This window comes from Primulina eburnea, chromosome 12 (assembly GCF_022965805.1).
Source record: "Primulina eburnea isolate SZY01 chromosome 12, ASM2296580v1, whole genome shotgun sequence".
In the NCBI taxonomy this organism is placed as follows: Eukaryota; Viridiplantae; Streptophyta; class Magnoliopsida; order Lamiales; family Gesneriaceae; genus Primulina; species Primulina eburnea.
In genome coordinates, this window is record NC_133112.1 from 6,075,456 (window position 1) to 6,135,555 (window position 60,100).

Consider the following 60,100-nt stretch of genomic DNA (forward strand, 5'->3'; position numbering starts at 1 on the left):
CCGAATTTTTTCTCCCACATAAAAAAAAACATGTAGATATCTCAGTTGTTTGATTTGTGGTATTTTTTTTACCATTTGACTAAGTAATTTGAGAGATATGGTCAAAATACTAGAGCATGGTAAAACTGTCACTCCTTTGGCAACTTTATTTGTTGCTTAATTTGATCCCAATTGTGAGAGGATTTTTATCTCATGCTTGTCACCAATATTGTAGATATTATCATCAACTTTCTACAGGTCCAAAAATCATCTTAATCCCATTTGCAATGCCAATGTTATTCTTGTTTTATCGAACCTGTAAAAAAAGTGAAAACTTATAATTACACAACAACTTATTTTTTTATACAATTTATTATAAAACATATAATATTTAAACATTTAATAAAACAAAAACTATAAATTTAAATTATAAAACATTTAATTAATGTACAATCTTTATGTTTATCACACACATCCCTCAACCAGCTTATTGCTAGTCCCTAGCAATTTAAGCGTTAATAGCAATATAAAATATATTGATTAATTTAAATGGGAATGTAATCGGAACTATCCAAGTGTTTAAATTAAATTTGAAAACTGTTAAAGTTATATTAAGATCATTATAATTATAATTTATGAAATAATCTGAACTGATCATTTCAAAGCTTATTTTCAGGTAGTTAAATGTAAATAGCCTTCAGAAATTCCTAGTAAGAGTCTCAAATCCATATCCTCACAGGTTAATAAATTTTTCAATTTATGGAAACGATTTCTCTCATGGAGTTGGAATACAGACAAATGCTCAGAAAAATGGTTTACAGAATGCAGACAGACAAGCGAGCTAAATTAATCAAAAGATAGGAAATCCATTGATTCAAAATCTAATTCTTCTTATTATATATTTTTTCCTGATATTTTTTTTCATAACATCATGAAATCAGACTAAGTTTATGCTTTTTGAGCACATATTTATTAATCGATACAATATATTTCTCTCTTTATTTTTTTTAATGAGAGATAAATGGGCCGTAGCATATAACTTAAAATTACATAGATCTTCAACATCTTTCTTTTTTATTTTTCTTTTTTTTTTCAAGAAATATCATTTTTTTTCCAAAATAAGAACTCAAGATCTAAACAATAGATAGTCTCTCTCATGATCAATAAAGGCTCACAAGCTGTTTTCTCAATCCTCTCAACTCACTCACAAAATATGTGTGAGTTTAAAAATTTTAGACGCTCTTATCAGGTATATTTTGAGCCATATATTTTAATAACTGGTTTTATCACAATGGTTAACCATTCAAAAAGATTTCATAAATCATATTTTTATAATGATCAGAATATTAAAATTGAATTTTTTTTCTAATAAAAATTTAAACATCCTTATATAGATTAATACATTTTCTAATTTAAACATTTCGAACATGTAATGTCATAATATTTTTGCAAAAATTACTAAGATACAAACAATAAACATGGTTTTATTTTAAAATAATATATTTTTAATTTTTTTAAAAGTTTTTTTTATAATAAGTTTGTTCTCCCCCCAATCAGAATATGACATTGTCCATAATGCCAAAATAACTATTAATAATAAGTACATAATGAAAGAGATATCACCTGGAATTTTATTGAAGATAACAAACTGAAACAAATGCAAACCAATCCACGACTTTTGAATCAATGATCCAACTTTTTTTTCTTATTATATGATTGCGACCAATTGATCTTTGTTATCATCGGATCAGGCTTATGAACAAAAGCTTCCAAATCATCAATTAATTGTTCGCAGTCGAAGCATAGATGAGCATCCGTCGTGAATTTTCTGAAATGAAATTCTGTTTCACAGCTTTATCAAGAAATGTCAACAAACTGTCATAATAATTATTGATATTCAACAAGCCCACATGTTTATTATGGATATTAAGTTATGCCCAAGAAACAGTGTGAAAATTTCTTCTAATATACCAAAACCACCTGGTAGTGCGATAAAAGCATCAAAATTTTCAATTATTTTGGTGATTCTTTCATACATAGAAGAAACGTTTAATTCTCCCCAACGTAACACCTGTAATATTTCCTTCAGCTAAAGCTATATGAATAATACCCAAAACCTGACTACCTCCAAGATGAGCAGATGTTGAAACAAATCTTATTAACTCGATATTACCTCCCCCATATACCAAACGAATTTTTCTCTCAGCCAATATATTTCCAAGATTATTCACTGCTTCTACAAACACTTCATTTTTTCCAGGACTCGACCCACAAAATACACAAATATTTTTCAATGTTTGTGCAGAGGATTCAGCCATGTTGTTACTTTATTTTTGTTCCGCGAAAATAGTGAGAAAGATGAGAGATTTTATAGGGGTAATATGTTATCATGACAAAAATATGGGTCACAACTGTAAACAGAATAAACAGTAAAAACAATAATGACACACATGCATATAAACAGTAGTGTGATTGTGGCTCAAAATTTTCCTCCGGTTTTACGTCCAGAAACGACTTCAACGCCTTCTATGAGTCGAGGACATGCTTCCCATCGATTTTTTTTCCCCACATAAATACGTTTATATTGATTTTGTGTACTTTTAAAACAAAAATACTTGTTTTATTTTATAAATTTGAAAAACTAAACCCGATTCTCATGTTCTTTCTCGCTCTGAACTGGTCTTTAATTACTCGAGTCCAGTTAGCCAATTTTTTAGTCAGCCCTTCAATGTTCCACGTTAGGTGAGTAATTATGACAACATTAATGATTTTATTAGTGAAGACAGACATGACTGAGGACCATGAACATTTTTTTAAGAATAAATATATAAGACGGGTAAGTAGTTTGCTCGGCAACAACGACGGCACGTTTCCAAGTTCTTGCGAGACTCGATCGACCACATCTTTAAATTCCTTCCATAGAATATAAGGAACGCACACTAAACAACAAACACATATTCCGTCGAATCACATCTCTTAGTACGATGAATTACCCATCAAATCAAAGTTAAATAGATATTATTTAGATCTGATAAAAAAATTGGTTTTCTTGACCTTATTTGAATTCGTTTAATTTTTAAACCCTTTTTTTTATTTTGGGGTGTGATGTTAAACGATGATGTCTAGACGTAAAGAGATCGTTTAAACCCAAGATGGTCATTTTATGTTACAATGAGAGAAAGATGTTCACGCGAATATCTGAATTCAAACAAAATGTGTGTAGTTCATCGGTATTTTTGTTTTTTGCTTTTGAAATCAGATGTTCGTGACAACATCTTATATATAAAAAAGTACCGAACGTAACACTCTCGGTGTAACATAGACAAAACTTAGAAACCTTTATCAATATGTTGAAAGTTAAGAAGATACATACTTGTATCAACATGTTGAAAGTTAACTTAATTTTGTGAGCATTGATCGTCGTTAAATTGAGGTTTCTCTAGGCAAACTTGTTTTAAGTTTTAGCATTATCGAGTTCTTGAACAAATACAAATGATTTTCTAATCACTTGGAATCGACCTCATATCGATCCCATCAGTAATTTTTTTTTTTTGTTTATTATCATCAAAACTCCAACTACTAGCGTCGTCAATTATTAGATACGAAATATCAAACACAAAGGACCCTTTCGTTTTCAGTCATTTTAATAGCATGTGATGTCAAACATAGTACGTACTATAAAAACGACTGAAAACGAAAGGGTCCTTTGTGTTTGATATTTCGTATCTAATAATATATATATATATATATATATATATATATATATATATATATATATATATATATATATATATATATATATATATAGTTTTGATATCATGTATACCTACCGTGCACACCTTTGTGAGCACCGATGAGGTGTCACCTACCCATTGGATGCGTAATTTTCTATATTTCATCTCATCCAATGGGTAAATGACACCTCATCGGTGCTCATAAAAGTGTGCACGGTAGGTGTGCAGGATATCAAAACTGTATATATATATACATATACATATTGTGTGTAAATCTAGTAGTGCAAGTATGTTAAACCACGTACTTGTACTTTTAGTTCTTTGAATTATGCCATTGCCGTGTAAAATGATGCAAACATTCATTATGCTTTCTGAAATGTTCCAAGTGTGGGCACAACAAGCTTAATAATGAATGTGTTTGAAAACGATCTAATTGTTAATTGTGAGTATTTGATATTTTTTTTGTTAGTCTTTATTAGATGTGTTAGATGTGTCAGTTCGAGTGGGTCGGTTGGTGCATAATACTATTTAAAAATTGCTCAATCCGAACCCGATCCAACCCAAAAACTCCCAACCCGAACATGAACCCTACTAATCTGATCAACCCGACTAACCCGAGTTTTAAATTTTTTTTAATAATTATATAAAATTCAAAAAAAATTAATATTTTAATTTAAACACAAAATAACAAAATCTCTCTTATATATATGATTTAAATTTAAAAGTCTAATTGTAGATAAATAAAATATATTTACTAAATTAAATAAATAATTGTTTAAACAATAAAAAAATGTACAAAATAAATATTAAATTATGAAAGTTTATGATATAATTATATAATAAATATTTTTCCAGAAATAAAATATATAAAAATGTAGGTAATATTTATTAATCATATTTAAAAAAAACATTAAAATTTTCGGGTTAATCCGAATCCAACCCAACCTGATCATTTTTTTCGGTCAGCTATCGGGTCCAACCCGATCTGACCTGAACCCGAAAACCTCAAACCCAAACCTGATTTTTTTCGTGTTAAACTGTGTCGGGTCTGATTTTGAATATATATAAAAATAAAATAATATAATTTAAAAAAAATTCTAATTTCGTTTTTTATTCTTTTTTCTTAATATTCAAAAATTTCCAAATTCAAATACTGTATGTTTCCGTGCCTCTCATAATCGATTCTCCCGTCCATTATATTGTCTGGATTTAGATTATTAATCTTTACAAATTATAATGCTTGTAAAGATTTTATCTATGAAATTTTTTTGGTTGCAAAGTACTTTTCTGACATTATCAACCTTCAAATTTGATATTTTTAGCTGGCCATGATCAGTGGGAGCATATGCATATATATGATATATTATGGTTATACACACACATTACACACACATATATATATATATATATATACACACACACATGTATGTATACACAACTAGTTTCGTTTGGTTCTCCGGCGGCCGTTGTTCCGGTTTGATCAGTCGGCATATATTGTTCATGTTATTGTTGGTTGTATCCTTAGCATTAGCAACTCAGCATCTGCTTGATCTGAAATGTTTGGACATTTCAAAACAGATGCTCATATTTACAATAATAAATAGAGTGGGTCTCATGTGAGACCGTCCCACGGATCATAATCTGTGAGACGGGTCAACCCTACTCATATTCACAATAAAAAGTAATACTCTTTAACATAAAAAGTAATATTTTTTCATGGGTGACCCAAATAAAAGATCCGTCTCACAATACGACCCGTGAGACCGTCTCACACATGTTTTTGCCTAATAAATAATACTTTTGCTATAAAAAAATAATACTTTTTCATTGATAACCCAAATAAGAGATCTGTCTCATAAAAATTTGTGTGAATTAAATTTTAGAGTGAAAAATATCTATCTCATTTAATAAAAATATAAAAGTTCAAATTTGAAGTAGTTAATCAATGATATTTGTATATTTAAACAAATGAATGAGATAATATATGATAGTAAATCTATATAAATTTCGAAGTTTGTTATATATATGTTATATATATATATATATATATATATATATCTATATATATAAACTAAATTATTTCCTCTATTAGATTTTTTTTTTTTTTTGCATAACTTTTATTAATTAAAATAAGTTGAAAAAACTAAAATTTATCAATCTGTGGTTATCGTGCGTACACAAACATCAACAAGCAACAAATCCATATAATAATAAAATAATAAATGTCTCAAAATTTAAGGTAATATTTTTGATCCAATATTATTATCTTTTACAAAAAAATATGTTGTCCAAAAATATATAATTTATATTATATACGAAATAAAGAAACCAAAACAAGTACTTTTTTTTCTTTCCCGTCGCTATAATATGGTCTACGTTTCAACTACCAATTTTGTCCTTATTATATAATTGTATTCTTTCTTCCGTTAAATTGCATTTTTGGTACGTTCCTTTTGTTATTTCTTTTAAACTACCTCCCTCCTTTAATTAATGACGTCACCCATTAGTTTTTATTATTTAATATTAATGAAACAAAATATATAGAGTAAATATCTATATGTTATTTTGGTTAAGTGATAATTACACTTTTGCTTTATTTTTAATTTTTCTAAAAATATGTATTTCCTATTTATTCAGCAAATTAAATATGAAATATATATTTTATTGATAACGTCTCGGATTATTTTCCAATATTCAAAATTAATATAATATATATTATATTATGTGTATATAATTATTACAAATACAATGCTATTTTTGTTATTGTCATTATTATTAATTGTCAAGGGAGAACCTTTTTAATATTATTGTTTGGTCTATTTGGTAGAATTTTGAAATCATTATATCAAAACAAGCTCTATTTTCAAAAAAATATCATGATATTATTAGTTTTCTTGCATGTATTTATGAATTATATTTAAGAAGGTTTTGGTCTCCTTATAAGAGTTAATATATAAAAGAGTATGTCTCTTGTGAGACGGTCTCACAAATCTTTATTTATGAGACGGGTCAACCATACCGATATTCACAATAAAAAGTAATACTCTTAGCAAAAATAATATTTTTCATGGATGACCCAAATAAGAGATCGGTATCACAAAATACGATCTGTGAAACCGTCTCACACAAGTTTTTGTCTATATAAAAAAGATGTTGTATCTTGTATTTCTAATTAATTCATGACAACTAATTTACAATTTTAGCATTAAATTATTTTTTTTTAAAAAATAATCATACAATCTATTATGCATATATATTCCACGTCAAATTGAATATAACGTTAGTCAAATATATAAAAAAAAAACTTGGAGTATTTCACTCTTTGTATATGAGTGAAGATGCTCTCTGATTCGCACAAGAGAATAAATTTTTTTGTCCAATAACTTATATATTTTTATTTTCTGTTATGTTATTAATCATTTCATAGTATCAGTATGCGACATTACTCATTTGATATCGCTGACATATACGATACTACGTCAACCATCATAGAGATGTCAACAGTGGTGGAGCGACAATGAATGACAAAGCTCGGGTGGGCCAAATTTTTTTAAAAAAATTATATGTAAATTTTGTATAATTTTTTATTATTATGATATTAGTTCAGGTAGATCTATTTAAACATTAAGATATTGTAGAGTTTAAAATTTTAGCACGGGTAGAGCCATATTCCTGGCTCCACCACTGAATGTCAATGTGGTGAATCTACTCCCTATTTGACCAAGAGTGTTCTCATGTAAAACCATCTCACGGATCTTAATCTGTAAGACGGGTCAACCCTACCCATATTCACAATAAAAAGTAATATTTTTAGCATAAAAAGTAATATTTTTTCATGGATGACCCAAATAAGAGATCTGTCTCACAAATACGATCCGTAAGACCGTCTCACACAAGTTTTTACCTCTGACCAAACTCGAAATCCATCTCACCTCACTTTTCGACGCACCCCGACCCGCAACCAGGTGGGTACAACAATATTGGATGTGTTAAAAATTATATAATTTTTTTATTATAGCTTCGCATAATAAAAATATTTAAAAATTAATAAATTACATAGCTACTTTCTAACTTTATGGTAATAACAAACTTATAAAAAATCATATAATTATATATTTTTAATTTAAACATATCATTATATAATATAATTATTTAAACTTTAAAATATTATAAACTAACAATAAATAATTGTATTAGATCAAGCTATTGTTAGCTTTGTAGTACATGTACTCAACCGTTTCAGTAGAATCATTTCAACCGGTCTTGCAATACTAAGCTATTCGACCAACTTCTGCGCATTATTTTGTGACGAACTACTCGATCGCTCCTGTATACAAGAATATCTATAAACAGCCGAGTCAACACATTTTACAAGGATCTTACCTACTTTTTAGAAAAATTGGTAGACTGACCATATCCAATAAACAAAATATAAGATCAGAAGTTTTGCACAAAAGTCTACGGGAAGAGCTTAAATTTTGCTGTCAGTCGACGTTTTCGATCACATTTGGTATACACTTATCTGCCCATTAAATGAAAGGTATGATAAACCAAGAAGTACGACAACAACAATATCTTCACATTAATGTCAAGAAGAGCAAATGACACAAATGATTCAAGCTCGCAACATTAAAAAAAGAATTCATAGCACTTATCACTTTGTTACTTACTCCCTGCTCACCACTTATCGCTCCGATAGAATAATTATTTCAGATCATCAAGGATCTTAAGGGTTTCTGTCAAACTATTCGAATGTTTCTTGCCAAGACCGTTTGAGAAGTTTCTCGGCCGTTTAAGGCAAAGGATTCACCATCTTATTTCTATATTGATTGTTAGACTTTGTGTCTCAACCATTGTAAGAATTTACTAGGAGTTTCAATTTAAGAGGTTGTTAAGTTCAAAAGTTGAAGGAGGTTATTACAAGTTTTATAAAAATCAAAGTCTTCTAGCAAAATCCTTCCATAAGTGAAAGAAGTGGTGACATATGAGCCCCAGTCTCCAAACATCTATAGACATCAATTGTGTTATTTCCTTACTGAATTTACTTATCTTGTTTAAATTGCTCTGTTTGAGTATAAACTAGTCATAAGATTCATCGAAACATTTCCACACAATTTTTGCTCCGACCATTTACTAAGAAGTTGAGGAAGCTGGTCTTGATACTGAACACCATCAAGACTGGTCGCTCTATTTGACACGATTTAGAATAAAATTTTAAAAGAGTTCATTCACCTCCTATAAAATTTGACCTGATCCTAACAAGTGCTATCAGAGCAGATTTATCTCAAAATCTGATATTCATAAACTCATATGGATTCTTTCAACAAAATTCCCATGTTTTCAAAAGAATATTATAATGGTTGAAAAATTTGCATCCAGACACATTTATCTGTATAAAACGATGACATGTGGTTTATCATCACTGATGGTCCAATGAAAATCCTAAAGACAAACACAACCATTTCATAACTGAAGGTGCTCTGCGGAGGGTGGAAAATCAAATATCAGAATGGACGACTGAAGACAAGAAGAAGGCTAACCCGGAGAACGTTGCCAAGGATATCCTTAATAAAACTTTAGGTATAAACTTTTTCAGTAAAATAAAAACTTTGTTCCACAACTAAAGATATATGAGAGAAGCTGGCCTAACTCCATAAAGTCAATGACTAGATTAAGGAGGACAAGTTAACTGTTGCTATCTAGAAGTTTGACAATATCAAAATGATGAATGAAGAAACTTTCAAGGAGTTTGATGAATGGTTTAACAACATCATTACGCCCCGTTTGGTTTGATGGATTAGCAGGGATAGACTAATTTATCCAGCCCAATCAAGCGTTTGGTTCATTTTTAAATAAACCTACCTTATCCCTCCTAGGCATGATTAAGTTATATTAGGTAGGTTAAAATAATACCTCCTCACCCCCTAGGATTATTTATCCCACTCTTAATACCTCTTATTTTTTCAATTTTACCCTTCTCCTAAATTCAAACTCACCACCACTTCCCGCCACCACCGCCGCCTCCACGACCGCCGCCGGCCGACCACCGACGGACCGCCGCCCGCGGCCGACCACCGACCGACAGGCGACGAACTGCCGACCGCCGGTCGAACAAATTAGCGACGGTTTGTAAAAAAACCGTCGCTAATAGCGACGGTTTGAGACAAACCGTCGCTATTAGCGACGGTTTTTCGTAATCCGTCGGTAATTTTCCGGCAATCGTTTCCAGCCATCTCACCCGCCGACCTTTTCCGGCATACCATTTCCGCCCTGCCGCCGGCCGCCGCCACCACTGTCGCCGTCGCGAAGAGGAAGGGCAATTTCGTCTTTTCATCAATCAATTCAAAATTATCCTACACTTAAAAATCTTACCAAACATAATATTATTTTACACCATATATTACAATCCTACCACAATCATTTTCTTTATCATTTACTTACTAATCATTAGTTTATCATATCCTTCCAACCAAACGCAGCCTTATTGAACTAACATATTTTGGTAAGGACTACTCTAACCGAGAAATTTCTTTGAAGGTTATAAGAGCACTTCCTAGATAATGTGATGTAAAGAGGGTGGCCATTCAAGAATCAAATTATCTAAACAATCTAGATTTGTATGACCTACTAGCTGACCTCAAGACCTATGAGTTCGAGCATGTGATCCAAACTAAGGAAGAACCTTCTACATCCCAAGAAACAAAAGTCTCTTGCTGGTCGTTCTTCCAGTCGAAGAAACCTCAAGCAAGAAGTCTGATGAACAAATTAACAATGAGGTCACGCCCTTATTCGTCAAAAAATTTGGTAAATTTATTCGTAAAAGTTAATCTAAATTTACTAAATTTTATTATAAAAAAGACCATGCAAATTATGATCAAGCTTGTTTTAGCTGTGACAGGAATGACCACTTCATTGTAAAATGCAACAGGCCCAAGAAGGAAGACAACAACCCGTTTGAGAGAAGAAGGATGAAAGATGAAAAGGGACGTTACAAAAAAACGAAAGGACAAAAGGTTTTTGTTGCTGAAGAAAACAATAATAAGTGGGCTGAATCAGAGAATTAATCTTTTGGAACCAACATTAGCTCAAGAGAGTGTGATAATGAACTGGTACGATGCTTAATGGCTGACTCAGAACAAAAAGAAGATGTATTTGATTTCGGCTTAATGAATTTAGACATGAAGACCTTGTCACTGCACTACACGACATGACTAATGATTACATGAAGTTGTCGCAATCATTTGAGGAAGTGAAAGCATGAAAAATAAGCTTAAAAGATAAGACGAGTAAATCCAGCTGCATGCAATGAAAGGAGCTCGACGGTCTCAAAGAGAAACTAAGCTTGCTAGCCACTGAGAATAATAATATGCATAGATTGTTCCAAGACACTTTGAATGAAAATCAAAAGTTGATAAAAGTAATCAACACTCAGAACCGATCCTCGGTTTCTCTAAGTAAGATGCATGAAAAGCACAAACAAGATTGTGATAGAACAAGCTTTGGCTTTGGCAAAAATGATTGCAGCTCTTCTGACACATGTAATCAACCACATCTGTACAAAAGCATGTCTAATGTGATATACTTTTCCGATCTAGTATGGTATATAAACATGATAAGCCTGAAATCCAAGCAGATCGGAAAGTGTTCTATGAGAACAAAGCTAAGCATAGATGATTGAGATACATTGAACCTGATAACTCTAAGTCAGGGAAAACCTGTAGTGACCCGTTCCAGAATCACCTACTAATCAAGAACTAAGCATGCAATTAACTTAATTAATAACAATCAGAGATAATGGCGGAAAAGGTCAACAAATGAAAGTTATACAACCCAATCGAAAATCCAGAACAACTCAAATTAAAATGAAAGTATGCGGTACAACCATATCGAATCAAATGGTACTGAAGATCTAAACCAACCGGTTACTCCACGTCCTCAACATCCTCCTCCTGAGCCATCCAACCTGAGGCCTGCCCCGTGGGAATGGGGTGTCCAAGATAAACAAAACCGAGGACGTGAGCGATAAGAACGCCCAGTACAAAAGCATGAGTATACAAGCCTATATGAAATGCACATGCTATGATATGATACCAGGGTAGTCAAGAAACAGGAGTCACAAAAGATCTCAATATGCTCAGTCTAGAGGCGCCAAGTGGATAGTGCCGCGCGGTACTCCTCTGGGTCACTGCATCCACTACAAGATCAGACGTGGACCTAAAATGTCCCGGATCACCGAAGCCCTCCGGACCCGTCGGCCACTGTGTACTCTCGGTGTCCATGCGTCCACAAGACAGGGCTGAGCGGCCCCACAAGATATAGCTTATCTCGAAAGAGATACAGCTCAACAATAAAGGCTATCTCGAAAGAGATACGGCTCAAGATGAAATGTAACATGTAGTAATAAACGTGACATAATAGCATGCATCATATGACATATATCAATGCACCAAATAATTATGCAACACATATAAGAATGTATACTCGACCAGGATATCTCGGATAGTACTTTCGTACCTCAAACCAGCAGATCCTAACAATCCGCCCTAGAATCAAGCCTGCGTCCGCAGCCCACTGATGTCGCTATCTCCCAACTAGAGCACAGCTCCGCTACAAAACCAGTAGCTCCCCGCTAGTGCCTGAACCTCGGGAAAAGACTAGAAACCAATCGGAAACGACTAAAATGCTCTGGAACGCTCGGACTTGGCCAGTAAGAAGTGAAGCCTCGCGCCTCTATTTATAGCCAACGTTCGGACGATCCGATCCACTTCGGAAGCTCCGATCCGGTACACTTCGGACGATCCGAACCCTGCATGTCTTCTACGTGTCCAGTCACCTGGCTCGGACGATCCGAACCCTGATCGGACGATCCGAATCCTGCATGTCTTCCACGGTTCCATCCACCTGTCTCGGACGATCCGAATCCTGATCGGACGATCCGAACCCTGATCGGACGATCCGAACCCTGTTCGGTCCTTCCGATCCCACCGAAATATAATTAATCCAATAATTAACTCAAATTAGGCATCGGGATACTACATTCTCCCCCCCTAAAAAGGATTTCGTCCGCGAAATCGTGTCTGAAGAATGACAATTCTGAACAACAATACATTCAACTTAAGAATGAATTACAACCGAAAGTACAACTGAAATTACAATCATAACTGAAATACTACAACTAGAACAACTCTGGATGCTCTGACCGCATACGACTCTCTAGTTCCCAAGTGGCTTCTTCCGTACCTCGGCGCTGCCACTGCACTAGGACAAGAGGAATGATCTTATTCCGCAACACCTTGTCTTTGCGATCTAGAATCCGAACTGGTCGTTCCACGTAAGACAAATCCGAATCAAGTTGAACTTCAGAAGGATGTAAGATGTGAGACTCATCTGCTACATATCGTCTCAACAAAGATACGTGGAACACATCATGAATACTTGATAGGTACGGCGGCAATGCAAGTTTGTAAGCCAAATCTCCCACGCTCTCCAATATTTCAAATGGACCAATAAATCTCGGAGACAGCTTACCCTTGAGACCAAATCTCAAAATCCTGCGAAAAGGCGAAACTCGGAGAAACACTTTCTCACCTGGCTGAAAATGAAGAGGTCGACGCTTGGTGTTCGCATAACTAGCCTGTCGATCCTGAGCAATCTTAATCCGTTTCTTGATTACTGCAACCTTATCAATAGCCTGCTGGACTAACTCCGGTCCCTCAACATGTCGTTCCCCAACTTCGTCCCAGAATAATGGAGTACGACAATGTCGCCCATACAACGCCTCAAATGGTGCCATACCAATACTACGATGATAGCTGTTGTTGTACGCGAACTCAATCAAAGGCAAATGATCCTGCCAAGCGGTTCCGAAATCCATAACACAAGCTCGCAACATATCCTCAAGTGTACGGATAGTCCTCTCTGTCTGACCGTCGGTCTCTGGATGATAAGCCGTACTCAAACTTAGTGAAGTACCTAATGCTGACTGGAAACTACCCCAAAATTGTGAGGTAAAACGAGGATCTCTGTCACTAACAATACTGACAGGCACTCCATGCAAACGTAAAATCTCTTGAATATACAATCGAGCCATACGATCGAAAGTGAAATCACGGTTATATGGCAGAAAATGAGCAGACTTGGTGAGTCGATCCACCACTACCCAAATAGCATCACTGTTCCTCGAAGACAATGGCAAGTGAGTAATGAAGTCCATCGCGATATGCTCCCACTTCTATTCAGGAATAGGTAAGTTCAACAATAATCCTCCCGGTCGACGGTGCTCTGCCTTAACCTGCTGACAAACTAGACACTTGGAGACAAACTGATAAATGCTGCGCTTCATCCCTTTCCACCAAAATCGTGTCCTCAAATCTTTATACATCTTGTTGCTTCCCGGATGAACACTCAACTTGCTTCGATGAGCCTGAGACAAAATCTCTTCCCTCAAAGTATCATTCTCTGGTACTACAACCCGATTAGACAAACACAGAAGACCATTAGACTGATAATGGAAATTACTATCTCCACAAACCAACCGAGCTAATCTCTGAGTCTTGAGATCAGACATCTGAGCATCTCGAATCCGAGTGAACAAAGTTGGCTCAGATAAAATGGTAGCAACACGAATGCTCTCCATACCTTTCCGATGTTTGAACTTAAACCCCAACGAACAACAATCCTGGACAGTACTAGACATAGCACTGGTCTGAAGTGCAGAGGCTCTCACCTTGCGACTAAGAGCATCGGCTGTGAGATTCGCAGAACCTGGATGGTACTTGATCACACAGTCATAATCTTTAAGTAGATCCATCCAACGACGTTGTCTCATGTTCAACTCAGCCTGAGTGAATAGATACTTCAGACTCTTATGATCAGTAAAGATTTCAAACTGAACACCGTACAAATAATGACGCCAGATCTTTAGCGCAAACACAATAGCAGCTAATTCTAGATCATGATTAGGGTACTTCTCCTCGTGAGATTTTAACTGTCTGGAAGCATAAGCGATCACATGACCATTCTGCGTCAACACACACCCTAAGCCTTGAAAAGAGGCATCGGTGTAAACACTGAAACCATCAGATCCTGACGGTAACGCCAAAACAGGTGCAGAAGTCAGAAGTCGACGAAGCTCTCTGAAACTATCTTCGCACTCAGATGACCACTCAAATGGAGCATCCTTTCGAGTAAGTTGCGTCAATGGTCTAGCTATCTGAGAGAAATTCACGATGAAGCGACGATAATACCCTGCCAGACCTAGAAAACTACGAATCTCGGCCACTGTCGTCGGACGTGACCAATTCAGCACTGCCTCAATCTTGCTAGGATCCACAGAAACTCCTTCCTTGGAAATCACATGACCAAGGAATACTACACGATTAATCCAGAACTCGCACTTACTCAGCTTAGCATACAATTGCTTCTCGCGAAGAATCTGCAACACAATCCTCAAGTGATGGATATGCTCTTCCACACTGTGAGAATAAATCAAGATATCGTCGATGAAAACCACAACAAACTGATCTAGAAAATCCCGAAAGACACGGTTCATTAGATCCATGAACACCGCTGGCGCATTTGTCAATCCGAATGGCATAACTAGAAATTCGTAATGCCCATATCGAGTACGAAATGCAGTCTTGGAAATATCATCATCTCTGACTCTCATCTGATGATAACCCGATCGCAAGTCAATCTTGGAGTAAACAGAGGTACCCTGAAGCTGATCGAACAAGTCATCAATACGAGGTAATGGATACTTGTTTTTGATCGTCACACGATTCAGCTGGCGATAATCAATACACAATCGCATCGATCCATCCTTTTTCTTGACAAACAAGACTGGAGCTCCCCAAGGTGAAACACTCGGGCGAATATAACCTTTGTCAAGAAGATCCTGCAATTGCTGCTTCAATTCTCTCATCTCTGATGGAGCAAGACGATAGGGGGCACGAGAAATCGGTGTAGTCCCTGGCATTAACTCGATGCCAAATTCCACCTCTCTAATCGGAGGAAAACCAGGAATCTCATCTGGGAAAACATCAGGAAATTCACAAACCACTGGAATATCATCTATACCAACACTACCTGTGGACGAATCAATCGCATAGATGAGGTAGCCTTCCCCGCCCGCCTCTAAAGCACGACAGGCTTTCAGAGCAGATACCACTGGCATCGGAGGTCGCGCTCCCTCACCATAGAAAAACCAACTAGAGCTCTCAGTCGTACGAAACTGAACAAGCTTCTGGTAACAATCCACAGTAGCTCGGTAGGTAGTCAATAGATCTATACCCAAAATACAATCAAAATCTTCCATCTCTAGGATCATAAGATTTGCAGTCAATTCGTTACCCTCAAAATCTAAGGGACAACCCATCACTAGACGCTTTGCTAACACCGAATGACCCATCGGAGTAGAAACGGAAAGAATGACGTCTAGAGAAACATACGGTAACTTATGACGCTTAACAAATCGTGCAGAAATGAATGAATGTGATGCTCCGGTATCAATAAGAACAAAAGCAGGAATACCGCATAAACAAAAAGTACCTGCTATAACTCTCCCTGTCTCATCTGCAGCCTGATCCTGGTTCAGCGCAAATACCTGACCTTGGGCACGAGGTCGAAGATTTGAACTACCCATTGCCTGACCCTGCATCCTCTGCTGAACAGTCGTCTGAGATCCGGAACCAGATCCTGCTCCACCTCGCAACTGAGGACAATTCTTCTTAAGATGACCCATCTCTCCACACTGAAAACAAGCTCCCGCGGCTGATCGGCACTGCTCCGATGGATGGTTCCTCCCACAATGCACACAAGAAACCTTCTTCTTACCAAAGCGAAAAACACCACTAGACCGTGATCCAGATCCAGAAGAAGAAGAACCAGATTTCTTGAAAGACTGAGATCGAGGGCTCAAAGTACTCGGAGGTCTAGAAGAAAGAATAGACCTACCACGCTGGAGACTGATCTCTGCCTGGCGACACCGGTTCACTAACCCATCATAAGAAGTAGGATTATCGCAGACAGTGACTCGATCAAAAATCTCCTGGTTAAGACCCTGAAGGAAATGGTCATACTTGGCCTCAGAACTGCCACTAATATGAGGAGCAAAGGGTAACAACTCGAAGAACTTCTGCTGATATTCATCAACAGACATACTACCCCGCTTAAGATTCAGAAGTTCAATCGTCTTTGCCTGACGAAGGGCTGGAGGAAAGTATAGCTGCATGAAAGCTGCACGGAAATCGGCCCAAGTCACCCTACCCTGAGACTGGACTATCGGCGCAGAAGTCGATCGCCACCACTTACGCGCACGGCCCTCGAGAAGAAAACTAAGGGTCTCCATCTGCTGCTCTTCGGTGCACTGGAATGCACGAAAACAACTCTCCATGCGCTCTAACCAATCCTCAGCATCATCGGGAGTCTCACCACCGACTAAAGGCTTAGGCCCCATCTGAATAAAACGGTGCATCTCAAAACGCCTAGGGCCATCACGACGATGACGATGTTCACGATGACGCCTACGATCGTCCTGGTCACCCCAACGACCTACACTCCCCTGACTACTCTCATCACCAAAGTGGTCAGCCATCGCTACAAGATAGAATGAGGAAAAATGGTAAAATGGTCAACGAAATCCCAAAACAGAATCTATATCCCAAAATCATAAGCATGCTCTGATACCATAAATGTAGTGACCCGTTCCAAAATCACCTACTAATCAAGAACTAAGCATGCAATTAACTTAATTAATAACAATCAGAGATAATGGCAGAAAAGGTCAACAAATGAAAGTTATACAACCCAATCGAAAATCCAGAACAACTCAAATTAAAATGAAAGTATGCGGTACAACCATATCGAATCAAATGGTACTGAAGATCTAAACCAACCGGTTACTCCACGTCCTCAACATCCTCCTCCTGAGCCATCCAACCTGAGGCCTGTCCCGTGGGAATGGGGTGTCCAAGATAAACAAAACCGAGGACGTGAGCGATAAGAACGCCCAGTACAAAAGCATGAGTATACAAGCCTATATGAAATGCACATGCTATGATATGATACCAGGGTAGTCAAGAAACAGGAGTCACAAAAGATCTCAATATGCTCAGTCTAGAGGCGCCAAGTGGATAGTGCCGCGCGGTACTCCTCTGGGTCACTGCATCCACTACAAGATCAGACGTGGACCTAAAATGTCCCGGATCACCGAAGCCCTCCGGACCCGTCGACCACTGTGTACTCTCGGTGTCCATGCGTCCACAAGACAGGGCTGAGCGGCCCCACAAGATATAGCTTATCTCGAAAGAGATACAGCTCAACAATAAAGGCTATCTCGAAAGAGATACGGCTCAAGATGAAATGTAACATGTAGTAATAAACGTGACATAATAGCATGCATCATATGACATATATCAATGCACCAAATAATTATGCAACACATATAAGAATGTATACTCGACCAGGATATCTCGGATAGTACTTTCGTACCTCAAACTAGCAGATCCTAACAATCCGCCCTAGAATCAAGCCTGCGTCCGCAGCCCACTGATGTCGCTATCTCCCAACTAGAGCACAGCTCCGCTACAAAACCAGTAGCTCCCCGCTAGTGCCTGAACCTCGGGAAAAGACTAGAAACCAATCGGAAACGACTAAAATGCTCTGGAACGCTCGGACTTGGCCAGTAAGAAGTGAAGCCTCGCGCCTCTATTTATAGCCAACGTTCGGACGATCCGATCCACTTCGGAAGCTCCGATCCGGTACACTTCGGACGATCCGAACCCTGCATGTCTTCTACGTGTCCAGCCACCTGGCTCGGACGATCCGAACCCTGATCGGACGATCCGAATCCTGCATGTCTTCCACGGTTCCATCCACCTGTCTCGGACGATCCGAACCCTGATCGGACGATCCGAACCCTGTTCGGTCCTTCCGATCCCACCGAAATATAATTAATCCAATAATTAACTCAAATTAGGCATCGGGATACTACAAAACCTATTCCAACCAGTCTTGGAACAAGCCATCACGACATATACACAGTGTCTTCTCAAAAGAGGAAACCAAGACAATACTTCAATTGCATGCCAATTCAAATGAGATACAGACTGGATAACAAGGATAAAAAACCCAAACAATATATGATTAAATCTAAAGCATTGCATATCATCACACACATTTTTACTCGATCACTAGAATTTTTGGACACACACACAGAGGTAAGCCCATTAGGGTGATTCAAGTGTGAGCCCCAAAAAGATTAATCGAACATGGAGCCAAATATATATGTGTACCAAAATTATTTTGTGTTTGTTGACATGTACACAAGAAAAAGTGGTTAAAGAGTCAACTTGGTATCTCCACAATGGATGCCCAAAGCACATAACCGGAAACAAAAAGCTACTTTCAGAAGTAATTGAATGTAAAGAACAAAAAATCATATTTGATGATAATTCTAAAGTAAAATAATAGGTAATGTTAAGATTTTTATGGTAAAGTCATCATTAAAGATGTGTTATTAGTTGAAATTTTTTTCCATATTCTTATTAACATTAGCCAGTTATGCTATAATAGTTACTCTGTTGAATTTCACCAACACACTTGCACTGTGAAATCTATTAATGATGATATTCTGACAACCCGATTACGAGAACAAAACACTTATAGAATAAGTTGGAAAGATAATCAACTTCTCTCCCCCACATGTTTTGTTGCTCATAATAGTGATAAACATTGGATTGGTTGTGGTACAAGCGGTTGAATCATCTAAACTACAACTATATTGTCAAGTAACCAATGATTGGTGACCGGTCTGCCCAAATACATTGTTGTTAAAAATAAAATTTGCACTGCATGTCAGTTGGTCAAGCAAGTGAGATCTGGATTTAAAAACAAAAAGGTTTAAATTATCTACCGAATGCTTGGATTTAATGCATATGGATCTATTTGGGTCAATATCAGTGAAGAACATAGTGGGAATGACATACACATTACTAATAGTAGATGACTATTCTCGATACACTTATGTAATCTTTATACCGTCTAAATACCGAATTTCTTCAAAACTGATCAAAATTTTGAAACGTTTGCAAAATGAAAAATGTTATGTGATAGAAATGATAAGGAGTGGCAGGGGTAGAGAAATCAAAAATAAAACCCTTGGATCCTATCTAGATGATCAGGAAATCAAAAGTACTCCCGATACACTCAAAACAAATATATGATTTACAAATGACACAACAAATATCCTTATGAGATCTGGAATTGTATGAAACTGGACAGTTCATATTTCAAGATATTTGGCTGCAAATGTTTCATTCACAACAATGTCAAAACTCACTTAACTGCCTTTGATGCTAAAGATGAAGAATTATTATTTATTGGTTATTAATTAGTCAGCAAAGCTTAAAGAGTCTTTAACAATAAGTCTCTGACTGTTGAAGAAACCAATCATGTTATTTTTATGAATATTCTATATGTGCAGCTCAAGAACAGGTGAACATCAATGAGATAAGTCAAAGATTGAAGAAAATTAATCTTATTTGTGAAAATGACAGTGAGATCGCTCTTTGAAGACAAAATGAAGATATTATCATTGAAGAGGAAGATGAACCTCAAATGGATCCACAACATCTTGGACAAAACTATTGGTGGAGTAAAAAGCATCCCCCCAATTTGATCATACGTGACTCTTCTTTTCATCTTAAAACTAGGAAGCAAATGATTGATGAGTTCTTGCTTTCAACTTTTATTTCCAAGATTGAACCCAAAAATATCGATGAAGCATTAGCAGATGTTAAATGTGTAGAAGTCATGCAAGAAAAACTTAACCAGTTTGAGCGCAACAAAGTTTGACATCTAGTTACTCGACCGGACAAGCAAAATGTTATTGGAACTAGATGGGTGTTCAAGAACAAATTGGATGATAATGGAACGGTTGTGAGAAACAAGGCCCGTCTTGTAATTTGAGGGCACCGACAAGTGAAAGATATTGACTTTGACAAGTCATTCGCACTGGCTGCAAGGCCATAAGAATCTTCCTTGCATATGTTGCTTCTAAGGAGTTCAAATTCTATCAAATTGATGTAAATCCAACATTTCTAAATGGTCTTTATCAAGAAAAAGTTTATGTCAAACAACCATCAGGTTTTATCAATTTTGTTTATATTTGTTATGTCTTTAAACTAGAAAAAAACTTCATATGGACTTAAGCAATCACCTAGAGCTTGGTATGACACTCTTATTAAATTTTTAATTGATCACGATTTTGTGATAAGAACGGTCGGTAAGACCTTGTTCACATTTATCAAGAGAGATCATATTCTGTTAGTTCAAATTTATATTTTACGACATTATTTTTGGGTCAACTAACCCATAAATTTTGAGAAATTCTCTAAGTTTATGCAAGAATAATTCTAGATGAACATGATAGGAGATATTAATTTCTTCATTGGACTGCAAGTCAAATAGCTCGACAAAAAAATATTCATTAACCAATTCAAGCATACTACATATCTCATTAAAAAATTTGGAATGGATAATTGTCCTGTTACATCTAACCCCATTAATGCATAAATCAAGTTAGACAAAGACAATGGGAAAATTCTGGTCGAGGTAACCATATATCGTGGTTTTATAGGCTCACTGTTATATATAATCGTTAGTGGACTGGATATTATGTTTGCAGTCTATCTTTGTTCTAGATTTCGAGTTGCTTCTAAACAATTTCATTACACTGCAACTAAAAGAATTTTTCAATATCTTAAAGGAACTATTAGTGTGGGTCCAAAAGACTCAAGTTTTAACATTGTTAGATATTCAGATGCAAATTATGTAATTTGAAGATTGACATGAAGAGCATTAGTGGATTATGTCAATTTCTTGGAGATAGACTGATCTCCTAGTTCAGCAAGAAGCAGACATCAATAACCATTCCAACTAGTGAAACAGAATATCTAGCAGTTGGAAGTTATTGTGCACAAAGCCTATGAATTCAACAGTAACTTAGAGACTATGAGTTATGGTCGAATGAAGCTTTCATCTTCTGTGACAATACAAGAGTAATTTCCATTACATATAATTTCATGATGCATTCCAGAACAAGACATCATTTCATAAGAGATAATGTTCATAAGAAGAAGATTCGACTGGAATACATCTCCACCAATAAAAAAAACAACATATATTTTTATCAAACCGTTGCCTGACGGTAAGTTTTCTTATTTCAGAAATATTTTAGGTTTGATAGATTTATTTTAGTATATATGTTTATAGGAAATGCTCCTTAGCATTTCATCGCATTTAAATGGAGTTAAAATATGCCAAGCGTGATAAAATAGTTATCCATCAGATAAAAAAATTCTTAAATTAAAATCGTTGAATGACCTTTCGAAAGCTATGATTTATTCGACTGTTATCACTAAAATGACTTAGTTATTAATTATAATATGATTTAAAAGATAGTCGGTTGAAATAACTTTTATACTTTAAAATATTGACCAACAATGATATTCTACTCATTAAATGCGCAATTATAAATGTGAAAAGTTTTGTCACCGTTTCACATTCTTTTCAAATTTTGAAAATTCAAATTCACAAGTTAACTGACACTTGTTATTTTGTGAATGTCTCATCAAATCATAAATATAATTCATCTTCAAATCCTAGAAATATTTTACGCTCACATCTGCTTTGAACTTTCTCTGTCTTCAAACTTTCTTGCTATAAAAAATTCTCTCCGCGCATTTCATTTGCTCTTCGAAAAGATTTTCTACATATTCAATATGTCTATCCAAAATATTTGTCTCGTAGTTGATTTTGAAGCTATCTACTCCATTAAGAATGAAGCTATCCCCTCTGTTCTTGAGATGCTTGAGACCTCTAGTCTAAGGAAGTTAGTCTTATGTGGATCTATCTTCAGTTTGACTATGGTGAAGCAGTTCTTTCTCTTTGCCAGAATGGAGCACGGAAGTATCATATGTACTATCAATTGCTCCAACATCATCATTTTTCAAGAGTTCTTCACGAACTCATTAGAACTACCCTCAACTGGTGTGGGAAAAGTTTATGATCTACCAGGAGGCAACGACGACCTCTGGAGTAGCGGATTATCTTTGTCTGGAAATCTCATTTCAATTCCAGTAGAGAAGCAAAATTTAAAGTTAGAGTTTTGACTCATGGCCAACATCGTGGTCAAATATCTTCTTGTCAAAGCAAGAGCCTACGACAAGATTACTCAAGAAAAATTTCAGTATATAGCATTGATTACCTCAGGAATTGGCGTTAGGTGGTCGGACATCTTATTCGGAACTTTGTGTGAAACAGTCAAGGGAAAAGATCAATCAGAAGGATTTGGGCTGCAGTCCTGTTAGCTGCACGACTTGTAGAAGGCGAGCTTTGGAATCATCGAACCATTGCATCCTAAGAAACAGCTCCACGCTGCAATTGTTACTGATGTTTTAAAGAGAAATGTTTCTTTTCGACCACTGAGATAGCAGCCGACTCTAAGAAAGTGGCTTAACTGCTAAAAAATAAGACACTGGCCTGGGCACCGGTGAAGAGAAAAATGGTCTATACCGAGACTGATGAAGAGGATGACATGGAGAATGTCCCTCTTATACAAGTTTTCACCAAGCCCATGACTCTGGTTGCTCTACCTAAACGGGCAAACATGGCTAAGAAGCCTAAGAAAAGAAAACTAAATCTCGTTTTCGAGGTTGCTCAACCATAATAAATTCCACAAGTTCAGCCCACTTGACCAGTGGCTGGTATCCGTATCTCAGAAGGATCTTCTTCTTCAACCACTCTTTCTGCCCCGTGAACCCTAAAGACAAGGGTAAGGGGAAGATGCAACCGCCTTCCAAAGCTCCTACAAAGGTCCAGATAGGTGTCACTCTGAATCTATCATGAGTGTTGAAGGTAGTAACAAGAAGAGTACAAATATTCAATGAGTGGTTTGAACATCGCACATAAGTACAATTCAAAACTATTATGGTGAAAGACATTTTGGAGAAGCCGGTCATTCTTAAATGTCAAACGCTGTATTGGGCTGAGAAATAAGAAATTGAAGTCGCTCTTGACAATTGAACTTTAATTGATTTTCAATTGTGGGAGTGTCTTCTTCGGCTCATTATTATCCAACGAAAAAATAATTTTGATGAGAATAACTGCACTGCTTTCGATGATGGTGATATTATATCAAAGCTGGAGCACGATGTTATCATTATCTCCTCCAAGATCAGAGTTCAGCGGAGGTAATTTGAATGCCCAAGATGCCTCTGGACAAAACCATGGAGGTTTATGCTAGAGAGGCAGAGAAATGCTCAAGAAAATGTGCATATAAGAAGAAGAATAAAAAAGAATGAATGAAAGAAAAAGGGTTGAATCAACTGTCCCACAAATAGAGGGTTTTTCCTTATCTATAGAACAGTCGGCAGTCTAAGAATTCTATTCCATCGTTGATCCAATCACGACCAATGTTCCAACTAACTCTATTCCCTCTCCCAATGACCCTGAAACAGAGCCTTACACGTTTGCTGATTATGGAGACAGACCTACTTGAGACCCCTTTGATGTAAGTAGATGATGTAATGAAATCAATGATAGATTTTGACCTCTCTGGTGACCAATCTATCTCAATGGAAACTGAAAAAGATACCGGTCCAAAAAGTATATTTCTTGAGATTGTTTTTGAAGAAGAAGCTCCTCAATTCCTACCATCTCCAAAGATAGCTACTCTAGCTGACTCTCCTCATATATCTTCTCCGTCGGTCGAGTATGAAAATAAAAAAAATGCCTCTCCCATCCTTCCCAGTCGAGAAAGCACCTCTGGAGCAGATGACTTGGAGCATGTGGAGACGCCAAATGACAATACAAAAAATTGGTCGGATTCCTATGACATTTCTAATACTGAACCATCAAGCCAACCTGATCAAATTGCAGCCGATGAACACTTTGCTGAGGTCAACTTCCATCTTGAGAAGGTTCAAAAGCTCATGGTCGACTTTGATGCTCATCTGTTAGCCTCCAACGTCGAAATCTCTAATCTAAACCAAGTTGTCATGTGCAACGTCTCAGATCTAAAATCAGATATCAAAGGCTGCATGGATGAATTCAAAAGCTCAAAGAAGCACACCAACAATGTCATAGTCACATTGTCTGGACAATTAACACAAACTAAACAAATACTTGGGGCTCCTATCGACGGTCTTAAGGCTACCCTTAACGTCTAACTACAATTAATGTTATGTCATTTTCGGTCATGTGATGCCAAAAAGGGAGAAGAAGAATATAGAAGGCAAGAAGATGTTAGATGAAGTCAGAAGAAGAGCAGTTGCATAAGAGAGTAAGAGAGAATGTCACAAGAGAGGTGGTTGATCCAGACATAGTTGAAGCTCTTGGTTTAGGAGATATGCTTTTTTATATATTGATTTTTTTTATATACGTAAGTGTTATAGGTTTTTACTACTATCTATTTGTAACAATGAAATTTTTTATCTCAATGAAATTTATTTTTATTTATCTCATATTATCTCTGAAGCTTAGGTTTTTTCATCACCAAAAATAGAGAAATTGTTAGACCCCTTAGTTTTGGTAATAATAAACAATAATTTATTGTATTAGATCAAACTACCATTTACTTTGTTTTATATGCACTCAACCGCTTCGGTAGAATCCTTTCAATCGTTCTTAAAATACTAAACTACTCGACCATCTCTTGCTCATTAGTTTGTGGCAAACTACTCAACTGCTTTCTGTATCTAAGAATATCTATAAACAATTGAGTCAACACATCTTACAAAGATCTTACTACTTTTCAGAAATGTTGGTAGACTGATCTTACAAAACAAACATGATGTCAGAAGATCAGAAGCTTTCCACAAAAGTCTACGGGTAAAGCTAGTTACTTTATGATGTTAGTGGTGGTTTTTCATCACATTTGGTATATGCCTATCTGCTTATTAAATGAGGTTCGATAAAGCAAGAAAGGAAGACAACAACAATGCCTTAGTATTAATGCTCATTTAATGAGCTATAGTCGAACATTGGTCAAAAAAATACATAAGAAATAATACTTATTCAGATCATCAAGAATCTTCAAGGGTATTTGTCAAACTATGCAGTCGTTTCTTGCCAATATTGTTTGAGAAGTTTCTCGGTAGTTTAAGGCAAAGGATTTACCTTCTTATTTATATATTGATTTTTAGAATGTGTGTCTCAACTATTGTAAAAAGTTATTAGGAGTTTCAACTTATGCAACGGTTAAGTCCAAAAGTTGAAGCGAGTTGCTACAAGTTTTGTAAAACCAAAAAATCTTGTAGTGAAATCATTCCATAAGTGGAAGAAGGGTGACATAAGAACTAAGTATCCGAACATCCATAAATATCACTTGTGCTATTTTCCTTACTATATAATGAAAATAATTCATAACATAATTTAATATTAACATAATTTGATTTTATATCAAATTATTAAATAATTTCGAATTTTTAAAAAATAGAATTTCTTATAAATATATGAACAAATAAAGTAGACAGTTAAATAATTTTATAATTTTTTTTTTTTGGGGGAATCCATAATTTTTTGGCCGCAGTCTATTTCTAGCATAAAAAAATCGTGGAGTTTTGTTAGGCCTGTTCTCTGTGTAGGGTCCATTGTCCAATGTCCCAAACTCCGAAATTTCACGCAGCAACCCAAAAATCTTTAATGGCATTTTTCGACTTATTTCCCATTTGTTCTAGAGCAAGTTACTCTCCTCCCATGAGCCCATCTCCATAGAAATCTGAAAAACTTGGGTTTATAGTGTTAAGGTGAGTTGAAATGGTGAGCAGGATCTTCAAATCATGTCATATTCTTGTCAAACAATACTCGCGCATATTCATAGCACAAGTCTATTGATTCCTCCAAAAAGGAAGCTCATTTATTGTCTTTTTTAACTAAAATTTTTGCAGGCCTTTAAAAGGGAAGTTTTTATCTTGATTTGGGATTTTGTTTTTGAGGGTCTCTTTATTGTGATATTTTGACATTGAGCACCAAGAACTGTGGTCAACAAGAATCCCGTTTCTGGCATATTTTGGATGTGATAAGAATCAACAGCCTTGGACTTGAGAATGCTGTAGTTTTGTTCACATCTCTGATGGAGTTTGTCAAACACAAAGTTGGATACTTCTTTAAATATATATATTTATTCTCTTCTTTTTGAAGGAAGATTGGTTGTTCCAGTGTTATTTTATACATTTATCTGTAAGCTGGGATTTGGAATCCAGAGTCAAAATGGCTACTGGGAAAAACTCAAAGCAAGTCCCAGGGAATCTAAAGAAGCAGCTTGCTCTTGCCATTAGAAACATTCAGTGGAACTATGCCATTTTTTGGTCATTTTCAGCTGAAAAACCGGGGTAAAACTTTAATATTTGGTACATCTTTATATTAAAAAAAACATGAAAAAAATTGAAGAATCTGATTGGGGATAATGCCCACTTCTCTTTTTATTGTTCTGTTTTGAAATCTTTATCTCCTTTTCTCATCTGTCTGTAAGTCATTGAAAAGAAGATTGCCACAATGTTTACAAATCTTTTTGCATAAATGCCTATTTCTAAAGTCCTTTGAAAATCTGTGGGCAAGGTAGTTTTAGACCAAGATTTGTTTTGTGTGGAAAATTTCCATGTTGACGCTTACCTCTAAAAAGAACCAACAAAGATGGAGACTATCAAATGCACATCTGATTTTGATGGGCCCTGCCCTCTGCTCCAGGCTTGAATTAAATGATTTTTCAGTTGACCTTTCTATTTATTCTAGTAATCCGTGTTAGCAGCACTTATAATTGGTTCAGTATCTCTTGTTAAACCAAGAAATCATCAAGTTTGACTGCATCTGTGGGAATTTTCCTGATTAAGTAGTGAAATGGAAGGCTCCTAGTATTTACTTGTCCTGCATTTTCTCGTGGACTAAAACTGCATATGAAATTATACGTGAATAATGTCTGTTTTAGCTATTGTGATACACTTAAATCTAGCAACTTTACGTGTTGTTATTGTTTAGGGTGTTGACCTGGGGTGATGGGTACTATAATGGAGATATTAAAACCAGAAAAACAGTTCAGGCTGCAGAGTTGAACACAGACCAGCTCGGTTTGCAGAGAAGTGATCAATTGAGAGAACTTTTCGAGTCTCTTTCAGCTGGTGAAACCAACCAGCAAGCTAAACGGCCTACAGCTGCGTTGTCCCCTGAAGATCTTACGAATGCCGAGTGGTATTTCTTGGTTTGCATGTCGTTCGCCTTCAGTATTGGCCAAGGGTAAAGATTCTTTTCTTTCGATTTTTTTATCTTGGTAATTTGATGGGGTGCATCAAGTGCTATTGGATACTGAGTGGCTGTTAGCAACCAAAATGACGTGAGATTTGAGTTGGATCATTAATATTAGCAATAACTTTTAATTCAACGATACATTTTATTCCTAAATAATATCTTACCTTGATTTGAATTAGTAGTGATAGTGCAAGCATACCACTTATGAAATAGTTATTTCATCAATGATACTCACGGGAAATTTAGGGTCCGATTCCAGAAAGTGTCACTAATCCAGACGCGGGTTTTGAAGTTACCCTGGGCCTGAAATAAGAAAGAAGATCGTTAAGAGGGGGCCAGGAGGGTGTCCTGGCGTAGCCCCTCCGATGCTCAAGTCAGTGACTGAGGATATATGGGGGGAGCGGCTAAGGGTGCTGCTGAAAACAATATCGAATTGAATGCCTGAGTTATACACCCGAACTTGATATTTATAGGAGAATACCTGGGCCCATAATGAGCCTGTCTTCCATTTGGGCTTGGGATGGGCCACGGGCTCCTGGGCCGGATCTTGATGGGTTCATCCCTGGGATATCACCAGTCTCCCCCTCCCGAGTCGAACTGAATAGCAGGTTCGAAGTTCGATTAGTTGTGCTGTCCCGGAGTTAACGGGTGCGAGTTGTACATTTTCTTCTACTGCTCATCAATCTCCACTCCATTCACAGCTTCTCCTCGTCTAACAGCCGCACGCTCCCACCTATTCGCACGCTCAACCCCTCGCCCTCGCTCGTCCTCGCCCTGCGCTCGCCCGCCTCGCCTCGCCAGCCTTCACCCTCGACAACATCAGTGCCCAGCCTCGCCATGCCCTGCACTCACCCTCGCCTTAATTCACCCTCGGCCCTCGCCAGCATCGCCTTACCCCTCGGCGCCTCGCCACAGCTCGCCCCGCAGCCCCTCGCCCACGCCAGCAGCGCCTCGCCCCGCCCAAGCTCGCCCAACCATCACCCTCGCCCAAGCTCGCCCCTCTCCCTTCGCTAGCAGCGCCTCGCCCAGTGCCTAAGCCCGCTCAACCAACACCCTCGCCCCTCCCTTCGCTAGCAGCGCCTCGCCCAGCGCCGAAGCTCGCCCAACCATCACCCTCGCCCAAGCTCGCCCCTCTCCCTTCGCTAGCAGCGCCTCGCCCAGTAGCTCGCCCAACCATCACCCTCGCCCAAGCTCGCCCCTCTCCCTTCGCTAGCAGCGCCTCGCCCAGCAGCTCGCCCCACAGCCCCTCGCCCATCGCCTTTGCTCTCGCCCAGGTCGATCCCCGTAATTTTCGCAGTGGCAAACATTGTTCGTTAACGACAAACGAAATAAACTTTTCTAACACAATATGCCCTCGTCGCCCCCATCTTCACGGTCTTCTACTAAGCTTTTGAAGGGAAATAGTTTTCACTTCCCCGCGCCCTTGAACTAAAATAGTCCTTAGCAGGAAAAATAAAGTTTCAACCTCTTCACCTTCTAACTCATCTGCTAGGTGATACCTTAGCAGGAAAATAAAACTCACCTTATCATCTCGTAACTCCCCTGCTAAGCCGGGACTTAGCAGGGAAAATCAAACTTCAACCTCCTCACCCTCTGACTCCTCTACTAGGCTCAGCCCAAGTAGGATAATAAAACTTCAACACCCCCACCCTCTAATTCCTCTGCTAGGTGCTACCTTAGCAGGAAAATGAAAATTTAACACTCCCACCCTCTTAACTCCTCTGCTAGGTGATACCTTAGCAGGAAAATAAAAATCAACACCTCAACCCTCTAACTCCTCTGCTAGGGATCACCTAAGCAGGAAAATAAAAATCAACACCTCCACCCCTTAACTCTTCTGCTAGTTGATACCTTAGCAGGAAAATAAAATTCAACACCTCCACCCTTTAACTCCTCTGCTAGGTGATATCTTAGCAGGAAAGTAAAAATTCAATACCCCCACCCTCTAACTCCTCTGCTAGGTGATGCCTTAGCAGGAAAAATCAAACTTCAACCTCTTCACCCTCTGCTCCTCTGCTAGGCACCTCTGCTAGGCGATGCCTTAGCAGGAAAATAAAATTTTTCTCATCCCCATCTCTGCTCTTCTGCTAGGCGATGCCTTAGCAGGAAAAATCAAACTTCAACCTCTTCCCCCTCTGCTCCTCTGCTAGGCGATGCCTTAGCAGGAAAATAAAATTTTTCTCATCCCCATCTCTGCTCCTCTGCTAGGCGATGCCTTAGCAGGAAAATAAAATATTTCTCATCCCACACTCTGCTCCTATGCTAGGCGATGCCTTAGCAGAAAAATAAAATTTCTTTTCCACCCCAACTCTGCTCCTCTGCTAGGCGATGCCTTAGCAGGAAAATAAAATCTTTTTTCCACCCCAACTCTGCTCCTCTGCTAGGCGATGCATTAGCAGGAAAATAAAATTTGTCTTCCACCCCAACTCTGCTCCTCTGCTAGGCGATGCCTTAGCAGGAAAATAAAATTTGTCTTCCACCCCAACTCTGCTCCTCTGCTAGGCGATGCCTGAGCAGGAAAATAAAATTTCTCTTCCACCCCAACTCTGCTCCTCTGCTAGGCGATGCCTTAGCAGGAAAATAAAATCTTTTTTCCACCCCAACTCTGCTCCTCTGCTAGGCGATGCCTGAGCAGGAAAATAAAATTTCTCTTCCACCCCAACTCTGCTCCTCTGCTAGGCGATGCCTGAGCAGGAAAATAAAATTTCTCTTCCATCCAACTCTGCTCCTCTGCTAGGCGATGCCTTAGCAGGAAAATAAAATTTTTGCTCCTCCCCCCTCTGCTCCTCTGCTATGCGATGCCTTAGCAGGAAAATAAAATTTTTCTCCTCCCCAACTCTGCTCCTCTGCTAGGCGATGCCTTAGCAGGAAAATAAAATTTGTCTTCCACCCCAACTCTGCTCCTCTGCTAGGTGATGCCTGAGCAGGAAAATAAAATTTCTCTTCCACCCCAACTCTGCTCGTCTGCTAGGCGATGCTTTAGCAGGAAAATAAAATTTCTCTTCCATCCCAACTCTGCTCCTCTGCTAGGCGATACTTTAGCAGGAAAATAAAATTTTTGCTCCTCTCCCCCTCTGCTCCTCTGCTATGCGATGCCTTAGCAGAAAAATAAATTTTTCTCCTCCCCAACTCTGCTAGGTGATGCCTTAGCAGGAAAATAACATTTTCTCGCTTTCATAATACACCAATATTAATGAATTGAATTGAAGAACGTGATTTTATTGAATATTAACTGATAACGTAAGACAAATTCAGGAACGAAATACATCAAAATGAAGTAAAGATATTCTCTAAGGTGGTAAGCGTTCCCATGCCTCTTTAGAGCCTTACCTAGCGCGTTCTCCAACTTTCCTCTCAGCTCCTCTTGTACCTCCGCAGGACAAAGTTACCCATTTAGAAGCTTCTCCGAATGACTCTACAACTGGAAGACTGAGCTCAAGCTTCCATGCGAATGCTCGTGACCTCTCTTTTCTTCTTCCTTCACGATTCTTTCATAACAACGACGTGCGACTTTTTGGTCCCTGCACAGGACTCCAACTCCTTTTCCCACAGGAAACTTAAGCTTCTGATGATAACTGGAAGCTACTGCTCTAAAATCCTTCAGGGCTGGTCGTCCTAGAATTCCACTATACGCTGACGGGGTATCTACTACAGTGAAGGCTATCATCTTTGTTACCCGCCGAGGATCAGTCCCCAAAGATAGGGGAAGAACAATCTGACCCAAAGGCAAGATGACGTGTTCTGCAAACCCATACAGCGGGGTGGATACCGGCTCAAACTCAAATCCTCATAACTTCATTTGATCCAACGTGCTCTTGAACAAGACGTTCACGGAGCTTCCATTATCAATAAATATTCTCGGCCACATCATAATTGGCAATGGTGGTCGTTACCACCAAGGCATCGTTATGTGGAGTCACAACGCCTCGGAGGTCTTCCGGCCCAAAGCTGATGACGGGGTCTTGTGGTAAGTCTGCACCCCTAGATATCTCAAAGTTCTCCAACCTTCTCCCATGTGCCTTCCGAGCTCGTCCAGAGTCTCCATCAGTAGCACCCCCCCAGATCATATGAATCATTCCTCTCGTAGGGTGGTTATCCTCATTCATTCCCCTCCTCGGTTCCACGAGCTCCTGTGGGACATCTTGACATCGACCTTCCCCTATCTGCTCACCCATCCTCTGATTTATCCATGGAGGGCCTTGACCACGCCTAGGGGGCGAGCGAGACCTTTGTCGACTCCTGAATGAGGATCCTTCTCGTCTATCCCGTGAAGGCAATCTAGCACTGCACCCAACCCTTCGCGGCTTCTCCCACCTCCCCGCGGGCTCCCTCACCTCCATCACCTCGTACCCGACTCCTATCTAGGGGAACATGGGATGAGAATTGTCTTCTACTACTAGTTCTGTCTTCCTCTCTTTCCCCTGCACCCCTCTTCCTTCCTCATTTCTCCGCTCCCTCAACTCTACTTCCTCCGGTCCGGCTCTCCATCCTTATGTACCGTTGGGCATCTTCCAAGTTTACATATTTCTCAGCTCGAGCCAACAGATCATCATAGCTCAATGGAGGCTTCTTGACCAGCGACTTGAAAAACTCCCCTCCCCTAAGTCCTTGTGTGAAGGCACTTATCATGATGTCAGGGATAGCCGCTGGTATTTCCAGCTGCTGCACTGTTGAAACGCTGGACAAATTCTCGCAAAGTTTCATTCTCTTGCTGTTTCATCACGAACAAGCTCAAATAATTTTTCTGGTGCCTCTTGCTGCTAGCAAATCGGTGCAAGAAGGCAGCTGAGAAGTCCTCAAAAGAACGTATAGAGCTGGGCTGCAAAGTGTTAAACCACTGCTGGGCTGATCTCACCAACGTGCCCAGAAACACCCTGCACCTGACTCCATCTGAATATTGGTGCAACAGAGCCGCATTCTCAAACCTCCCCAAGTGTTCCTCGCGGTCAGTATGTCCATCGTACTCTCCCACATTCGACTGTCGAAAATTTGGAGGAAGCCCTTCTTCTAAAATGGTTAGTGAAAAAGGACTTCCTCTCTTGGGTGTCGGCGCTCTGCTCCCCAACTGCTGCCTCAAATCTGTATTTCCTTCCACATCTCCTCCATCTCCGGATTCTCCTCACTTGGGAGGGGTCGCGTCTCCTCCACCCTACTCTGACTGCCCTCCACATTCTCCTCTTGCTCCTGGCGAGCGGCCTGCTCTTCTACAAACATAGACTCTTTATTCCTCTTCATTGTCTCATCCACTGTCCGGGTGATAAATTGGCCCAACTGTTCCAAAGTCAAGTTCTCCACATTCTCATTGGGATGGGTTTGCTCGACCCTTGTCTCCTGAAGGGGCTGGCCGGTTCTTGTCTCTGGACGAGGTTGTTCCTGTCTCGTCTCGAGACGCGGTTGTTCCTGTCTCGTCTCGAGACTGTTCGGGTCCCCTTTGAGGACGCGATGATGCTGAGGTAGCTCTTCTACTCCTGCCTGCCATCTCTACGTCTTAACTCAAGTTTTCTCCACAGACGGCGCCAAGTGATACTCACGGGAAATTTAGGGTCCGATTCCAGAAAGTGTCACTAATCCAGACGCGGATTTTGAAGTTACCCTGGGCCTGAAATAAGAAAGAAGATCGTTAAGAGGGGGACTAGGAGGGTGTCCTGACGTAGCCCCTCCGACGCTCAAGTCAGTGACTGAGTATATATGGGGGGAGCAGCTAAGGGTGCTGCTGAAAACAATATCGAATTGAATGCCTGAGTTATACACCCGAACTTGATATTTATAGGAGAATACCTGGGCCCATAATGGGCCTGTCTTCCATTTGGGCTTGGGATGGGCCACGGGCTCCTGGGCCGGATCTTGATGGGTTCATCCCTGGGATATCAATCAATTTTACGGAAAATGGTTGAAATAATAAGATGTGAAATCTTCAATGCAAGTCGAAAACTGCAATACAGATTCCTGACAACTGTACTGTCACCATCTTCAGTTAGCTCATGCGTGAAATTTAAAGGTTGTCTTCTTGTCAGGACCACTAGTACATCTCATTTTTCACATATTCAAGAAGTAGAATTAGTTAAATTTTTACCGTTATAAGCCATTAACTCTTTATAGAAGTAATCCATCAAACTATTAAACTAATTATTCTTTTTTTGGATGTGTAAAGATTGCCAGGAAAAACGTTTGCAGAAAATCGAACTATATGGTTATGCAACGCCCACCTTGCAGACACCAAAGTTTTCTCTCGTTCTTTGCTTTCAAAGGCAAGTTGAAGAAGCTCCCATAATTTCTTGAAAATCTATTTCTTGATAAATTTTGCTCAAGCTAATCAGATTCCTTTCTTGAATCTTTGAGAAAATTTCTGACTCGTCATTTCCTTCTAATTTCCATGTAAATATACTGGCTGGGCTTGCAATGCATCTTGCAGAGTGCATGTATTCGGGTACTGATTTGTTTTCTGCTTTGGAAGTATATTATTTTCAAAATATTTTATTCTTACTTACATCATGTCTTGTTGGTGCAGACGGTAGTGTGCTTTCCGCATTTAGGAGGTGTGATTGAACTGGGAGCGACTGATCTAGTAAGCCACTTGCAGAGTCCAAAACTGGGTGCAGTATGCTTTTAGGTTTCAAATCATTAATGATAATGACCACTTATGGTTTTCTTTCTTAAGGTGCCAGAGGACCCAAATCTAATTCAGCATATTAAAACTTCGTTTCTGGAGATTCCTTCCTTCGTTGTGCCCAAGATTCCAAGTCATGTACCCAACAATAGCACAAAGAACAATGTCCTTATTTCTGAAACGCCTGATAATGCTAACATGCTAGAGAATGAAGTCGATCAGTTTCTTGATTGTCCTGATGTAGAGATTTGTTCTCCAGATGACAGTTCAAATGATTTTGGGGTCGATATGCTGAGAGAAGAATCAAATTTAGCAGAAGGGGTTGATGGAGAAGCTTCTCAAATGCAAAACTGGCCATTTGTGGACGAAGCAGTCAGCAATGGCCTCAACAACTCGACAAACTCGAGTGATTGTATATCTCAAACCTATGAAAATCCCGAAAATGTCGTCCCACTTGTCGACGGGTACAAGGCAACTAGCAATCAGGGACACACCACTCTAGAAATCTATCAGCAGAAACCGAAGGCTGGTCCTCAAAGTGATGATATTCATTACCACAGCGTACTTACGAATCTTTTGAAAAGCTCCCACCAATTGATTTTTGGTCCATACGTCAGGAATGGAAATAAAGAATCAAGCTTTGTTAGTTGGAGGAAGGATGGGTTGTTGAGAGCCCGATTGCCACTAACCCCAACGCCACAAACTTTGTTAAAGAAAATTATATTTGAAGTACCTAGAATGCACCAATGTAGGCTTGAATCTGAAAGACAAAAGGGTAAAAAAGATGTCTCTTCGAAGGAAGCTGATGAAAACGACAGAAACCACGTCTTGTCTGAGAGGAAACGACGAGAAAAAATCAACGAGAGATTTATTATTCTAGGGTCACTAGTCCCATCTGGTGGCAAGGTATGTAAAACTCTTTCATTTCTTTTGAGCATTTGCTTATTAGTGTGATTCCACATTGTTGGCTAACAATAGTACTCCCTTGCTGTGCGTCTTAGCTACATATGTGGCTGTGCAATTGGATCATGCTGTTTTAACATGAACATGCTGTTCTATGGTATTGTACAGTTTAAAAATTGATTTACACCAATAACAGCGATTATAAATATTATTTTGTGGCTTTTCTCTTGTACAATTTTGGACAAAATGAACAGTTGTCACTGTATTGGGCTTTAAATAATTGTAGACATGGTACATAATCAACTTGCCTTTTGTTTTAACCATTTTGTTGAGCATATTTACAAGAGAAGATTTTTGGCCATGCTTCTTGCAGGTTGACAAAGTATCAATTCTTGATCATACAATCGAGTATTTGAAAGAGCTCGAGAGAAAGGTCAAAGAATTGGAATCCTACAAAGAAGTGATGGAGCAAGAGTCGAGGACAAAAAGTAAATTGCACGACGCCATTGAACAGACCTCTGATAATTATGGCCAAAACAGAATTGGTAATGGCAAGAAGCCACTGGCAAGCAAGAGAAAAGCTTGTGATATCGATAAAGTAGGACTTGTGAAGAACATGGTTAGATTGAGAGATTCTTCGACAGATGATATAATTGTCAGTATTGTGGACAGTGATGTAATAATTGAGACAAGGTGTTCTTGGAAGGAATGTGTACTGCTCGAAGTAATGGAAGCCTTGAGCAAACTACATTTGCATCCACAAAGCGTCCAAACTTCCAACAGCGATGGAGTCCTCTCCATGACCATAAAAACCAAGGTTTGCTTTCCTAATTAAAATCATTAGGAATAAGTAAAACTTACATAATATAAATCAGTTTGACTTATAGTATGAAATGAGTCGAAACATTTCCTAAGTCAATTGAAGTGGGTATAGCTTGAGTATTTGCTTGTGTGGAGCTGGAGTGCTCTTTGCGTCAACGTGATTACACCCAAATTTTTTCTGCAAACTATAATGGTTCTTACAAAGATTGAAGTGTTAAGTTGTTGCACTCCCTTTTTATTCCTCAAGCACGATTGATGCTCGAAAAATTTCACACGTGACGGGCTTGATTAACTCGATATGAGCTAGCTCAAGCTTGAAATTAACAACTTGATTGAATTCAAGCCCAAGAAGTCAGCTTTTTCGAACAAGCACTGCTTGAACAAGACTATGCTCGTGTGCTAACTTTCAAATAAGTTTGTATATATAGTATAGATGCGTATATATTCAAGATATCTAATCTGGGAACATCTATATCTGCAGAGTAATGGATTGAAACTTGCGTCAGCAGGAGCTATCAGACAAGCCATTCAAAAGGTTATCAAGAAATGTTGAAGAACATGCTAAAAAATCTTCAAGATTTTAGACTACTTTTGGGTAATGATTCGTATTGAAGTTGTAATGTTCGAATCATCTCATCAGCTGAGGGTAAACACGGATGATGCATTCGAGTTTGGGCATATAATAATTTTCACTCGAATTTCTGTTGATCGGAAAACTATGACTAATCTGTTGGAATGTAGTGTTAGATGGTCAGACCATCAAACAAGTTTGTAAATGTTCTTATTTTCTTATTTTTTTGGATCCCAATGAGAATTATATGATTTCCTTTTTCCCAAGTTTCTCCTCTCGGTTTCATTCTCATGTCTCCTCACTTCCCCCCTTATCTTTTTATTTCTTCTCTTTAAATATTAGTAAAAGAATTGTTTAACATAAAAATACAAAATATTAAGATTGTGTGTATATGATTTAGGTATTGTGCAGGTGTTGTTAAACTTATTAACAACATGAAACATAATATATTAATTAAAAACACAAATAAATTTTAATGAATAAAATAAATCATGCATAAAGTATAAATAATTGTTTGGTGCTTCAAGGCGAAGCGATTCACCAGAAATCTTATTAGATTATAAAAATCAATACTAACGAAAAACAAAATCTAATTTTTGAGAGAGCAAACTGCATCCAAATATATATTTCAAACCGTCTGATCAAAACTATGGATGTAACAAAGGTAAAGTCAAAATTCTCGAATAAAAGACACAAAAAATGAAAACAGTGAATAAGTATTGAGATTGAATGTTTTCAACACTTCACGACTAGACTTCAATAAGCCTTGGCTTGATCTCTTTATTAATCTACTGATGTAATTTTTTGCTCTTCCTCTGGTGTTTCACCGCTCTCCTTCAACTCAAAAAACCACACAATAATTATATACAAATATGAAAACAATAATTATATCTAGAGATCTTATAATAAATATCAATATTCTAGAAAATCTCATTAGTCTAGAAAGACAAAATTTCATACTCAACAAAAAAACATTAATTAAGAAATAAAATATTCATTTCAAAATCTCATTTTTGTCTTTCTGGGCAAAACATTCAAAAATGATATTATCTTTCTGATATGCATTATCTATGCCTGTATAATAACCCCCCTGAGTTAGATAGTTATCTTCCTATGAATTCAAACATGTTTGTGCAATTTTGTCAAATAGGTGTTGTAGCACGTAAACAAGAACACTCAAAAATTTCATTAACAAAACAAGATAACTAAGCAAACAAGACTAAAAACTCAGATATAAAACAATCAAAGAAAAGCAAAACATATTACGGAGCGTCTCCATCAGCATCTCCATCATGATCATCATCAAGATCAACATTAGACTCATTCATTTTTTCATTTGCTGCATATTCTGCTCCCCTTTTTTGTTCAGCAAATGAATGGATTCCTATTTCCGATAACAACTCATACTCAGCCACTTGAGTTTCAACATATGCAATAACCTTTCTCGCGGTTTGAATTTATCGTTGACCAAAATCTATTTGAGCTTAAATATGAGGCATAAAGAGCACAACATACTCAGAAAGCTATTCCCTAGAAAAAAGATTTAGATTCAGCTGGTTTGTTTCCAGATGATGAAGCACCCATGTTCCAACATCCTGTGCAACATCAGAGGTAGACCATGGAATATCTATTTTCCTTTAAAATATGCATGTGTTATGTAACGCCCCAGATTCGACGACTGTCCTCACTGTACCAAGACGAGTCTTTCCAGCGTGCTTATGTCCTCACTCACACGCACCCTGGGAAACTTCCCAGGAGGTCACCCATCCCAAAATTGCCCCAAGTCAAGCACGCTTAACTTTGGAGTTCTTATGTGATGAGATACCGAAAAGAAGATGCACCTTCGTGATATGAGTAGTACCAATCAAATCTTTTAAGCCCTCTTCAACTGTTCAGTCCATTACATTGCCCAGTCTCGGAATCCCTCTCATTCCCGTGTGGGTCGGTTCATTCATGTTCCCTTCACCTAGAAGCCTGCCAGGAGCCGCTCATTGTCCGTGCAACTGATGGCACCGGCGATCACCCCCCGCCCTCTTCGGCCCCGGGCCTCACATGCCCACCAGCTTCCGCTTGGTTCGTCCCCGAACCACACCGTACTAAGAGAGGTCGGCTCTGATACCACTTGTAACGCCCCAGATTCGACGACTGTCCTCACTGTACCAAGACGAGTCTTTCCAGCGTGCTTATGTCCTCACTCACACGCACCCTGGGAAACTTCTCAGGAGGTCACCCATCCCAAAATTGCCCCAAGTCAAGCACGCTTAACTTTGGAGTTCTTATGTGATGAGATACCGAAAAGAAGATGCACTTTCGTGATATGAGTAGTACCAATCAAATCTTTTAAGCCCTCTTCAACTGTTCAGTCCATTACATTGCCCAGTCTCGGAATCCCTCTCATTCCCGTGTGGGTCGGTTCATTCATGTTCCCTTCACCTAGAAGCCTGCCAGGAGCCGCTCATTGTCCGTGCAACTGATGGCACCGGCGATCACCCCCCGCCCTCTTCGGCCCCGGGCCTCACATCAGTAGCTCAACTGGTACCAAGTCTCTTTGAACTATGTACTTATGCCAGGAGGTCATGGGTTCGAGACTTGGGAAGGTACCACTCCACCATCCTGGTGTGGAGAGTCCTATGAGTGACGGTGCATGGGCATGGGCTGAGGCTCATGCTGGACCATCCTAACGACCCATGACCAGTAGTGGTGCGTGGGTATGGGCCGAGACCTTTGTTGGTTCAGTCTAATGGCCCATGATCGTTACAAAAAAAGGCGCCTTTTTTTGTAATGGTCATGGGCCATTAGGCTGAACCAACAAAGGCCTCGGCCTATACCCACGCACCACTACTGGTCATGGGTCGTTAGGATGGTCCAGCATGGGCCTCGGCCCATGCCCATGCACCGCCACTCACAGAATATCCCACTCCTGGAAAGTGGTTCCTTTCGCCTTCCCCAACACTTGAACCCAGGACCTCCAGGATAAGTACCTAGATTCCTAAGTGTTGGTACCAGTTGAGCTAGCTCAACTGGTACCAACACTTAGGAATCTAGGTACTTATCCTGGAGGTCCTGGGTTCAAGTGTTGGGCCGAGGCCTTTGTTGGTTCAGCCTAATGGCCCATGACCATTACATGTTATCTTCAGTTGGTCACTCACATCAGAAAGTTCTTCATCTACATCCTTCACAAATCCTTGGGAATCCAAACTCTCATAGATCAAGGAGATAAAATGGAGCTTGGTGGATTTGAATCCTCCATCTCTAAACTACATAACTATGTTGAATATCATCCGGTCAAAATTGAAAATGGTACCATCAATAACAATCAAGTAGAGAACAATTATCCGACCACTGTAGTGTTGGGGGAGGGAGTTCAGTTTCTGATGCGATCTTGTATAATACATAATATAATGAAGTCAAATTGTAGCAGACATCATTTTGGAATGATCGGGAAACACCTTGATTAGTCATCCCGTGAGAACATCAGCAATGACATTGAACTTAAGTGAAATTTCCTCTTCTTCTCCTCTAGTAGGGGTGTTATAGAATGCATTTAACACTGCGGAATTAAAATTAAAAATCATGTCATGGACAAACATCATGTCGAAATTAACTGATCTTTCATTTCTGACATTGACATAGTCAGGGTCATACCTGCTTGTCTCTTTGATCTTGTTAAATGTGAACGATGAGGAAAAACTCTAAGCAACGCCTCGTAATCTGGTGGGTTGTCAACATCAATTACTGTAGTGACCCGTTCCAGAATCACCTACTAATCAAGAACTAAGCATGCGATTAACTTAATTAAAAACAATCAGAAATAAAGGCGGAAAACTGTCACCAAAAGATAGTTATACAACCCAATCGAAAATCCAGGACAACTCAACTAAAATGAAATATACGATACAACCATATCGAATCAAAAAGATACCGAAGAACTAAACCAACCAGCTACTCAACGTCCTCCTCCTCCTCCTCCTGAGCTGTCCAACCTGAGGCCTGCCCCGTGGGAATGGGGTGTCCAAGATAAACAAAACCGAGGACATGAGCGATAAGAACGCCCAGTACAAAAGCATGAGTATACAAGCCTATATGACATGCACATGCTATGATATGATACCAGGGTAGTCAAGAAACAGGAGTCACAAAAGATCTCAAAATGCTCAGTCTAGAGGCGCCAAGTGGATAGTGCCGCGCGGTACTCCTCTGGGTCACTGCATCCACTACAAGAACAGACGTGGACCAAAAATGTCCCAGATCACCGAAGCCCTCCCGACCCGTCGGCCACTGTGTACTCTCGGTGTCCATGCGTCCACAAGACAAGACAGGGCTGAGCGGCCCCACAAGATATAGCTTATCTCGAAAGAGATACAGCTCAACAGTAAAGGCTATCTCGAAGGAGATACGGCTCAACATGAAATGCAACATGCATCATAAAACGTGACATAATAGCATGCATCATATGACATATATCAATGCACCACATAATCATGCAACACATATAAGGATGTATACTCGACCAGGATATCTCGGATAGTACTTTCGTACCTCTATCACTGCAATCCTAATCCACTGGAAAACCAGACAAACAGGTCTATTCCAAGCCTATTCATCAAGTGAAAACCATCACTAAAACTTATCTACCAGACTTAACTAGATAATCCTGAAATAATAATGATACAATTCCAAACCTTCGTCCGTCGCTAGCCCGCTGATGCCGCTAGCTCCCAACTAGAGCACAGCTCCGCTACAAAGCCAGTAGCTCCCTGCTAGTGCCTGAACCTCGGGAAAGACTAGAAACCTCTCAGAAACGACTAAAACGCTCTGGAACGCTCTGAAATGGCGAGTAAGAAATGAAGCCTCGCGCCTATATTTATAGCCAATGTTCGGACGATCCGATCCACTTCGGAAGCTCCGATCCGGTACACTTCGGACGATCCGAACCCACTTCGGACGATCCGAACCTTGCATGCGTTCTACGTGTCCAGCCACCTGTCTCGGACGATCCGAACCCTTGCTCGGACGATCCGAATTCTGCATGTCTGCCACGGGTCCAGCCACCTGGCTCGGACGATCCGAACCCACCTCGGACGATCCGAACCATGATCGGACGATCCGAACCCGGTTCGGTCCTTCCGATCCCACCGAAAAATAATTAATCCAATAATTAACTCAAATTAGGAATCGGGATACTACATTCTCCCCCCCTTAAAAAGATTTCGTCCTCGAAATCAGGTTTATAGGATGAACAAAAAGGAGTAACAACATTGTTATTATATCTCAATTGTTGTTGAACACAACTGATCTTTGGATTACAACGGAAAACACACACACATATCCATAGTACAACTACAGTACAACTCAAAAGAGCTCTGGATGCTCCGAACGCATACGATTCTCTAGCTCCCAAGTGGCTTCTTCAGTGCCTCTGCGCTGCCACTGAACTAAGACAAGAGGAATGATCTTATTCCGCAATACCTTGTCTTTGCGATCGAGAATCCGCACGGGTCGTTCCACGTAAGACAAATCCGAATTTAGTTGAACTTCAGAGGGATGCAAGATGTGAGACTTATCTGCTATGTATCGTCTCAACAAAGATACGTGGAACACATCATGAATACTTGATAGGTACGGCGGCAATGCAAGTCTGTAAGCCAAATCTCCCACGCTTTCCAATATTTCAAATGGACCAATAAATCTCGGAGACAGCTTACCCTTGAGACCAAATCTCAAAATCCTGCGAAAAGGCGAAACTCGGAGAAACACTTTCTCACCTGGCTGAAAATAAAGAGGTCGCCGCTTGGTGTTCGCATAACTAGCCTGTCGATCCTGAGCGATCTTAATCCGTTTCTTGATTACTGCAACCTTATCAATAGCCTGCTGGACTAACTCCGGTCCCTCAACATGTCGTTCCCCAACTTCGTCCCAGAATAATGGAGTACGACAACGTCGCCCATACAACGCCTCAAATGGTGCCATACCAATACTACGATGATAGCTGTTGTTGTACGCGAACTCAATCAAAGGCAAATGATCCTGCCAAGCGGTTCCGAAATCCATCACACAAGCTCGCATCATATCCTCAAGTGTACGGATAGTCCTCTCCGTCTGACCGTCGGTCTCTGGATGATAAGTTGTACTTAAACTTAGGGACGTACCCAATACCGCCTGGAAACTACCCCAAAATCGTGAGGTAAAACGAGGATCTCTGTCACTGACAATACTGACTGGCACTCCATGCAGACGTAAATCTCTTGAATATACAAGCGAGCCATACGATCGAAAGTGAAATCACGGTTATATGGCAGAAAATGAGCAGACTTGGTGAGTCGATCCACCACTATCCAAATAGCATCACTATTCCTCGAAGACAAAGGTAAGTGAGTAATGAAGTCCATCGCGATATGCTCCCACTTCCATTCAGGAATAGGTAAGTTCAGCAATAATCCTCCCGGTCGACGGTGCTCTGCCTTAACCTGCTGACAAACAAGACACTTGGAAACAAACTGATAAACGCTGCGCTTCATCCCTTTCCACCAAAATCGTGTCCTCAAATCTTTATACATCTTATTGCTTCCCGGATGAACACTCAACTTGCTTCGATGGGCCTGAGATAAGATCTCTTCTCTCAAAGTATCATCCTTTGGTACCACAACCCGATTAGACAAACACAGAAGACCATTAGACTGATAATGGAAATTACTATCTCCACAAGCCAACCGAGCTAATCTCTGAGTCTTGAGATCAGACATCTGAGCATCTCGAATCCGAGCGAACAAAATTGGCTCAGATAAAATGGTAGCAACACGAATGCTCTCCATACCTTTCCGATGTTTGAAATTAAATCCCAACGAACAACAATCCTGGATAGTACTAATCATAGCACTGGTCTGAAGTGCAGAGACTCTCACCTTGCGACTAAGAGCATCTGCTGTAAGATTCGCAGAACCTGGATGGTATTTGATCTCGCAGTCATAATCTTTCAGTAGATCCATCCAACGACGTTGTCTCATGTTCAACTCAGCCTGAGTGAACAGATACTTCAGACTCTTATGATCAGTAAAAATTTCAAACTTAACCCCGTACAAGTAATGACGCCAGATCTTTAGCGCAAACACAATAGCAGCTAATTCTAGATCATGAATAGGGTACTTCTCCTCGTGAGGTTTTAACTGCCTGGATGCGTAAGCGATCACATGATCATTCTGCGTCAACACACACCCTAAGCCTTGAAAAGAGGCATCGGTGTAAACACTGAAACCATCAGATCCTGACGGTAACGCCAAAACAGGTGCAGAAGTCAGAAGTCGACGAAGCTCTCTGAAACTATCTTCGCACTCAGATGACCACTTAAATGGAACATCCTTCCGAGTAAGCTGCGTCAATGGTCTAGCTACCTGAGAGAAATTCACGATGAAGCGACGATAATACCCTGCCAGACCTAGAAAACTACGGATCTCAGCCACCGTCGTAGGACGTGACCAATTCAGCACTGCTTCGATCTTGCTGGGATCCACAGAAATTCCTTCCTTGGAAATCACATGACCAAGGAATACTACACGATCAATCCAGAATTCGCACTTACTCAGCTTAGCATACAATTGCTTCTCGCGAAGAATCTGCAACACAATCCTCAAGTGCTGGATATGCTCTTCCACACTGTGAGAATAAATCAAGATATCATCGATGAAAACCACAACAAACTGATCTAGAAAATCACGAAAGACTCGGTTCATTAGATCCATGAACACCGCTGGCGCATTCGTCAATCCGAATGGCATAACTAGAAACTCGTAATGTCCATATCGAGTACGAAATGCAGTCTTGGAAATATCATCATCTCTGACTCTCATCTGATGATAACCCGATCGCAAGTCAATCTTGGAGTAAACAGAGGTACCCTGAAGCTGATCGAACAAGTCATCAATACGAGGTAATAGATACTTGTTTTTGATCGTCACACGATTCAGCTGGCGATAATCAATACACAATCGCATCGATCCATCCTTTTTCTTGACAAACAAGACTGGAGCTCCCCAAGGTGAAACACTCGGGCGAATATAACCTTTATCAAGAAGATCCTGCAATTGCTGCTTCAATTCTCTCATCTCTGACGGAGCAAGACGATAGGGGGCACGATAAATCGGTGCAGTCCCTGGCATTAACTCAATGCCAAATTCCACCTCTCTAACCGGAGGAAAACCAGGAATCTCATCTGGAAAAACATCAGGAAATTCACAAACCACTGGAATATCCTCTATACCAACACTACCTGTGGAGGAATCAATCGCATAGATGAGGTAGCCTTCCCCGCCCGCCTCTAAAGCACGACAGGCTTTCAGAGCAGATACCACTGGCATCGGAGGTCGCGCTCCCTCACCATAGAAAAACCAACTAGAGCTCTCAGTCGTACGAAACTGAACAAGCTTCTGGTAACAATCCACGGTAGCTCGGTAGGTAGTCAATAGGTCTATACCTAGAATACAATCAAAATCTTCCATCTCTCTAACCAATCCTCAGCATCATCGGGAGTCTCACCGCCGACTAAAGGCTTAGGCCCCATCTGAATGAAACGGTGCAAATCAAAACGCCTAGGACCATCCCGACGATGACGATGTTCACGATGACGCCTACGATCGTCCTGGTCACCCCAACGACCTACACTTCCCTGACTACTCTCATCACCAAAGTGGTCAGCCATCGCTACAAGATAGAATGGGGAAAATGGTAAAATGGTCAACGAAAATCCCAAAACAGAATCTATATCCCAAAATCGTAAGCATGCTCTGATACCATAAATGTAGTGACCCGTTCCAGAATCACCTACTAATCAAGAACTAAGCATGCGATTAACTTAATTAAAAACAATCAGAAATAAAGGCGGAAAACTGTCACCAAAAGATAGTTATACAACCCAATCGAAAATCCAGGACAACTCAACTAAAATGAAATATACGGTACAACCATATCGAATCAAAAAGATACCGAAGAACTAAACCAACCAGCTACTCAACGTCCTCCTCCTCCTCCTCCTGAGCTGTCCAACCTGAGGCCTGCCCCGTGGGAATGGGGTGTCCAAGATAAACAAAACCGAGGACATGAGCGATAAGAACGCCCAGTACAAAAGCATGAGTATACAAGCCTATATGACATGCACATGCTATGATATGATACCAGGGTAGTCAAGAAACAGGAGTCACAAAAGATCTCAAAATGCTCAGTCTAGAGGCGCCAAGTGGATAGTGCCGCGCGGTACTCCTCTGGGTCACTGCATCCACTACAAGAACAGACGTGGACCAAAAATGTCCCGGATCACCGAAGCCCTCCCGACCCGTCGGCCACTGTGTACTCTCGGTGTCCATGCGTCCACAAGACAAGACAGGGCTGAGCGGCCCCACAAGATATAGCTTATCTCGAAAGAGATACAGCTCAACAGTAAAGGCTATCTCGAAGGAGATACGGCTCAACATGAAATGCAACATGCATCATAAAACGTGACATAATAGCATGCATCATATGACATATATCAATGCACCACATAATCATGCAACACATATAAGGATGTATACTCGACCAGGATATCTCGGATAGTACTTTCGTACCTCTATCACTGCAATCCTAATCCACTGGAAAACCAGACAAACAGGTCTATTCCAAGCCTATTCATCAAGTGAAAACCATCACTAAAACTTATCTACCAGACTTAACTAGATAATCCTGAAATAATAATGATACAATTCCAAACCTTCGTCCGTCGCTAGCCCGCTGATGCCGCTAGCTCCCAACTAGAGCACAGCTCCGCTACAAAGCCAGTAGCTCCCTGCTAGTGCCTGAACCTCGGGAAAGACTAGAAACCTCTCAGAAACGACTAAAACGCTCTGGAACGCTCTGAAATGGCGAGTAAGAAATGAAGCCTCGCGCCTCTATTTATAGCCAATGTTCGGACGATCCGATCCACTTCGGAAGCTCCGATCCGGTACACTTCGGACGATCTGAACCCACTTCGGACGATCCGAACCTTGCATGCGTTCTACGTGTCCAGCCACCTGTCTCGGACGATCCGAACCCTTGCTCGGACGATCCAAATTCTGCATGTCTGCCACGGGTCCAGCCACCTGGCTCGGACGATCCGAACCCACCTCGGACGATCCGAACCATGATCGGACGATCCGAACCCGGTTCGGTCCTTCCGATCCCACCGAAAAATAATTAATCCAATAATTAACTCAAATTAGGAATCGGGATACTACAATTACATTCTTCGGTTCTCCAGAAGCAATGGTTTTAATTGGAATATGATTCTCTTCGACAACAACCAATTGGAGGTTCTCAACGGTAGATGCTTTTGTGGGTGGTGTTGTCATACTTTGTGGAACGCCCAAACTTTTTGTTATCTCGTTTCAGATATCAAGGGGATTGTACCCACTTCCTGCCATTTGAGATAAAAGATAAGTGATTTATAGATGAAAATATCAGACATATCAAATCAGAGAATGAAATCGCAAGAATCACAGCAAAAACTCACGCAGATGAATAATGAGAATAAAAAAGGAGTATGAGTCGAGAGATGAGTTAATCAGTAGTAGTAAATTTGTTCAGTTATGGTAATCAATTAAAAGTTATGGCTTTCAACAGTAACTTTCTCCCGAAACAAACCCAATTTCCCAATCAAAATTTACTCTCTCATCCAACAGTTACAAAGCTGAACTGCTGCAATATTTTAATTCAAGAAAACTTCTAGGTTTAACGCCACGTTGATTTAACACACTTACCATTAAAAATAAAGAAAATTTAAAATCAAGAAGATTAAGGTTTTTTTAAAAAAAATTATAGGTTAAAAGATGATAGCTCACTGAACAATATAAAATCACATAACAATCAGAATGCATATCCTAATTATGCCTCAAGTATGATATAAGAAGGAAATGTCAGGCAGTGATCAAATTGTAGTCTATATGTACTTGGTGATTGCAACACCTCTTGACAACACTCCTGATTTTGAATCAACTTTCGTGAAATTTATTTTGATTCAGAAATGATCGCTCTCACACTATAAAACAATCTTTATTGGATTCCTATAGGTAGCATTTTCCATCTGTATTTTGATTTAGAACTGGCAACTTCTACACTAGAACAACGATCTTCACTGGACTCTTCTAGGTAGCTTTTTCCATTTTATACTAAAATATTTTTGTTCTATTTTCTCATCTTTTTGTTTTTCTCCTTTTTTGCTCAAATTTTCCAAGTAACTTTTTCACATTGGACAAGACATGTAATACTCGAACATCCACAACTATTTGATATTTAGATTCAGCATAAACCATACTCTACTACTTGATTGGGAGTTTGACCAACAACTGAGATACTTCCGAAGGTTGAAGAATCTCTCGAAATCCAAAGGTTTTATGAAAATATCAGCCGGTTGGTTATCAGTTCCAACAAATATCATCCGAATTATACCATTCTCAAACAAATTTTGAATAAAATGATGTCTAGTGTCAATGAATTTTGTTCGAGAGTGTTGTATAGGACTTTTTGAAATATCAATATCACTTGAGTTATCACAATAAACAATCAAGGTTTCACTATAAAAACCATAATTCTCAACCATTTGATTCATCCACACAACTTGTGAACAACAACTATCAAATGTCATATATTCAAATTCAACAGCAGACAAGACACACATTTTTGTTTTCTGCTGTATCATGACACCAAATTATTTTCTAGATTGAAACATCCTCCAGATGTACTCTTGTTATCATCTTAAGCAAATAATCTGTGAACCTACCATATCATGCTCGTGGAGCCTCTTTCAGTCCATAGAGAGTCTTTTTTAGCTTGTAAACATAGTTCAAGTGATGTGGATCCTTAAATATTTTGGTTGACTTACATAAGCTTCTTCATCGAAGATGACATTATTAAACATAATCTCCGTCCATTTGATACAATTTAATTGCCATACGACATGCAATAGCAAACAACAGTCATACATACTCAACTCGTGCCATAAGGGCAAATTTTTCATCAAAATCTATCCCCTAAACCTGTGTATATCCTTGAACGACCAACCGTGTTTTGTTTATAACAACATTACCTGATTCACCAGTCTTGTTATTAAAAATACATTTAGTTCCAATTATATTAACATTTCAGGCCTTGGAATCCCATACATCATTGCAGACAAACTGCTTAAGTTTTTCATGCATAACATTGACTCAAAATTCATCTTTTGATGTGTCATTAATATTTTTTGGTTCAATGTGTGACATAAAGCAAGAGTGACTTACCTAGGAATACACGTCACTCATGCATACTAAATCAATTAATTTTCGATAGTCAACTTTCTCATTTCTTCTAGTTTTCATGCCTCCATAAACTTCTCCAATAATCTGGCATGATTATTGATTCTTCTGAATTTTTTTGAGGATATCTTTTCTATCATTGATCATTGTATCATCATCATCCTCCACCGTTTCTGTCTCAGTCAGAGGTAATTTTGAGCCAGATGTTGCAACATCTTTTCTGACCAATGACTCAGATGTATCTAGCTTACCAGATCTGTAAGATCATCAAACATGACACTAATGAAAATTATAATCATTCTAGTTCTTAAATTAAAAATTCAATATGCACGACTATTGGTAGAATATCCAACAAACATACATTTGTCATTTTTAGAATCAAACTTAGCAAGATGATCTCGGTCATTCAACACATAATATACACATCCACAGACATGAAAATACTTAAGATTTGGCATCTTTCTCATGATAATCTCATATGAAATCATAGTGGAACCACTATTTAAATACACACGATTTGAAATATGACATCCTATATTTAAGGTCATAAGTTACTCCCTTCTTATCACACAAAGATGCGAAATATGAATTCTCAAACTTCTTACATGATATGTTCTGATCTTACCAATACCCAAATTATGCAGATCAATAATCATTGCATGTAATTTCTTAAAAACCACAACCTTTATTTTCATTAAAAAATTTCACGATTTCTTCACTTTCATTTGATTTTCAATTCAAATACAAAAATGGATCAGTGGAGCAATGATGATCTTAGTACTCCCAGTTCTTTTCAATTCCATTCTCAATCTTCGATTGGTCTTTCCCAAACACAACTCACCGATGATCAAATATCGAACTTTATGTTGAACCAATCTCAATTATCTCAAAATCCAGTTGAAGCTCATCCTCCTATTTTATAAACCACGTACTCTAAACTAAGAAAAAAGGGAAGAAACCTGTTGCTCAAGATGATGTGGGGTGAAGGCGTCACAAAGAAATACTAGACGAAGAAGGAAAATGAATGTCCTGCTGAATGGTGAAATGTTTCGTCCAATCAGATACTTGGCAATGATCAAAGTAGCACTAGTTTACGGGGATTGGTTTGGAAGATTTATAAACATGAGTGCCAACGAGTTGGAAATTACGTACATGAGATAATGAGCCCGTTTGGTATAAGAAGCTACAATTAAAAAAGTGCTTTTTTTTTTAAAAAAAAGTGCTTTTTTAATTTTTAACTTGTTTGGGTGGGCTTCTATTGCTTAAAAAATCACTTATTTAAGTTGAAATTAGAGCTTTTTTAAAAGCCCTATTTTAGAGCTTTTTCCACTAGCTTTTTCAATAACCTAAAAAAAACATCCACCAGTAGTCTCCTCTCAATCTTTTCTCCATTCTTCTACAAGGTACAATTATATACTACATTTTAAATTTTTAATCAATTATTTTTATTTATTTTTTGTTACGTTGCAAATTACAGGAAAATCCCGAGTATGCAAAGTTTAGATTGAGGGGACCCAAGAATTTAGATTTATTGGAAAAGATATTTAAAGGTTCCATAGCAACTGGCTATGCTGCAATAGCACCATCAGAGGATCAACCAATTCATAATAATTTCAACGATGATACAAATGATTGGGATGTTCAGTTAGATGGAGAGTTTCAAAGTGATGTTTATATTAATGTTGAAAGCCACGAATTTATGGAAAACTCAACAATGGGAGCTGACAATTTTATGCAGCAAAAGAAGAGAAAAAGAAGGGAGAGTGGGGAAAAAAGAGGTCCCATTGCCACTAGGTTAGCCGATCAACTTGATCGTGTCCTTCAAGAATTTGAGACTCAAAAGTCTATACACGAAACACCAAAAGATGATCCATGTAGCATTGAAAATTGTCTGGAGGTTCTTCGTAGTTTGCCTGGTATGGTGGTTGGCTGTGAGCAATTCTTCATAGTTACTGGAGTTTTGGGTAAAAAGCATAATAGGCAAACATTTATCGGATTGAAGGACTCGGAACTGCAGCTTGGTTGGGCAAAGACATTCACTAAAGATGATTTGAAGCGTTATTAACATGAGTTATGTTTTTAGGAAAAATACTTGAATAATGCACTTGTTTTTTTCTTTTATTGATTGATGAGTCAACTTTACTAAGTAGTATGTTTAAATTTTTAATGCAATAATCTAAAACTTTCAATGTTTATTGTTTTTTTTATATATTTATCTTTATTCATATATTTTCACAGGATGTCTTCGAGTTTAGGCTCCACTATATCAGATAACTCTGATGCATCAAGTGATTCCGACATTTCCGTTGATTCTATTAGAAATACACATGTCTCTAAGAAAAGAATGGTTTTGTTATCCTTGTGTGGTGTTACGAATTATGTTTTGAAATATATTGTTAAAGAAAAATGTAGGACATCGTGGTTATCAGGGTCTCAATGGGTGGCAGAGATATTGAATGGTAATGAGACACGATGCTTTGAAATATTTAGAATGAGGAAACATGTTTTTTATAAACTATGTGACGATCTACTCCAAAAATATAGCTTACAGCCAACAAAAGGAGTTGATATCTATGAAAATGTGGGATTATTTTTGTACATGATGGGTCAACCTGCTTCAGTTAGAAATGTTCAAGAGCGTTTTCAACACTCAGGAGAAAATGTTTCAAGACAGTTTCACAACGTTTTAGAGTCCATATGGAAGTTGTCGAGAGATATCATCAAACCTATCGATCTTAATTTTACAGATGTCCCTGAATATATTAAGAATGACAAAAGATATTGGCCTTATTTTAAAGATTGTATAGGGGCTATTGATGGCACACATATGTGCATTCGTGTTCCGCCTAGCAAGCAAATAGATTTCATTGGAAGAAAAGGGTATACTTCAACAAATGTTATGGCTGTATGCGACTTCGACATGTGCTTTACTTTTGTATGGGCTGGTTGGGAAGGTTCTGCTCATGATTCTAAAATTTTTAAAGAGGCGGATTGCATTTTCCACTCCCACCTGAAGGTTTGATATTAATATATCTTATATGTTTTTTTTTAAATAATTGTTAGATAAATATTTACACTTTAACTCTTATTTTTTGCAGGTAAATATTATTTAGTTGATGCAGGTTATCCTACTTTCAAAGGCTTTATGGGACCGTATAAAAATACTAGATATCATTTACCTCAATTTCGATTGGCTCCAAAGTTCAGATAAAAAAACGAAGTATTTAATTATCATCATTCCAGTTTAAGGACGGTTATTGAAAGAACATTTGGTGTGTGCAAAGCACGATGGAATGTATTACAAAATATGCCCACATTTTGTCTAGATACTCAATTTAAAATTATAGTGGCATGTTTTGATTTACACAATTTCATAAGGCGATGTGATGCGGCTGGAGATATTCTTGAACAACTCGAAAATATTGATGATTTACAAGAAATCGAGCAAGATAATGAAAATGTTTATGTCCATGACAGAGGTACGAGATGGCAAGAGCCAACACAAGAAAATATTACGGAAATGAAAGAATTGAGAGATGACATAAGAAATTCACTGCCAATACAAGGTCGACATTGAACTATTAGTTTTTATTTAAATAAATTAAAGTAGAATGTAGACATTAACCATTGTTACTAACAATTGTTTTTATGGTTTTTAAGATTTCAATATTTTATTGTTTTGCTATGGATTTAATTATTTATATTTATACATCACATCTGTTTAGAAATCCGTTATAAAATTTATATAAATTAATGAGTTAAAAAAACACTTTAATGATATGTATCCAAACACATTTATTAATTTAAAAGTGTTTTTTATCTATTCACCCAAACACAATATTAACACAACTTTTACTTAAAAAAACACTTTTAAAAGCCAACTTAAAAAAGCACTTTTTTAATCAAAAAACTTTTGATACCAAACGGGCTCAATATGTGACAATATTTCAGAGATGTGACTAAACGAGTGTTCACTTTCTAGAACAAACTAAGTGAGCTAGAAGCGCTCAATTAAATAGGCTCTTCATTTGAGATAAAAGTAGTTTCAATATTTAAATTTAATTCTCAATTTGACAAATCCTAATTTGAATTTTCTTTTCAATATGGAGAAGCACAAAAAATGTTTGAATAGATCATGAGACTCCATGCTATGATGAGAAAGCATGGTTAGTCCAGTGAGACCAACCAAAATGAAAGATATGATCATTCCAGAAATTCAAAGGAGTTTTGATCAATACTATAAAAAAGCTGAAGAATATTAATAATGACTCATCCTCATCTCCTTTCTCCACTCCCTTCGATACACTCACCGACAATGAAGGAGACGAAATGCAAGAATTGAGCAAAAACATTAGACCAACGGGAATGAAGACCTTCAGAAAGGCCATGCAAGGAGAACGATCAAAAGATCCAACCGTGGTGGATTTGATCAAAAAAATTCAAGAAAGAGATACAAAATATTAGTCAGTGGGAGACGCAGAAATTGCTCTGACAAAAGAGCATTAACGATATTATGTCAATGGGGCGTAGTGAATTAACGATCCAATGTTGAGTGACGTGTAACTTCAGTATTATATCAATATACAAGAACAAATTCTTCGTAAAGATTCAATCAGTCATAGCTAGCTAGATCTTATTATTTTTAATTTTTGTTATTATTTTAGTTACATGCAATTTTTTTTTAAAAAAAATTATGCATAAGTTTTAATATTTGAATTATGTGTAATTTTTTTATTAAAATTTTGTACAATTTTACACTGTCTTATATATAACAAAGTTATTTAATTTAATTAAAAAATTCATATTTCAACATCATCTATGCAACTTCATCCCACCGCTGAAGGATTATGAGATAAAATTACCAACATTGAAAATCAACATCAAATTCATCTTGTCAACTTCATCTCATCCTTGAATATGCTCTTAAAGCAAAAATGTAGATAATATTTATTATAAATAAAATATTTTTTTTATTTACTCATGAAAAAAGAATTTCTATCATGATTAGGAGTGTAAACGACCAAATCGAGCTGAATAAGACTTGAATTCGGCTCGAAATAAATATATTCGAGCTCGAGCTTGATTGGAATCTTGGAAATGTTAAATTTTTTAGTTTAAGTTCGGTTTGAATTAGGGCTCGAGTTCGAGTCCGACTAGATGGAATTGAACATGCTCGCAAGCTATTTGAACTATTCTTAAAAAATAAATACTCGAAAGACTCAAAATCTATTTATTCAATACATATTTATATTACTAAAATATCAAGACGCGCAAAATATCGAATGATATAATTTGAGCTCGAGTTCGGCTGGAAAAAATTCAAACCTGTTTGAGTTCGATTCGAATTTGAGAAATTTATATATTAATTAATATTTTTCGAAGTTGGTTAAAAAAAATCACGGTTCGTTTTCGTTTACACCCTAAATTGACGATGTATGTGAAGTCTACAGAAATCAACGAATAATACCTAAGATGACTTTTGTTTTTTGTTTTCGAGGTTATACCGATTTTTTTTATCATATCTAAACAATTTGTTCTGCAATATCAAATATATTTGTTAGTTTTTCGACGTTATTTTTATTATCGAATTTCGTCAAAAAAATATCATTTTTAGCACATAGAGTAAAGAAACATATTTTTTTTGAAAGGTTAAAAAGTTTCGATTTAACTTTGTTGTTTTGGATTTAAAAATAAGTTTTCCCTTATAAAATATGTATATTTATTATTATATTATTCTTTGGTCCTTGTGAACAATCAACTCAATTGAGCACATAAATTATTAATTGAGCACATCTCAATGTACACCTGCATCGATGTTAGTTTAACAAATAGAATAACAAAATTTCAAAATTGCATAGTAAAAGTAGTAACATGCATAATTTGTTATAATATTTATTTTCATAATAGTAATGCAATTTTACTCTATTTATGTCATGATTCTAATTATATAATTTTTTCTTTTTTTTTAAGTTGCAATGGCGAACATCACCAAACTTGAATTTGAAGCACTTGACTTGACTGGAAAAAATTATTTATCATGGATTTTGGATGCCGAGGTCCACCTTATCTCTATGAATTTAGGAGATACAATAAAAGAAGGAAATGAAATGTCCCAGCAGGACCGTGCAAAGGCACTTATTTTTCTCCGTCATCACCTCAATGATGGGTTGAAAGTCGAATATCTCACTGTGAAAGAGCCACGAGAGCTTTGGAAAAATCTAAAAGAAAGATTTGACCATCAACGAACTGTAATTCTCCCAAGAGCCCGATATGAATGGATGCACCTACGGTTACAAGATTTTAAGTCCGTAAGTGACTATAACTCTGCATTATTCAAGACTAGTTCCACACTGATACTTTGTGGAGAGAAAGTCACTGATCAAGACATGTTAGAAAAAACATTCTCCACTTTTCATGCATCAAACGTGCTCCTGCAGCAGCAATATCGTGAACGTGGATTTCAAAGGTACTCTGAACTCATCTCATGCTTACTAGTTGCTGAACAAAACAATGAGCTGCTCATGAAAAACCACCAAATGCGCCCAACTGGATCCACACCATTTCCTGAAGCAAATGGAACTACATTTCCTGAAGAATATGAAATTGCATTTCCTGAAGTGAATGCTAATTCCACTAAAAATCATAACAATGAAAGTGGACGTGGACGTGGACGTGGGCGTGGGCGTGGGCGTGGGCATGGCCAAAGAAGATACTATCAGCAACAAAATGGAAAGAAACATAAAACAAGCCACCAGCAGTGGAATTCCAATAATGAAGAAGCAAAGGAGAAGAGTTCCAAAGTATATGAAGAAAAATGTTATAGATGTGGAATGGAAGGGCATTGGTCTCGTACCTGTCGTACGGCAAAACATCTTGTGGATCTATACCAAAAATCAATCAAGGAAAATGGAAAAATGGAGATAAATTTTGTGGACAATGATGATCCAATTGATATAACTCACTTGGACGTCTCTGATTTCTTTGCTGATCCAGATGGAAATATAGATAATTTGATTGGTGGTGGTGTGTTAGAAAATAATAAGTAATTACTTTCATTGGTCTTGTTCCTACTTTGAATTTCTATTGTTTATTAGGTTATCGTGGTCTCGTTTTTATTTTGATGTTCAGTTCATGTTTAGGATTTGTCATGGAGGTTTATTTTGTTATTCAATAAATGTTTTCATTATTCAATAAAATATTTCATTTGAAAGCTTTACACATTATTTATTGAATTTAGCTTATTGAATTATATTTTATTTTAGATTAACGATGGAATGTCAGGATGAATGCTTAGTGGATAGTGGTACAACACATACCATTCTTCAAAATAAAAGGTATTTTTTGGAGTTAACATTAGCTGAAAATAATGTTACAACAATATCGGGTGCATCAAAAATTATTGAAGGTTATGGAAAGGCAAAAATTATTTTACCAAATAATACAAGCCTATATATTAAAAATGCCATATATGCAAGCAAATCCAGTAGAAATTTGCTTAGCTTTAAAGACATCCGCCGAAATGGATACCATATTGAAACATTAAATGAAAATAATTTCGAATACCTTTGCATAACATCTATTATATCTGGCCAGAAGCAGATAAAAGAAAAATTATGTGCACTCCCTTCTGGAATGTATTTTACAACAATAAAAACAGTCGAAGCAAACATTGTCACAAACCAGAAGTTTGTTGACCAACAGAGCTTCAAATTATGGCATGATCGACTTGGTCACCCTGGGGCAACAATGATGCGCAGAATAATAATTAACTCACATGGACACCCTCTAAAGAACCAGAAGATTCTTTTACACAATGATTATCCATGTGTAGCTTGTTCACAAGGCAAACTAATTATAAGACCTTCCCCTACAAAGATTGATGTTGAAATCCCAACCTTCTTGGAGAGAATTCATGGGGATATTTGTGGGCCTATACACCCACCATGTGGACCATTTCGATACTTCATGGTATTGATTGATGCGTCTACTAGATGGTCACATGTTAGTTTACTTTCAACTCGAAATATAGCTTTTGCTAGATTACTTGCGCAAATTATTAAATTACGAGCTCAATTCCCAGATCACTCAATCAAGACAATTCGTCTTGATAATGCTGCTGAATTTAAATCGCAGACATTTAATGACTATTGTATGTCAATAGGGATTTCAGTTGAGCATTCGGTTGCTCATGTCCATATACAAAATGGCTTAGCAGAGTCATTCATTAAGCGTTTGCAATTAATTGCTAGACCATTATTGATGAGAACCAAACTTCCATCATATGTGTGGGGACATGCCATATTACATGCTGCATCATTGATTCGTATAAGGCCAACTAATTATCACCAATACTCACCCTTACAACTTGCTTATGGTCGAGAGCCTGATGTTTCTCACCTTCGAGTATTTGGTTGTGCAGTACAAGTCCCTCTCCCACCTACACAGCGAACCAAAATGGGCCCACAACGTAGACTTGGGATTTATGTGGGATATGATTCACCATCTATTATTAGATTTTTGGAACCTTTAACAGGAGATTTGTTTACTGCGAGATTTGCAGATTGCCACTTCGATGAATTGGAATTTCCAAATCTAGGGGAAATAAAGTTATGTCCCGAAGAACAACAAAAGATTTGTTGGAATGAGAAAACACTATCTCATTATGATCCTCGAAATAATCAATGTGAGCAAGAATTTGAAAGAATCATTCACCTGCAAAGAATTGCAAATCAATTGCCCGATGCTTTTGTTAATACAAAGAATGTGACAAAGTCACATATACATGCAGAGAATACCCCTGTCAAAATTGATGTCCCCGTAGGACCAGCTATTATTCAACCTGCAAATGAATCTAAAATACGCCAGAAGCGTGGTCGACCAATTGGTTCAAAGGATATTGTACCTCGAAAAAGAAAGGTACAAGAGAAAGAAAATTCAAAAGCTCCCGAAGAAGAAATCTTGGATGATATAGTAAGAGAGATCAATGAACCAAACTTGGATAATATTATTCCTGAAGAATCAAATTCTCATGAAAATAATGAGATTTCAATAAATTATATATCATCTCGAAAATTGTGGGATCGAAATAACACGATTGTTGACACTGTCTTTGCCCTAAATGTCGCCCTTGACATCATACATGATGAAGACCCAGAACCACAATCCGTTAAGGATTGTCAACAAAGAGATGATTGGCCAAAATGGAAGAAGGCCATACAAACTGAATTAGACTCACTAGAAAAACATAAAGTGTTTGGACCTGTAGTACGAACACTTGAAAATGTAATCCCAGTAGGATACAGATGGGTTTTTGTACGAAAGAGGAATGAAAATGGTGAAATTGTAAGATACAAGGCCCGACTCGTAGCCCAAGGTTTCTCGCAGAGACCTGGAATTGACTATGAGGAAACATATTCACCTGTGATGGATGCCACTACTTTTCGATTCCTAATCAGTTTAGCAGTATCAGAAACTCTTGATATGCGACTTATGGATGTTGTAACTGCTTATCTTTATGGTTCACTTGATAGTGATATATATATGAAAGTGCCTGAAGGATTCCAACTATCGAAAGAAAATGGTGAAGCACCCAAGGCTATGTTATCAATAAAACTGCATAAATCCTTATATGGATTAAAGCAATCTGGTCGCATGTGGTACAATCGTCTTAGTGAATATTTGTTAAAAGAAGGATACACAAATAATGCTATTTGTCCATGCGCTTTTATAAAAAGAACAGATGAGGGTTTTGCAATTGTGGCAGTATATGTTGATGATCTAAATCTTATTGGCACTCCAGAAGAGCTTACTAAAACTGCCAATTACTTGAAAAATGAGTTTGAGATGAAAGATTTAGGAAAGACAAAATTTTGTCTCGGATTGCAAATCGAACATTTGCAAGAGGGAATATTTGTTCATCAATCATCATATACAGAAAAAATATTAAAGCGCTTTTACATGAACAAGGCACACCCATTAGCATCACCCATGTATGTTCGATCACTTGATGCTAACAAAGATCCTTTTCGACCACCTGAAAATGGAGAAGAAATCGTTGGTCCAGAAGTACCATATCTAAGTGCCATTGGTGCACTGTCATATCTCGCAAATTGTACTCGCCCAGATATATCATTTTCTGTTAATCTTTTAGCGAGATATATCTCATGTCCAACCCGAAGACATTGGAATGGTGTAAAACACATATTTCGTTACCTTCGGGGTACAATTGATATGAGATTATTTTATTCGACAAAATCAAAGTCTCCTTTAGTCGGATATGCAGATGCAGGATATCTTTCTGATCCACATAAAGCTAAATCCCAGACAGGTTATGTGTTTACACGAGGAGACACTGCTATATCATGGAAGTTGGTGAAGCAATCCTTAACAGCGACGTCTTCAAATCACTCTGAGATCATTGCAATGCATGAAGCAAGTCGGGAGTGTGTGTGGTTGAGATCTATGACACAACATATTCAAGAATCATGTGGACTCCCAACAGCCAAAGATGACCCAACAGTAATATTCGAAGATAATACTGCTTGCATTGCGCAGTTAAAAGGAGGCTACATCAAAGGTGATAGAACAAAGCATATTTCACCAAAGTTTTTCTATACACATGAGCTTCAAGAAAATGGTGATATTGACGTCCATCAAATTCGCTCAAGCGACAATGTAGCTGACTTATTTACAAAGGCATTACCAACTTCAACATTCAAGAAATTGGTGCACAAGATAGGGATGCATCAGTTGAAGGATCTCAGATGATTGAGATCAGGGGGAGTATCTATTATTGTACTCTTTTTCCTTCGTTCAGGTTTTCCGATTGGGTTTTTACTGACAAGATTTTAACGAGGCAGCATTTGAACTCCCACATCTCTTAGAA

The 60,100-nt window shown here is 38.2% G+C and overlaps 3 protein-coding genes across 5 annotated transcripts; all 3 read left to right on the forward strand.

The window, feature by feature from the left end:
• Positions 1-26,373: 26,373 nt before the first annotated feature.
• LOC140807015 (transcription factor GLABRA 3) lies at positions 26,374-37,181 on the forward strand. Of its 3 annotated transcripts, none has more exons than XM_073163656.1 (9): positions 26,374-26,521; positions 26,663-27,106; positions 27,750-28,004; positions 34,168-34,264; positions 34,429-34,443; positions 34,525-34,581; positions 34,675-35,529; positions 35,900-36,343; positions 36,830-37,181. In XM_073163656.1, exons 2-9 carry the CDS (start codon positions 26,985-26,987, stop codon positions 36,899-36,901), a joined length of 1,917 nt encoding a protein of 638 aa, XP_073019757.1. In that variant the 5' UTR covers positions 26,374-26,521; positions 26,663-26,984; the 3' UTR covers positions 36,902-37,181. The 3 variants fall into 3 exon arrangements, with proteins under 3 accessions (XP_073019757.1, XP_073019756.1, XP_073019758.1); XM_073163657.1 differs by having other exon boundaries at positions 26,384-26,521; positions 26,916-27,106; XM_073163655.1 differs by having other exon boundaries at positions 26,378-27,106.
• Positions 37,182-51,454: 14,273 nt separating this feature from the next.
• Positions 51,455-52,328, forward strand: LOC140807949 (uncharacterized). Its single transcript, XM_073164911.1, has 2 exons — positions 51,455-52,231; positions 52,314-52,328. Exons 1-2 carry the CDS (start codon positions 51,455-51,457, stop codon positions 52,326-52,328), a joined length of 792 nt encoding a protein of 263 aa, XP_073021012.1.
• A 2,862-nt stretch (positions 52,329-55,190) lies between these two features.
• LOC140807952 (uncharacterized) lies at positions 55,191-56,261 on the forward strand. The gene has a single exon (XM_073164913.1). It carries the CDS (start codon positions 55,191-55,193, stop codon positions 56,259-56,261), a length of 1,071 nt encoding a protein of 356 aa, XP_073021014.1.
• Positions 56,262-60,100: the final 3,839 nt, after the last annotated feature.

What these genes read in the sequence shown, in the direction of transcription:
- LOC140807015 (XM_073163656.1), top strand. Translation starts at nt 26,985, where the DNA reads ATGGCTACTGGGAAAAACTCAAAGCAAGTCCCAGGGAATCTAAAGAAG. An exon ending in TAGTCCCATCTGGTGGCAAG is followed by an intron (nt 35,530 to 35,899) that starts GTATGTAAAACT and finishes TGCTTCTTGCAG; the next exon opens with GTTGACAAAGTATCAATTCT. An exon ending in CCATGACCATAAAAACCAAG is followed by an intron (nt 36,344 to 36,829) that starts GTTTGCTTTCCT and finishes CTATATCTGCAG; the next exon opens with AGTAATGGATTGAAACTTGC.
- LOC140807949 (XM_073164911.1), top strand. Translation starts at nt 51,455, where the DNA reads ATGTCTTCGAGTTTAGGCTCCACTATATCAGATAACTCTGATGCATCA.
- LOC140807952 (XM_073164913.1), top strand. Translation starts at nt 55,191, where the DNA reads ATGGCGAACATCACCAAACTTGAATTTGAAGCACTTGACTTGACTGGA.